Source organism: Nicotiana sylvestris, chromosome 1 (genome assembly GCF_000393655.2).
Source record: "Nicotiana sylvestris chromosome 1, ASM39365v2, whole genome shotgun sequence".
Taxonomy (NCBI): Eukaryota; Viridiplantae; Streptophyta; class Magnoliopsida; order Solanales; family Solanaceae; genus Nicotiana; species Nicotiana sylvestris.
Window position 1 is genome coordinate 115,344,907 of NC_091057.1, and position 72,089 is coordinate 115,416,995.

Here is a 72,089-nt window from a genome sequence, read left to right on the forward strand (position 1 = left end):
TCTTTTGATTTCTTTAGATCTGTTCTAGATCCGTGTTTTCCCTAAACTTTTAAACGATTTCTCGAGATTTCTTTCAACAAACTATGCTTTCAAAACATTTATCTTTCCGATCTAGGGTTTTAGTTAAGTTATTTAGATGCTTCTCTGATTTTCTTTTTCTCTTGTGTGTTTCTTCTACTATGTTTCTTATTAGTTTCTTCTACTGTGATTTTTATGTGTCTCTTCTACTATGTTCTTATGAATTCTTCTACTGTGTTTCGCATATTGTTCTTTTACTATGTTTCTCATGAGTTTCTTCTACTGAAAGATGCATGTTAAAGATCTCAGTTCCTTTCTAAAATCTCTGAACTTGATTTGTTAGTATCTTTTCCTTGATTACTTGTCCTTTCATCTTTACACTCGATTGATGGCAAGAACCCTAGAATTTGGGGATTCAATCGAGTTTTGAGACCATTGGCTATGTGATTTGTTTGTTCTTCATCTCTGAACTTGTTTGATTTCAAAAGAAAAAAGCCCAAACTTATTTGAACCTATTTCGAGTCTCTAAAGTTATATTATCTACTACTCGATTAGGCTTCCAAAGCTTTGTTTCGACCTTTGTTTCTTTATATGGTTCTGATTCCCTGTTAAACTCTTCTAAGTCTTTCTACTGGACCCTTTGTACGCTATTTGATACTCTTTCTCTTCTACATTGCTGAGTTACTGAGACTGACCTATGTGACTACCATGTTCTTATAATCTGCTACTTACTGATTTTGCAATTGCATGACATTATTCTTTATCCTAAATTAGCCTCGCATACTTGTGTGCTCTTTATGTGCTGAACTTCCCTCTAAAACGGCTTTCATTTTTTGATTAATTTCAGACTTCCTTTGTGTAAGCCTGATTGATTTCTTTCCTTGTTTGCTGATTTCCCTGTTACTTGGTCGAAAACTTTCCTTAGCCTTTCTGACTTGGTTTATTCATGGACCAGTAATTACAAATCTCTGACTCCTTGATTTACTATGTACTAATTGATTTTTACCTTATTTATTTAATCGTGTATTTCAAAATTCTTCCCTTAAGTAAACTCCTATATATCTACCCCTAATTGCCTACTTTGCACAAGTTGCTTACGTGATCCCTTTCCTTAAATAATTTTGTTCATTACCGTTTAAGTTTAAACTCCTTAATTAAAGGAAGTCTCGAACTAGTTGATTTTAATTGATACCCAGTTCCTTAGTTATTTTCTTACCTTCTTTCTGTCTGTTTTCACACTATAAATACCTGTTCTTCATTGACAAAATCACCAACCCTCATAGTCTTTCTAAACTTATACCCATACTAAAAAGTATTTTCTCTTGTTACTTGTACTGTGGCCTATTTGCAAGTCCAGCTACTTGTTTTTCTCTATTTGCTTCTTTAAAAAATGGTATGTCCTAATTCAAGGTTTTCAGCACCATAACAATGTGTTTGTTTAACATTTTTTCCTCTTGTCTGCCTACTGCTTGTGTTTAGTTCAATACTAATTTAGCATTCTCCTTCTTCCTGTTCTACCTCTATTGTGTATTCTAAGTATGTTTGATAATGATGGTTGTTTGAGGCATGAAAGCATTAAAGTATTGTTGTCTATGACTCAAATTTGATCCCCTGGGATCATAACCTCATGCTACCATTGTATGTTGAATATTTTGTTGGTTTTGTGAGCATAACAACATTCCCTATTGCTGCATATGCCCAGAATCAACTAATTCCCAAGCACAAGGGCTCTCTGCAATCAGTACCCAACCCCTGAATCCCTTTTGTGTGAAGTTATTATTTCTGTAGCACCCATTTCCCTTTTACTTTACTCCCCTAGTTCTTCAAGTTCTATTTTCTGCATTTGCACTCTCTTAGCCTTTAAGTTCTGCCCCCCTCTTGTGAGCCTTGCCTTGGGACCCATTGAGCTCCCTCTGAACTTGGACACTTGAAGGCTGGCCCTTCCACACTGCACTTATCCTTGTTCAAATAATACATTTGGGTGTGAGCATTGCCAGGAGTCCCATTGAGGCTCTTAGGGAACTTTGACACACTCAAATGGGAGAAAGGCTTTGGATCATGATCTCTTGGAGTTGGTTTACCTCATAACTCACTGAGGAAGTCAGAATCAGGCTTCCTCTAGTTGTACTTTTATTTATATTTTTCTGATGTATTCTTATTTTATTTCGGGCTGTAATAATTTATAATAAACTCTTGGGAGATGGTTAGTGAAAAGGGTGGGTAACTATGTATGCAAAGGGTAGATACCATAGGTATTTTGAATTCTGCATATTTAAATGCATATAGAAATCATGCCTATAGGTCATTTTGAATTCTGCATATCCCAATTCTCACATAGATACCATGTCTATAGGTATTTTGAATTTTGCATACTTAAATGCATATATACATCATGCCTATAGTTCGTTCTGAATATCCAATTCTCATATAGAAATCATGTCTATAGGTATTTTAACTTCTGTATATTCAAATACATTGAGAAGTCATGCCTATAGGATTGCTCAATTCTGCATATTCAATTACACCTAGATACCATGCGCTTAGGCCTTAAGCAAAATTCTGCAAACTAGATACCATGTTTGCAGGATTAAAACCAGTCTTATGCATTTATATACTATGCCAATAAGGTTTTCTGCATTTTTACACCATGTCTACAAGGATCAAAATCAACAACGTGTAGAAAGCATGCCTATAGGATCCTTGTCCAATGCTTAGGCAAGCCTTATGGTAAAATTATAAGCTGAATCTGTTTCTATTAATTATTACAACCAGCAGGCAGGCCTGATTCGAACTTCTTATATGAGTTATATAATAAACTAAAACTGCCTCAGTAACCGTCCTTCTTCATCTATAATAATCAGACCTAAACAGTATGTGTAAGTCATGCTAATTACGTGCTTCTTTGTTTAAGGAGGTATATCTGAGCCTCTGTTTGTTATATGCTTTCCTCCAATTTGCACTATGTGTTTTTATATGTCACCTTAGAGTTTTACCTTTGAAACTACAACAATAACAACAACAACAACGACCCGGTGAAATCCCACTAGTGGGGTCTGGGGAGGGTAGTGCGTACGCAAACCTTACCCCTACCCCGAAGGAGTAGAGAGGCTATTTCCGAAAGACCCTCGGCTCAAGAAAACAAAAAGGCAAAAGGAGACAATATTAGTAACACCACATAAATAATATGAAAAACAGGAACAACATGAAATCAAGAAGAAAGATACAAAGCAAAAGTAAAATAGTATCCCTACCACACGAGTCTCATAAAGTTATGACATAAGGCAAGACTCAACTACCTCCTAACTTATAACCCTAATACTCGACCTCCACATGTCCCTATCTAGTGCCGTGTCCTCGGAAATCTGAAGTCTCGCCATATCTTGCCTAATCACCTCCCCCCAATACTTCTTAGGCCTCCCTCTACCTCTTCTCGTGCCCTCCACAACCAGCCGTGCCCTTTGAAACTACAAATAAGCCTAATACCTCTCCCCTTTAGGATTAGTAGTCCTAAAGGCCTCCAGGACTGATAGAACTGGGACGGGTAATAGCATGCAATAGTAATCGAGACCAAGCTACGCTTTAAATACCTTGACGGGGTGAGAAGGGTAGATATGGATATGATGACCACGCAATAATGTCATGTGTAGCCCCTCATTGAGGAGTGATTATCGGACATTGTGTGGGGTGATCCATATTGTTAATGAACCTAGGACCCCCTTTTCCTTAATTCTTCATTTCTTTTATCATTTCAACTCCTTTTAACAAATCAGTTTTTTTTTCTAATTCCTCTTTTAAACTTTGTCTATTTTCATACCTTTATATGTGAAATCCCCTCCTATTTGAGCTTTATTTGTCTACATGTTAATTGTACCCTAAACTCACAATAATTGTCTGGCCGGGAACCACACTAGTGGATTTTGAGGGGTGCATAACACCTTTCCCTTGGAATAATTTCAAGCCCTTACCCAATCTCTGGTTACTCAAATCAAACCCTTTTGGTGTCCTAATTCACTCTAATCATTAGGTGGCGACTCTTCAAATCAAACCCAATTCCCAAAAGGAAAGAGTTGTCCCTCCAAATGTCATAAACCCAATTCTGCGAGGAAAAAGGGGGCGCGACAGTAGTGTGCCTTTCCTCAACACTAAGTCCCGGATTATGAAGTGTCGACGGTTTGCCTTTGGTTGTAATATATTCCCATTTGCTTCTTCTGAGTTGCTAACCGGACAAAGGTAGCTTCTCGCCTTTCGTCCACTAAGTTTAGACTAGTGGCCAGGGCCTCCTCATTCGACATTTCCATAGCATATCAGAACCCTATGCTCAGTTCTCCCACTTCTATCAGAATTAAAGTTTCTATGTCGTAGACTAGAGAAAATAGTGTCTCGCGGTACCTGACCTCAAAGTTGTTCGATACGCCCATAGGACCTCGGGAAGAATTTCTTTCCACCTTTATTTTGAGTCGGTTAGCCTTTTCTTCATGTTCTGCAATATTGTTTTTTGTCGACTTCGCTTGACCGTTCGTGCTCGGGTTATACAGGTTTATAAAATCTTTTTGATTTTTGTCACGACCCCAAATACCTGGTCGTGATGGTGCCTATCACATTACTAGGCAAGCCAACCCAAACCATCAATCACATCGAATTTCTTTTATAAACCATTTTTCCAACGTAGGATTAAATGCCAGTTTTTCATAAGAAGTGTTTAAAATAGCAAAAATAATGCGGAATCCAATAACATAAGACAACACAGCCCCAATTATTTGGTGTCACGAATCTAGAGCCTCTAAATATACAAATCTGACTGTGTAATACATAACAAGTCTAAAGTGCGGGAAAACAAGGATAAGAGGAAGAAAGCAGGGTTGCGAATGCCATGCAACTACCTTGCAGTATCCGACAAACTTTGACAATGCTGAGGACCCTCACTCTGCTGCTCGGGCACCTAGATCTGCACACAAGGTGTAGAGAGTAACATAAGTACACCAACGCAGTAAGTAACTAATGTAAATAAGGTCTGAAAGCAGTGACAAGTAGTTGAAAATCATATAAGTGGAGAAAACAACAGGATAACAGGTCAACTTCACAATATAAAACCAGTTTCGTCGTAAAATCATCAAATTTCAGTTAAAATATTGAAATCATATACTTAGCAATTTTTCAAATAGAGGCTTATTTTAAAGAAGTGTAAAATCAGTAAAAATATCATAACTGGGCCCCTCGGGCAAGGTATCACTCAGAATATGGCCTCTCGGGCAGCCTCTCAGTCGCTCGTGACTCAACTCTCGTCACTCAATACTCACTCTCAACACTCAGGCTCATTAATATCTCATAGTAATAGAAATGATAGTAACCACTGTGGCGTGCAACCCGATCCGTAATTTATAGTCGACTCTGCTCACTGGGGGTGTACAGACTCCGGAGGGGCTCCTACAATCCAAGCGTCATATTGTTGTGGCGTGCAGCCTGATCCTATATATATATATATATCGCTGCGGCGTGCAACCTGATCCATATAAGTATCGCTACGGCGTGCAGCCCAATCCATAATATATACATATAATATCCTCACGATTAGGCTCTCAACCTCTCTAGGTCATTTACCTCACAGCCTCTCGAGCACAACAATAGAAATTAGGGAACTCCGCCCAAACAGTCCTCACAATTAAAAATGGAGTGATAAAACCAGTTTTAAACATTTAAATAGGTAAAACGTGACCGAGGGTATGCTTTCAACAAGTAAAGTGAGGAAAACAGTGATAATGCCCCTAAGGGTATCAACAGGTCGGCCCCAAACATGGCATGCATCCCATAATATAGTATAAATAGCTAAAGTACGGAATATCATAAGGTTCCAAATCCATTACGAGGCTTAATAGTTGCTACGGGATGAACCAAGTCTCAATCCGTACCGGTGCATGTCCACACGCTCGTCACCAAGCATGTGCGTCACCGCATTTATCCAAACAAGTCAAATGCCGAGGTTTGTACCCTCAGTTCTAGATTTACAATAGTTACTTACCTCAAACTAGTGAAGATACTACTCCGCAATGCCTTTGCCCCTCGAATCAGCCTCCACTCGCGTCGAATCTATCCAAAATCAGAATCACGACGTCAAAATATGCTAAGGGGACGAAGTCCAAGCGAAAACAATCAAATAATACCAAAAGTTCTGAAATTACCAAAACTCGACCCCCGGGCCCACGTCTCGGAACTCGATAAAAGTTATATCAATGGAATCCTTATCCTCCCACGAGTCTATACATATCAAGAATACAGAAATCAGAGTCCAAATGACCCCTCAAATCACCATTTAAAGGTCTCTTAATCTCAAACCCTAATCCCCAATTCCCCCCCCCCTTAATATCCACTAAAACCATGATTAAACAAATGGAAAAATGATCTTAAGCCCAAGTAATTAAGCTTAGGGAACTTACTCAACTGATATCCTTTGATTCCTCTCGAAATCGTATGCCTTAGCCTCTTTCCCGTCTTCAAAAATGGAGTTTTTTGCAAAAATTCACGAAAAAAGCAATATGAACCTACTGGCCAGGTATTTTCGCATCTGCGACACAATACCCACTTCTGCGGTACCGCATATGTAGCCAAATTACTGCTTCTGCGGTTCTTAACTTAAAAGGCCCAATCCGCATCTGCGGTCAACTTTCCGCACCTGTGCCTTCGCAGGTGCGGTCACACTACCGCATCTGCAGTTCCTAACAATTCCTCCAAAATTCGCTTATGCAGCTCCTCTTCCGCACATGCGGCATCGCACCTGTAGTCCCCAATCCGCAGGTGTGGAAATACCAGAAGCAGCTGAGATTCGTAACTACACAAGTCTCAAACCTTTTCGTCAACCGTCTGAAATCACCCCGAGGCCCCCGGGACCTCAACCAAAAGCACAAACATATCCTAATACCTTATTCAAACTGCTTCCAATCATCAAAACACCTCAGACAACATCAAATCACCCAAAACACATCGGATTCAAGCCAAACTTTCTAAAATCTTCCGAATTTCACTTTTGATCAAAAACTCAACCAAACCACGTTCGGATGACCTAAAATTTTGCACACATATCCTAAATGACACAATGGAACTACTGCAACTCTCGAAATTCCATTCCAACCCCTATATCAAAATCTCGCCTACCAACCGGAAATAGCCAAAATATCAACTTTGCCAATTCAAGCCTAAATCTACTCCGAACCTCCAGAACTCATTCCGATCACGCTCCTAAGTCACAAATCACCTCCTGATCTAACCGAACCCTCGGAAGTCACTTCCGAGCCCTATAACACATAAGTCAATATCTGGTTGACTTTTCCAACTTAAGCTTTCTTAAAAGAGACTAGGTGTCTCAAACCTTACCAAAATCATTCCGGATTCGATCCAACCAACCCGATACCACAAAACACGGATAACAAGGCATAAAGAAGTAGAAATGGGGAAAACAGAGAGGTAACTCGTGAGACGACTGGCTTGGTTATCACAATTTTGTGATCTTCAAAGAACGTAGTGACCTTGCTGTCTATGAATTGTCTCTCATTGTCACACGTAATTTTGGTTGGTATCCTGAACTGGCAGATTATATGATCCTAGATGAATTTGATAACCTCCGTTTCTCTAACTTTATCAAACGCATGTGCTTCAACCTACTTGGAGAATAGTCGGTCATGAGTAAGATGTATTGCGCCTTACCAGGTGCCCATGGTAAAGGATCTACGATATCCATTCTATGAACGGACAGGGGAAAAGGACCGGGTGAAGTAGTTCTCCCATTTTCTAGATCATTAGGGCATGCCTTTGGCATTCATCACATTTTTTAACAAAGTCTTCCGCATCCTTCTCCATCGCATTCCAATAACACCCAGCCATGGTCAATTTCCAAACCTACGATTCCGCTCTCGAATGGTTTCCACAAGTCCTCTAGTGGACTTCCTCATTACGTAATTAGTCTCCCCCGACCCCAAGCATTTTGCTAATGGTCTGAAAAATGTCCTTCAGTACAGTTGGCCTTCAACCAAGAAAAACCTAGCAGCTTTAGCTCGAAGGGACCTTGATTCTTTAGGATCCGATGGCAGTTTCCCCTTCTAAAGGTAGTCCACGTATTTGTTTTTTCAATCCCAAGTCAAACTTGTTGAGTTTACCTTACCATGACCAGACTCTATTACTAATATCATCAATTAAACCATTATTCCAGAGTTAAATTCTTCAGAGTCCACCTATGATCCTAAATTAGCCAATGCATCAGCTTCACTATTCTGATCTAGAGGTACATGTTGTAGCGTCCTCTCTTTGAACCGATGCAATGCTATTTGTAATTTATCCAAATATCTCTACATCCAGTATTCTTTGACTTCGAATGTTCCATTGACCTGATTATCAACGATGAGGGAATTGCACTTGGCTTCGATAACCTCGGCCCCAAGAATTTTGGCTAATTCCAGACCTGCAATCATAGCCTCATATTTGGCTTCAATGTTAGTCAATTTCACGGTTCAAATTGATTGTCTTATTATGCTACATGTGGGGGGTTTTAATATAATGCCCAACCTGGACCCTTTCATGTTAGAGGAACCATGTGTGAAGAGGACCTAGACCCCCGAGCTAGTCTCCGAGGCAAGTAACAATTCCTTATCGACCTCGATAATCATGGTCGGTGTCAAATCGGCCATGAAATCTGCAAATACCTAGGACTTTATAGTTATTCAAGGTTTGTATTCAATATCGTACTCGCTAATCTCTACGGCCTATTTTGCTAGCCAGCCTGAGAGTTTGGGTTTATGTATGACATTTCTTAACAGGTACGAGGTCATGACACATATCGGGTGGCATTAAAAATATGGTTTTAATTTCCTATATGCGCTTAGTAAGGAAAGTGCCAATTTTTCTAGGTCTGGATACCTCATTTCGGCATGAACTAGAATTCTACAACATAATACAAAGGAAATGGCGTACCTTCTTCTTCCCGAACTAGGTGACCACTTACCGCTACCTCAGACACTGCCAAGTAAAGGTACAACTTCTCATTCGCCTTCAGGGTATGTAGAAAATGAGGGCCTGATAAGTATTGTTTGAGTTATTCCAAAGCCTTTTGGAACTCTGGGGTCCAAAAAAAGTCGCTCTTTTTCTGTAGTAACAAGAAAAATCGGTGGCTTTTATCCGATGAACTAGAAATAAATAGGTATGATGCGGTTATTCACTCGGTCAACCTTTACACTGCCTTGACCTTGTCTACCATAGTGATATATTCTATTGCTTTTATCTTATCCGGGTTGATCTCTATCCCCGGTTAGATACCATGAAATCGAGGAACTTGTTCGAGTCAACTTTGAAGGTACAGTTCTCCAGGTTCAACTTCATATTGTATTCCCTTAGTATGTCGAAGGTTTCATGGAAATGTTTTAAATGTCCTCTATTCACAGGGACTTAACTAACATATCATCAATATAAACCTCTATTGATTTCCCTATTTGTTCCTAGAAAATTAAGTTAACTAGGCATTGATACGTGGCACCTGCATTTTTTAACCTAAATGGCATCATGTTGTAACAATAGGTGCTGAACTTAGTTATGAAAAAAGTTTTCTCTTGGTCACCCTAGTTCATCCGTATTTGGTTGTACCCGGAATAGGCATCGAGAAAGCTCAATGTTTCGTGCCCTACCGTTGCATCGATTATTGGGTCGATATTAGGTAGAGGAAATGAGTCCTTTGGTCATGCTTTATTCAAATCTTTATATCTACACACATTCTAAGTTTGTTTTCCTTTTTAGGTACGACGACTATGTTATCTAGACAATTTGAGTATTTAACTTCCCGAATGAAACTTATTTTTAAGAGTTTAGATACCTCGTATTTGTTGAATGTGTGCTTAACTTCGGACAATGGCCTTCTCTTCTATTTAATCGGGTGAAAGTTCGGATCCAAACTTTTGTGTGTATTTACCTTCGGTGGGATTCCTGACATATCTAAGTGGGATCAGGCAAATCAATTAGCATTAGCTTTAATAAAGTCAATGACTTTTTTTCCTAAGCATAGGAGTTAGCCCCCTGCCCAGGTATATCTTTCTATCCTGCAGATGCTGAAACAATATGACTTTTTCTAGTTCTTCGATTGTTGACTTGGTGGTACCGGAACCATCAGGTGCTACGAAGGATTTTGGGACCCCTAAATCATCTTCTTAATCGGTTAGACGCTCCTCCTGTTTTCTCGGCTCGGTCGAGTTTGAAACCTGTAATTGCTATTTAGTATCTTTCTCTTCGATCAGTCTCTTATTTTTTGATGTTATTACTGCGGGTGTTGGGATCATTTCTTTGATGGTGAACATCTCATTACATCCGGTTATTCCCCGTATAACGTTTTGATCCCATCGGGAGTTAGAAATTTCAATGCTTGGTGCAAGGTTGATGATACCGCCCTCATGCTATGAACCCACGGTCTTTGGAACAAGGCATTGTACCTCATATCCCCCTCGATAACATAGAACTTCGTTTGCTGAGTGGTTCCAGTTGTGTTGATTGGGAGGTGAGTTCACCCTTAGTTGTCTCGCATTCCATATTGAACCCGTTCAGTACTCTAACTGCTAGTACGATATGATCCAACAACCCTAGTTGTTCCACGAATCTCCATCGGATGATGTTGGCCGAGCTACCTGGATCAAATAACACACGCTTAACTCGAGATTTATTAATGAGTACAGATATTACGAGTGAAATGTTGTGAGGTTGAATGAAGCCTCAACGTCCTCATTACTAAACGAGATGGATCTTTCTAGAACATAATCTCGAGTTCATTTTTATCTTGTGATAGAAACTTTGGTGCTTTTTATCATCTGTCCTTGTGGAACGTCTACTCCTCCGATAATCATGTTAATCACATGTTGAGGTTTTTATGTCATGACCCAAAATTTCCACCTTCGGAATCGTGATGACGCCTAATATTTCACTTACTAGGCAAGCCAACGTTAGAAGAATTTATTCATTTTCAACAGTTCAAGTTAAATGTTAAGAAAGAAGCTGAAATATCTATAATAATCTAAAGTAAAGTGCGGAAGCCATAACAACTGAAATATCTGATACAATCCTGGACCCGGTGTCACAAGTGCACGAGCTACTAGAATAGTACAAATAAGGGTGTGAATAAAACATAAAGCTATATGAGGAAAAATACACAACTAATAAAAAGGAAAGGGGACTCTAGGAGCTGCGGACGCTGAGCAGCTGTACCTCAAGTCTCCGCAAGCTAGCATATCCGAGTATGCTAATAACTGCTGTTGGGACCGACTCCAAAATATGCACAAGAAGTGCAAAGTGTAGTATGAGTACAACTGATCCCATGTACTATGTAAGTGCCGATCCTAACCTTGACGAAGTAGTGATGAGGCTAAGGAAGGTCACTTACAGCACAACCTATACACAGTATATAATAAATATAAGAGAAGAAAATACCAAACAAAATAAGATGGTTAACTGAAGAAAATAGCTAAATCCTCAAAGAAAAACCAGTGACGATCAAAATTACCAATCCTTAGAGTTTCGTATGAAAAATACCGAAAACCAACACAGTCCAAGGAAATAGAACCACATAGATTGTTGCGACGCGCAACCCGTTCCCACCATACAACACAATCCTCGCTTATTCCACCGTAATAATATCAATAATCATAAATAAATAAATAAATAAATGTTGTGGCGCGCATCCCGGTCCCACCATATAACAAAATCAGTATCATAATTCACCCTTACTTCACCGTATAGGCAGTGCAGTAATTTCTGACGTATAGGCAAATTAGAGTGCTGCAAGTTTTATAGACGTGATATCTAATCATTCGTGTAAATAGGTAGTGAAGTCGTCAATAAACATCCTCTGGGCAGGTTTTCTAGCGATTGACAATTGGGCATGATTTTTAATGCTTTATCCCTATAGGCATGCTTTCTAGGCGGGTGACAGTATCCCATAAGCAGGGTTCAAATAGTAAAGACTTGGGGCTTATTTTATTATTATACTTAGTCCTATAGGCATGATTTCTAGTGAACAGTGCAAGACAATGGCAAATAAAGTGATCAAAATCCTATAGTCATGATTGCTAGTAAATATGCTGAGGCGAATTGAAAGATAATTCATTGACATTTATTCCTATAGGCTGGTTTTCTAGCAAAACATAACAATAAGAACAATTGCAACATTTGAATTCATGTTTGCTAACAGGTAGTGTACATGTGTGTGCTTCCCCTAATGACATGATCAATCCACTTTACTTCACCTATTGCAACATGCAACCCGATCCCACTATATCAGTACAAATTTACCCTTATTCCACCATATCAATCCACCCTTATTTCACCTGTTGCGGCGTGCAACTCGTCCCACCATAGCAGAATCAAATATTCACTGAGTACAATTCAATCAATAATTCAAATCACAAAAACCTCTATGATTGATGAATATAAAGCTGAATAAGAGAGGAAACTTTGTACCAACTTGGGAATTCACATATGTAATATTACATGGCAAGACAAGTCCAGTAAATAACTATTAAAAGGTGCAAGTAAGTCAATTAAGACAAATAGCAGCGAGTCATGAAAGCATGAAAAGGTCTAACATTTCTAACATGAGAAACATAGATTAACAAGTAGCAAATAAAGCATGGGAGGCATTTAGAGCATATAACAGTTAAGGCATGGAAGAAAATAGTTAAGGAAAAGTGGGAAATAAAGGAAACAAGTAATTAAGTGGCGTATAAGCACTCGTAAACATCACATATATGCCGAAACACATGAATTTCACATAGCATATAGTTCGAGGGTTCCTAGTTACCTCAAATCAAGGTTAAACTTAACACTTACCTCGCTCAGAAATTGACTCAAAGCTCAACCACGGCTTTGCCTTTCGAACACGCCTCTGAACTAATCAAATCTAGCAATTTAACAAACAAACGATTCAAAATAAGCCTTAGGAACTACCCACGAATGAAAGAGGTTCAATTTAGGCCATTATCGAAAAAGTCAACTCCCGGACTCGCTTGGTCTAATCCCGAAATTCGGACCAAAAATTGATTACCTATTTACCCCCGAGCCCGATGATGTAATTTGTTTCGAAATATGACCTCAATTTAAGGTCTGATTTCCAAATTTACAAAAATTTCTAATTCTACCAAAATCCCCAATTTCTACCATGAAAATCCTAAATTTTAGATTGAAATCTTATGAAATGTAATGGATGATTGAAATAAAGTAGGTTAGAATCACTTACCAATTACTTGGGGAAGAAGAACTCTTGGAAAAATCGCATATAAGTTTTCTAGGGTTGAAATTTGAAAGAATGAACAAAAATCCCGTCCAACTTAGCTTTTGACCAAGCGCAGATGTCGCAATTGCAACCTGGGATTCGCAATTGCGGACCCCCAAATGCGAGAAATCCTTCGCAATTGCGAAGGTCCCCCATCTTTGCTATCATCACATTTGTGATAATTTATTTGCAAATGCGAACTGTGGCCCCCTTGCAAATGCGACCTATCGATCGCAAATGCGTTCCATTGTTGCCCAGCCCTTTTTCACAAATGTGAGGAAGTGGTTCTCAAATGCGAACCTGACAGGAAATCTAACTGTTTACAAAAGCGAACATGGACCTTGCTAATGCGAGATCAGTCCCCCTACCCATGCTTGCAAATGCAAAGTTTCCTTCGCAAATGCGAGATCTGTAGCTGACACCAGAAGCACAAAGGCTTCAACTATGGTTCTAAGTCCAAATCCACTCTGTAGCCTATCCGAAACTCACACAAGCCCTCAAGGCTCCAAACGAACTGTGTACACAAGTCCAAAAACATGATACGAACTCGCTCGCGTGATCGAAATACCAAAATAACACCTAGAACTGCGAATCAGACACCAAATCAAATGAAGTTTTAAATGGAACTTTAGAATTTCTATTATAACAACTAGATGTCCGAATCACATCAAACTAACTCCGTTTTTCATCAAATTTGGTAGACAAGTGATAAATAAAGTAATGGACCTATACCGAGATTCGGAACCAAAATATGGACCCGGTATCAACAAAGTCAAACATTGGTCAAATCCTTAAGTTAATTAAACCTATAAACTTCAACTTTTCGACAAAAAGCGATAACTCAAGCTAAGGACCTCCAAATTCAATTCCGAGCATATGGCCAGGTCCAAAATTATGATACAGACCCACTGGGACCGTCAGAACTCCATTTTCTCAAAACAATGACCGAAGTCGACTCAAATGGATTTTTAAGGTAAAATTTAATATTTTATCAAATTTTAACATAAAAGTCTTCAGAAAAAAGGCATGGACTATGCACATAAATTGAAGAAGGCTAAAATGAGATATTTGAGGTTTCAAAATACGGAATTAAGGTTTAAAATTCTAGATGACCTATCAGGTTATCACATTCTCCACCTCTAAAACAATCATTCGTCCTCGAACAGACATAGAAAAGTACCTGGACTGGTGAAAAGGTATGGATATCTACTCTGCATGTCCGACTTTGACTCCCAAGTGGCTGCCTCAACCAACTGACCTCTCCACTGCACTCGAAACCAAGGATAACTCTTAGACCTCAATTGTCAGACCTACCGAGCTAGAATATCCACCGGCCTCCTCATAAGACAAATCCTTGTCCAACTGGATTGAGCTAAAATCTAACACATGGGATGGATTAGCATGATACTTTCGGAGCATGGACACATGGAACACCGGATGGACTACTGATAAACTAGGTGACAATGCGAGCTTGTAGGCCTCCTCATCCTCTCTTTGAATAATCTCAAAGGGCCTGATGTACCTAGTGCTCAACTTGCCCTTCTTTTCGAATCTCTTCACAACCTTCATGGGTGAAACCCAGAGTAATACCCTCTCTCCAACCATGAATACAACATCATGAACCCTATGGTCAGCATAACTCTTCTGCCTAGACTGAGCTATGCGAAGTCAATCCTGAATAATATTGACCTTATCCAAGGTATCATATACCAAATTTGTAGCCAACAACCGAGCCTACCCCGACACGAACCATCCAACTAGCGAACGACCATCGCCTCTCGTATAATGCCTCATAGGGAGCCATCTGAATGCTCGACTGGTAGCTGTTGTTGTAGGCAAATTCCACAAATGGCAAGAAATGATCCCAAGAACCCCCAAAATCTATAACACAAGCATGGAGCATATCCTCCAGTATCTGAATAGTGCGCTCGGATTGTACGTCCATCTAAGGATGAAATGCTATGCTCAACTCAACATGCGTTCCCAACTCACACTGTACTGCCCTCCAAAAGTGCGAGGTGAACTATGTTCCTCGATCAGATATGATAGACACAGGCATAGTGTGAAGATGGATGATCTTGCGAATGTAGATCTCAGCCAACCACTTTGAAGAATAGGTAACTACCACAGTAATGAAATCCACTAACTTGGTCAGGCTGTCCACGATAAACTATTCCGCATCAAACTTTCTTTGAGTCCATGGGAGTCCAACAACAAAATTCATAGTTATATGTTCCCACTTCCACTAAGGAATCTCTAGCTTCTCAAGCAAACCACCAGGTCTCTGATGCATGTACTTTACTTGCTAACAATTTAGACATTGAGCTACATATGCAACTATATCCTTCTTCATCCTCCTCCACCAATAATGCTGCCACAAGTCCTGATACATCTTGGCGGCACCCGAATGAATAAAATATAGGGAATGATGGGCCTCCTCAAGAATCAAACTACGAAGTCCATCTACATTGGGCACACAAATACGACCATGCATCCTCAAAACCCCATCATCTCCAACAGTAACTTACTTGGCACCACTGTGTCGCACTATGTCCCTTAGGACAAGAAAATGAGGGTCATCATACTGCCGCTCTCTGATGCGCTCAAACAAGGAAGACCGAGTGACTTTACAAGCCAAAACACAACTGGGCTCTAAAACATCAAACCTCACAAACTGATAGGCCAAAGCTTGAACATCTGATGCAATCGGCCTCTCACCAACTTGAATGTACATAAGGCTGCCCATACTCAGTGCCTTTCTACTCAAGGCATCGACCACCATATTGGCCTTCCCGGAATGATACAGAATGGTGATATCATAGTCTTTCAATAGCTCCAACCACCTTCTTTGCCTCAAATTGAGATCCTTTTTCTTGAACAAATACTGCAAGCTTTGATGATCCGTGAATATTGTGCACAACACACAATAAAGATAATGCCTCCAAATCTTCAACGCATGAACAATGGCTGCCAACTCTAAGTAATGAACTTGTAATTCTTCTCATGAACCTTCAACCGCCGCGATGCATATGCAATCACCCTATCATCCTGCATCAATACTGCACCAAGCCCAATACATGATGTATCACAATACACTGTGTATGATCCTGAACCTATAGGCAACACTAACACTTGCGCAGTAGTCAAAGTAGTCTTGAGCTTCTGAAAGCTCGCCTCACACTCGTCTAACCATCTGAATGGGACACCCTTCTGGGTCAACCTGGTCAACGGGGTTGCTATAGATGAAAACCCCTCCACGAACCAACGATAATATCCTGCCAAACCCAAGAAGCTCCGGATCTCCGTAGCTGAAGTGGGTCTAAGCTAGTTCTGAACTGCCTCAATCTTCTTAGGATCCACCTAAATGCCCTCTGCCGATACTACGTGCCCCAAGAAGGCGACCAAGTCCAACCAAAACTCGCACTTAAAATATTTGACATATAATTGGCTATCTCTCAGAGTCTGAAGTACAATCCGTAGATACTACTCATGCTCTTCTCGACTGCGAGAGTAGACCAAGATATCATCAATAAACACAATCACAAAGGAATCTAAATAGGTTTTGAACACCTGGTTCATCAGATCCATATATGTTGCTGGGGCATTTGTTAACCCAAATGACATCACTAGGCATCGAATGCCTTAATTCTCAACTGATGGTAGCCATACCTCAAATAAATCTTTAAAATCACCTTGGCACCGTAAAGCTGATCAAATAAGGCATCATTCCTCAGCAATGGATACTTGTTCTTGATGGTGACTTTGTTCAATTTCTGGTAATCTATGCACATCCTCATCGATCCATCTTTCTTCTTCACAAACAACACAGGCGCACCGCAGGGCGAGACAATAAGTATAATGAAACCCTTATCAAGTAAATCTTACAATTGCTCCTTCAATTCTTTCAACTCTGGTGGGGCCATACGGTATTGTAGAATAGAAATGGACTGAGTGTCCAAAGCCAATCAATACATAAGTTAATATCTTTGTCAGATGTCATTTCCGGTAGATCTGCAGAAACACTTCTGAATTACATCTCTAGAACGGGCTCTAGCTGGATGGCCTCCACATCTAGCATCCTGACCTCCACATCTAGTGGCCTAACCTCCACCTCTAATGTTCTGACCCCTACCTTTGGCTGCCTGACCCTTGCCTCTAGCTGGCTGAGCGGGAGGTGGTACAACCGGTGTCTGAATCATGGAACGAGAACTCTGTTGTGGCGTGCCGCCCAATAATATCGGACAGGTCCTCCTGATATGCCTAAAACCACCACACTCAAACCATCCATCCTATTGTTATGGCTGCTAAAACTGAGGCTAACCCAAACTGGCCGGATAGCCACGGTGATAACTCTGAATCAGAGGCACACTGATAGGAGATGATGATGCACTATAGAGTGGCTTCCCAGAATAAGGCACATAAGGACCACGATTCCCTGAAGCACTGTAGGCTGCCTAAAGCGCCGACTGGAATGGCCTGGGAGGATGTCCCCTACCAAAAGTATCCCTGCCTCCAGATGAGGCACCATTGAAACCACCAGAATGATGAGACCTCTTATCTGACTCCTGCTCTCTCTTCTGTACAAGAACCATCTCGATCTGCATTGCAACATTAGCAGTCGTCTGAAAGGAAATCTCATCCCCGGTCTCCTTAGCCATCTATTGCTTGATAGGGTGAATGAGTCCATCAATAAACCTCCTCACCCTCTCCCTATTAGTAGGAAGCAAGATAAGGGCATGACGAGCTAGATCCATAAAATGAGTCTCGTATTGAGTGACTAAAATACTACCCTACTGGAGACGCTCAAACTATCTGTGGTAATCTTCCTTCAGTCTGATAGGAAAAAACATTTCTAGAAATAGCTAAGAGAACTGGTCCTAAGTAATAGCAGAAGACCCAACTGGTCTGATAGATACATAATTCTTCCACCACCCCTTAGCGGAACCCGTCATCTGAAACACAACAAAATCGACCCCATTAGTCTCAACTATACTCATGTTTCGCAACACCTCATAGCACCGATCAAGATAATCCCCTGGGTCCTCAGAAGCTTCACCATTGAAGTGAACTGGGAAGAGCTTTGTAAACTTTTCCAATCTCAATAATCCCTCAGAAGTCATGGCGGGCCTATCACCTGCCTATGCCACAACAACTAGCTAAACTACCCCAACTGGCAGTGCCGCTAGAGTTTGATACTGGGGAGCCATCTGCTCTAGAGTGTGAGTAGCAGGAATCTGTGCTCCTCCCCCAGCGTGAGAGACAATTGGTGCCACAGGAAATTTATCGGCCTGGGCCACACTCTCCATAAGGCCCACCAAATGGACTAGAGCATCCTAAACCACTAGGGTGGCGATAAACCCCTCCAGGACCTGAGCTGGTCCAACAGGTATAGTTTGAGCTAGAACCTCCTCATCAAAATATACCCGAGGCTCCACTGCTAGTGCGGCTGATCGAGCTCTAGGCTGAGCTCTGCTTCTGCCTTGGCCTCTGGCGCGACCTCGGTCTCGACCTCTGCCCCTCGTAGGAGTTGCCACTCGGGGCTCCGGTTGATATCCAACTGAGGATGCAGTACGTGTTCTCTCCATCTATGAGAGAACAAAAGTAGAAGAGTTCAATCATCAATGATAGATTAAAATCGCACGACAGAGAAGAATAGAAGTGAAATTGTTCCTAAACTCCACAACCTCTAGAAGATAAGTATAGACGCCTTTGTACCGATCCTCCACACTCTACTAAGCTTGCTCATGACTCGTGAGACCTATGTAACCTAGTGCTCTGATATCAACTTGTCACGACCCGGAATTCCCACCTTTGGAACCGTGATGGCGCCTAATATTTCACTTACTAGGCAAGCCAATGTTAGAACAATTTATCCATTTTCAACAGTTCAAGTTAAATGATAAGAAAGAAGCTGAAATAAGTATAATAATCTAAAGTAAAGTGTGGAAGCCATAACAACTGAAATATCTAATACAATTCTGGACCAAATGTCACAAGTGCACGAGCTACTAGAATAGTACAAATAAGGGTTTGAATAAAACATAAAGTTGTCTGAGGGAAATACATAGCTAATAAAAAGGAAAGGGGACTCTAGAAGTTGCGGACGCTGAGCAGATGTACCTCTAGTCTCTGAAAGCTAGCCAACCCGAGCACGCTAATAACCTCCACTAGGACCGAATCCAAAATTTTCATAAGAAGTGCAAAGTATAATATGAGTACAACCTACCCCATGTACTCTGTAAGTGCCGAGCCTAACCTCGACGAAGTAGTGATGAGGCTAAGGCAGGTCACTTACACTACAATCTGTAGGCGGTATATAATAAAGTCATGAGAAGAAAATACGAAACAAAATAAGACAGTTAACTGAAGAAAATAGCTAAATCCACAAAGAAAAAATAGTGATGATCAGAATAACCAATCCTTAGAGTTCCGTATCAAAAATATTGAAAACCAACATAGTCCAAGGAAATAAAACCACGTAGATTGTGGCGGCGCGCAACCCGATCCCACCGTACAACACAATCCTCCTTTATTCCACCGTAACAATATAAATAATCATAATTAAATAAATATATGTTTCGGCATGCAGCCCGATCCCACCATATAACAAAATCAGTATCATAATTTACCCTTAATTCACCGTATCAATCCACCCTTATTTCACCTGTTGCGGCATGCAACCCGATCCCACCATATCAGTACAAATTCACCCTTATTCCACCATATCAATCCACCCTTATTTAACCTGTTGTGGCATACAACCCGATCCCACCATAGCATAATCAAATATTGACTGAGTATAATTCAATCAATAATTCAAATCACAAGAACCTCTACAATTGATGAATATAAAGCTGAATCAAAAAGGAAACCTTGTACCAACTTTGGAATTCATTTATGTAGTATTTCACAACAAGACAAGCCGAGTAAATAACAGTTAAAAGATGCAAATAATCTAATTAAGGCAAATAGTAGTGAGTCATGAAAGCATGGAAAGGTCTAACATTTATAACAGGAGAAACAGAGATTAACAAGTAGCAAATAAAGCATGGGAGGCATTTAGAGTACATAATAGTTAAGGCATGGAAGGAAATAATTAAGGAAAAGCTAAAATAAGGGAAACAAGTAATTCGGCAGCGTATAAGCACTCGTCACCTTGCATATACGCCGCAACACATGAGTTTCATATAGCACATAGTCTGAGGGTTCCTAGTTCCCTCAAATCAAGGTTAAACGCAATACTTACCTCGCTCTAAAATCAGCTCAAAGCTCAAGCACGACTTTTCCTTTTGAACAAGCCTCCAAACCAATCAAATCTAGCACTTTAACAAGCGAACGATTCAAAATAAGCCTTAGGAACAACCCACGAATGAAAGAGGTTCAATTCAGGTCATTATTGAAAAAGTCAACTCCCAGGCCAGCTTGATCTGAACCCAAACTTCGGACCAAAACCTGATTACCCATTCACCTCCGAGCCTGATTATGTAATTTATTTCGAAATCCGACCTCAATTTGAGGTCTAAATTTCAATTTTATAAAAATCCTAATTATACCCAAATCCCTAATTTGTACCATGAAAATCCTAGATTTTAGGTTGAAATGTTATGACATGTAATGGGTGATTGAAAGAAAGTAGGTTAGAATCACTTACCAATGAAATGGGAAAGAAGAGTTCTTGGAAAAATTGCCTCTAAGGTTTCTAGGGTTGAAAATTTGAAACAATGAACAAAATCCCGTCCACCTCAGCTTTTGACTAGGTGCAGATATCGCAACTACGACCTGGTGTTCACAATTGTGAACCCCGCAAATGCGATAAATCCTTCACAATTGCGAAGGCCCCCCATCTCTGCTATCATCGCATTTGCAATGATTTGTTTGTAAATGCGAATTGTGGCCCCCATGCTAATGCGACCTATGGATTGCAAATGTTATCCATTGCTTCCCAGCCCTTCTTCGTAAATGTGAGGTAGTGGTTCGCAAATGCAAACCTGACAGGAAATCGAACAGTTCGCAAAAGAGAACATGGACCTTGAAAATGCGAGATCAGTCCCCCTGCCGATACTCGCAAATGCGAAGTTTCCTTCACAAATGCAAGGCTTGCATTTGCGAGCCAGACCTTGCAAATGCGAGATCTGCAGCAGACACCGGAAGCAAAGACTTCAACTATGATTCTAAGTCCAAATCCACTCCGTAACCTATCCCAAACTCACCCGAGCCCTCGAGGATCCAAACCAACTGTGTACACAAGTCAAAAATATGATACAAACTCCCTCAAGCGATCAAAGCACCAAAATAACACCTAGAACTATGAATCGGACACCAAATCAAATGAATTTTTCAATGAAACTTTAGAATTTCTATTTTAATAACCGGACGTCCGAATCACGTCAAACTAACTCCTTTTTTCACCAAATTTGACAGACAAGTCATAATATAGAAATTGACATATACTGAGTTACGAAACCAAAATACGTACCCAATATCAACAAATTCAAATATTGGCCAAATCTTTAAATTCATTAAACCTTTAAACTTCAAATTTTTGACAAAAAGCGATAACTCAAGCTAGGGACCTCCGAATTTGATTTCAGGCATACACCCAGATCCCAAATAACGATACAGATCCACCGAGACCATTAAAATATGGATACAGGTCCGTTTGCTCAAAATATTGACCAAAATCAATTCAAATAGATTTTAAGGCAAAATTTCATATTTTATCAATTTAACATAAAAGCCTTTTGAAAAAGGCACTGAATGCGTATGCAAATTGAGGAAGGCTAAAATGAGAAATTTGAGCTTTCAAAACATGAAATTAAGGTTTAAAACTCTAGATAACCTATCGGGTTATCACATCTTCCTTCTTGATTTGCTTATTGGCATCCCTGTTCTTGAAATAGTTTTTGGCCCGCTCACTTAGGAATTCCCGAAGATGCCCATTGTTGAACAGACAAGTCACTTCTTCCCTTAACTGCCGATAGTCCTCGATTTTGTACCCGTGAGTACCTTGATATTTGCATATCAAATTGTGATCCCTCTGGCCTTGTCCACTTGGTCTCCTTGATGCGATCGATGGTTGACACTATACTTGCTGCATCCACGTTGAAGTTATATTATGATAGCCTCGATGCATCTCTAACTTCGGATAATATGTCGAAACTGTTTCTATTCACTGACCCTCGATTTCTAGGACCCTGATCATTTCTTCTATCATTCCTGGTCGGATAGCGACTGGTTCGTTTCCCCTCTTATCTAAATTGTAAGGCTTGTATCAATTTCGAGGCGGCCTCGGCTCCTAATACACTATTCTTTTAGACTTGATTTTTGCTCTATTTGGGTAAACCTACCCTAAAGGATCCTCTAGTTAGTCATCCTCGACTCGAATCTTTGATTGATACCTATTGTAGACATCGGATCAGGTAACCGCTGGGTATTCTACCAAATTTTGCTTCAGTTGTCGATAAGTAAATGAACTTCGGTGGTTGAGCCTCTGAGTAAATGCTTGAACGGCACAATAGTCTACAACCGGGGGCGGGTCCATTCGCTCCATTTGGAATGTCGACACGAATTCTCTAAGCATCTTGTTGCCCCTTTGCTTGACTTTGAACATATTCGATTTCCTTGTCTCAACTCTAATAGCGTCGGTGTGGTCTTTAATAAAGGCATCTGCAAGAATAGCAAACAATTCAATAAAACTTGGGGGTAAGTTGTGATACCATATCATTGCTCCTTTGGACAAGGTTTCCCCAAATTTCTTCAGCAATACCGACTTGATCTTGTCAACCTCAAGGTCGTTGCCTTTTATTGCACATGTGTAGGAGGTCACATGCTCATTTGTATCTGTGGTTCCACTGTATTTGGGAATATTTGGCATTTAGAACCTTTTCAAAATTGGTTTTGGTGCCACGCTCAGGGGGAAAGGCTACTGAATAAACTTTTTGGAATCCGATCCCTTCAATATTAGAGGTGGTCCTGGGATCTGATCAACCCAACGAGTTGTAAGTTTCAACTTTCTTGTCATTTGTCTCTATCTTCTTTTCGCCTGATTCCATCCGTTTTGTCAGTGCCTCGAGAATTTTCATCACCTCAGAAGTTTCTCTGGGCATGGACCCATCGAGTTCTGTGATAATCCGTTCATCCCTTCGAGTGTATTTTCCAACCTATCCGGGTTCAGCCACGTTGTGTGCATGATTTTGGCTCTGCAGTTGTGCCATGGAAACTTGGTGTGCTTTCAACATCTAAAAAATCAAACATAAGCTAACTCATTCGCCTCCCTCTTCGGGTGCCTCGTGAGCCAGTGGCCGAGGTGCCCCATGAATGCTATTATCTGGATCATATGGTAGTTTGATGTTGATAGAAACTTATGAATTGGCATCGACTGGATCAACAATCGGAACGCCATTAGGGTCGATCGGGGGTATGCTGTTACTTGGCACTGCATTGTTATTTTCACTATGGTGGCCTGATTCAGCATCAACACATAAGTGAGCAGATTGGAAATTTGACAAATTAAATAATCCTGAAATCAAACTTCAAAGAACAAGTGTAAAATAAATTGTATTATTAATATTCGTAATAAATCACCACTATTATCCTTAGTCCCATAGTGGGCGCTAAACTATTTACCCTTAAAATAGATAACAATTAAAATTATACGTGATCTAAAGGACAAGTGGTTTAATTTAACACAAATGATTAAAGTACGATAAGTAACTGAATTAAAATGAGACAAAACGATCAAACCAAGTATGGCGAAGTAATTAAGCATTGCGTTAGACTCGATTGCTACAGATCGATTTTAGTCGAGAGCCTAGAATAAAGCTCGATTGTAACTAAGTAGATGAACAACTGAAGAACACTTGAACAATTGCTAAAAGCCAAAAATAAACTTTATTGCTTTGATATGCATGCGAGTAACACTCTCCAAAAAATGAAAGGGTTCTCCTCTTTATATAGTAGAGGAGTTTTAACCCTAATACAAGTCTAAATAAGGTAAAAATTCTCTCTTTCCTTTTCTATCACGAAAACACGATCAATAGCCAATACTGAGAGTGATCCACGTAATAATATCCGGCTGATAACGAATATTTTGGCTCTTTGTTTGTCTTCTTTAACCGTCTTTCCCTTTACCCTCGATTCTTCATATCACTCGAGCTGCAATCTCCCCGGGTTCAGCCATGCTCGATTGCCGATATATCATTCATCCACTCCTGGTTCCGATTTGCAGGCGTCCTCGGTCTTACTCGAGCTAGTAACGAGTAACATTGTTTCTTGCTTCTCAACGGAAAATGGGGAGTAACTCTATCCCCGATTTTACTCGTACACATATATGTTTATCAATTTCTTAAGATTACATTTTTAAATTTGTCTTAATATTTTCGATAGTTTTAACTAATTATTACCTATATACCTTCGAGTTTTAAGTGTGCCAAACATTTATTAATTTCTATATCCGAACAAGTTCGTAGAGGGGAGAGTTGGCGTCCTCCACCTCCCCGAAATTTCATATTTTGTTGTTAATTTTATTATCCAATTGGGTAAATCTGATTAACTTTGTGAGAACCGTTTGAATGTATTTTGTCAAAATCTTTGAATTGTAATTGGATTAGCATAAGAAGAATACTACCTAATGATTTTGAAGAGGTAGATAGAAAAAATCGATTAACAAAAAATACATTAATCACCATAGAAAAAGTTGTCGCATGTTTAATTCAAAATTAAAAGTACACATGAACCACTATAAAATTGTTCTAAAAAGATATAATTGTGCGTGAAAATAAATGGTTATTTTAATAGCTTGCTCAACTAGTGTTAAATACTGTGATTGCCACAACACATAAGATGAATTATTTTTGGTGATAATTATTACGGATCTATCATAATTTTATATTTATGGAAATTTTAAAAGCCCTTCATGTTTTGATTCGATCGATAAGCAATCAAAAATTACTAGCCAAGTAAAGACATATAAACACGATAAAGACACTGAATAATTGGTTTCTTCTTTTGATTCATTTTATTTAAATTTCCATAAGTTTTACAGTCATTATATTCCAAAATTGCCTTTAAGATTGAGTTACATATATGGTATTTTCAAGGTTTAAGTGTGTCATATATTTGTTAAATTCTATATCCAGAGGACTTAACGTTTTCCATATCCCCAAAGTAGAAATTAAAAACTTTCAACGCAAAGTAATTACAAATATTTTTTTTTGTAAGAAAACTACTCCATAAATACAATTTTTATCAGAATTTCTGTAACGACCCGACTGGTCATTTTAGGAATTTGCACTTGTCTTGGTACCTTTAGGGCTCGAGTATCTCCTCATGATGTATTATACCTTGCGTAAATCGTCGATATTGGTTTTCAAGTTATTCGGAATCAATTTGGAAGAATGAACTTCAAGATTTAAGTTCTAAGTTGGAAGAATTGACCGAGTTTAACTTTTTAGCATTTGACCTCGGAATGGACTTTCATACCATTAGCTCCGTTGGGTGATTTTGGACTTAGGAGCACGTCCAGATTGTAATTTGGAGGTCTCTAGTTGAATTAGTCTTGAAATGGCGAAAGTTGGATTTTTGAGAAGTTTGACCGGGAGTGGACTCTTTGATATCGGGATCGGATTTCAATTCCGGAAGTCGGAGCAAGCTCGTAAAGTCAAATGTGACTTGTGTACAAAATTTGAGGTCAATCGGACGTGATTTGATGGGTTTCGACGTCGGTTGTGGAAGTTTCAAGTTCATTGATTTATGGATTGAGGTGTGATTCGTCGTTTCAAAGTTGTTATATGTGTTTTGAAGCCTCGAGTAAGTCCTTGTTATATTATGAGGCTTGTTGGTTTGTTTGAACATGGTACCGAGGGGCTCGGGTGAGTTTCGGATAGGTTTGGGTTGTGTTGCGCTCGTTTTTTTTTCCAATGTTTCGACATTGTTTCTTCAAGCATAAATGGTACTACATTAAGCAATTGAGTTCCAATTTCTGTTTTTATTGAAACATTAGATCCGTATCGTAATTACGGAACCATAACAAAAAAAATCGTCGAATTTGGACATCGTATGAGGAGTTTATGATGATTTTACTAAGAATTGGGTTGCCAGATTTTTCAGATTAATTACGAAATTGCCACTGATTTCGTTTTAAAAAAAAATCTGTACTATTTCCAAATATTGAAACTAACTCATCTCCTTCAATATAAGGTCAAATGGAGTGATTCAAGAGTCTAACTTGATTAGAATTTCAGAAGGAATCCATTGGAAGCATCAAAAAGGAATTTCGAGATTATTTGGTACAAGAAATAAGGCAGACCAATATTAAAATCAGGATTTTGTTCATTTAACATATTTTGACTTGGAGCTCGAAATTTGGAAATTATTGAGGCGATTATCACTATATGAATTGGGGTAAGTGTTCTCTACTCAGTTTTAGTTATATTCCATGAATCTATCTTTGATTTTAGCTTTTGGTTGATGAATTTTAAAGGGGAATTGAGGGTTTTGGCCTAAAGTTTCATAATATGATTTTTGAGTTTTGAACATCGATTTGGAGTTGAAATTGAATGAAACTAGTATGGTTGGACTTGATATTGAATGAGCTGTCGGATTTTGTAAATTTGTTGGGTTCCGAGGCGTGGGCCTGAGTGTGATTTTCTGCCGAATTTGGGATTTGATTTAGGATTCGATCTTTATCATTTGGAATTGTTTCCTTGGGATTTATTTGATGTATTTGAGTTGCTTTTGGCTAGTTTTGAGCCGTTCGGAGGTCACTACGTGCGTCATGGCATTTAAGATTGAGTTACATATATAGTATTTTCAAGTTTTAAGTGTGTCAATTATTTGTTAAATTCTATATCCGGAGGACTTAACTTTTTTCACATCCCCAAAATAGAAATTAAAAACTTTTAACGCAAAGTAATTACAAATATTTTATTTTGTAAGAAAACTACTCTATAAATACTATTTTTATCAAAATTTCAAGGCCTACTTTAATTTTGTAGTGAATCTTTTTATTTTTATTTTTAATTTGGACCATTTCTCGATTTGTACGTATCATCCTTGCGTTGCAGACTTGCAGCCATGCTAATCTTCTCTGTATCTGTCGCACCTCCTTTTTCCGCCCCCGCGAGGGCGTAGGGAGTTTTTTCAATTAAAGGACAGTCGAAACGGGATTTATTTATTTATTTCAGAGTCGCCACTTGGGAGGTTTAGGGTGTCCCAAGTCACAAATTTTAATCCCGAATCGAGGAAAAGAATGACTCTGTATTACAGTCCGCGAACCAGAAATCCGGATAAGGAATTCTGTTAACCCGGGAGAAGGTGTTAGGCATTCCTGAATTCCGTGGTTCTAGCACGGTCGCTCAACTGTTATATTTGGCTTGATTATCTGATTTTATACATATTATAAACTTATGTGCAAGTTTTATCCTTTGGCCGCTTTTATTATTATATTTTTTTAAAGAATGTGAACATCGTTTAAAAACATGTCTTTGGATTGGGTCACATAAAATGCATCCACGATCCGGAACGTATTTTTATTCAATGTTTTGGGATTTGGATTTGGGTCGCATAAATGCGTACCCGTGTTTAAGGATGTATTATTATTATTTCGCGCCTAAAGCAATTAGCGCTTTATTACTTTGGGGAAGGCCGTGAAATTTGCTAAACGGCTCATCCCGAAGTCTAAGTAATCAATTAAATTTTTATCGAGGGCCCTGCAATTTGTGTGTTTTATTTGGCAAGGCCCATCTCATTTATTATAAAAGGATAATCCTAAAGTGCCTGTAAGCACGTGATTTTTGACCCTCCCCGAGAATTTTCACATTTTTAGCGTGAATATGTGAAATTGGGTCTACTATAGCTATATTAACTATTTTTACTTTATTTCGTTGCAAAAAGAGAAATTTCAAAAAATATATATATAAATTTTAGTTTATGTATCTCTCATAAACTTGAAAAATACAAAAATTGCACTTTATTTTTGTACTTTATATAATTTCGAAAATTACAAAAAAAATATAGTTCTATTAAGGTTTTATAGTCATTTTAACTTTGAAAAATACAAAAAATATTACCTCATATTTTATCTTAATATTTAAAAAACGAAAATTACAAAAAAATAGTTTTATTAATATTTTGTAGCTATTTTAAATCTTGAAAAATATTTAAAAAATATAGTTTTGTTTAAATACTATTCTTATTTTTGGTAGTTATTTTGCTTACATAGGACTAGTTAAGCGACGTGTTCCTATTTCTCGGGTCCGGGCAAAAGAATAATATTCGGGTTCAAACTACCCGATTTTAGGCCTAATTTTCGGACCTAGCCCATAATAAACCGAGTCCAGGATACATGGGGAACCCCACCACGCGTGGGGGACACAAACCTTGAACCCCACCACGCGTGGGGCTCATTTTTATGGGCATTGTGTATCAAATACACGGAGAAAAAGGCCAAAGGAGGGACTTCCGTTTTTTTGAAAATAGCTACTGTAGACCTTCTTCTTCATAAAGAAGAAGAAGAAAACCTACTGAAAAAGGGAACCAAACCAGTGACCCCCGCCCCATCACCACCGTCCGACACCACCACAAACGACGCCCATCTCCTCCGAATGTTCACCATCATCGTTACCATCTCCGAACATCCCCACCTCCGTGAAACCACCATAGTTGCTCCTTCCTCAAGCCAAATGACCCCCCACACCTCAGCTGCTATCTAGCAGCATCCATTGCTGCATCCAGCAAACGAAAACCACCCCAACCCTAACCCAAAACCACCACGAAAACCACTGTCCAAATAGGCTCCTCAACCTCCATCGTCACTGCCCGACGACCACTACCCCATAACCCTACTCCCCCACGTCCAGAGTACAACCAGACACCGTCCAAGCACCACCACCAGACATCGTCGACAACAACCCACTGCCGCTGCCCAGCTCGAAAACAACCCACTGCCGCTGCGCAGCTCGAACGTCCAAACCAGTCGCACCCTCCCCCCTCGCGTTCAAAGGATCACCTGGGAAACCAGTGGCAGCCATGTTTCATGCTCAGTCCGTTCGAGTTCGAGTTTTAGCGCGAGCTATTCCGTTTGAGCTGTGATGATTGTTTCCATGGTTTCCCGTTTGAAGTCCGTTCGAGTGCCGAGGTGAGGTTCCAGTTCGTTGGTCTCGTTGCGTCATTTCGCCGACTATGGCTCCATTTCGGTTTGATGAATGAGTTGTAAATCCCCAGCAGTGTTTATCATTAGAGGTTCGTTTTCTAATCTTTGTTTGAGTTGCTATCGGTTACTATCGTGTCCGAGCTTGAATACATGTTATGTTGAAGATTTTGCTTAAATCCGTCGAGTTTTAGTTTTGTGCTTATGTTATTGCTATCTCGAATGGGCATGCTAGACGAAAGTTGTACAAAAGTTTTCATGTTCGTGACTAGCTTGCCGAATGGGTAGTCGGATTGATTTAATAAGCTCTGTTATAATTTTATTAGTCATTATTCAGTTGTTCATCATATGGTTTAGTTCTAAATGTAGGTTCATGTTTAATTGTAATTCGTCAAAGCTTGAGATACTCTTCATTAGCCGTGTATCCTACTAGCTTCCATTGTTTGATTAATAAATTAGGATTTCTTTTTTAGAAACGAACTTAATAGAAAATATAGTCGTTGTAGGTGTACCCTTTAAAATAAAAACGAGACTAGCTTCGCCAAAAATAAAAATGTACAGATTGCGGAGCCCTCACAAAATATATGTATTAAACACTTAGATTCCGGGACGGGCCGTTTAGCAAAATTCACGGCCCTACCCAATATAATAATGCGCTAGTTGCTTTAGGTGCGCCTTTAATAATGTTATCTCCCTAAACTCGGGTGCACATTTATGTGACCCAAATCCAAATCTCAACGAAATCGAAATGTGTCTCTAATCACGGGTACATTGACTGTGACGTGGTATAAGATGCATTTCCATGACGTTGCAAATTCCCTTTTTAATAATGAATGAGACGAGCCTCGCCAAATAAAAATGCAAATTGCGGGGCCCTCAATAATTAGTCATAATAAATACTTAGAATTTGGGATGGACCGTTTAGTGAATTTCACTGCCTTCCCTAAAGATAATAACGCGTTAGCCTCTTTAGATGCGATTTAATTAAATTACCTTCTTAAACTCGGGTGTACATTTCATGCGACCCAAATCCAAATCCTAAAACATCAAATAAAATATGTTTCGGATTGCGGGTGCATTTCATGTGACACAGTCCAAAGATATGTTTTAAGCGATGTTCACATTCCTAAAAAACAATGATAATAAAGCGGTAAAAGATAAAATTTGCACATGGCTCATAATTGTATTTAAAATCAGATAATCAAGCCAAATATAACAGTTGAGCGACCGTGGTAGAACCACGGAACTCGGGAATGCCTAACACCTTCTCCCGGGTTAACAGAATTCCTTATCCGGATTTCTGGTACGCAGACTGTAGTATGGAGTCATTTTTTTCCTCGATTCGGGATTAAAATTGGTGACTTGGGACACCCTAAATCTCCCAAGTGGCGACTCTGAAATAAATAAACCAATCCCGTTTCGATTATCCTTTAATTGGAAAAAACTCCCCTTGCGCCCCCTCGGGTGCGGAAAAAGGAGGTGTGACAGCTCTGGCGACTCCGCTGGGGAAAACGACCCAGAACCACTGGTTCAGGGTTAAGAATTTGAGCTTAGAATAATTGTTATTATTTGGCTTTATTTATTATCTGATTATTACATGTTTTGAGCCTAATGTGCTAAATGCTGCTTTTACCGCTTTGATATTATTTGAACTGTATATAAACTGTGCCGAAACCTTTCTCTTCTTACCTCCGGGGATGTGCTTACTGGTTGAGACTCCCTATTCTGTTAGTGTCATACCCTGAATAAAAGAGGCTCGGAAAGTTTCTAAGCCGGCTGGCCTTTTGGTTCCCGGAAAGGAGCTCCTTCCTCAGCTCGAGTTGTCCGCTCGGGTACACTGTCTAGAACACCGACCCAGGTTTTTGAACCTAGTATAACAAAGCCACATGCCGGATCCCTAGTAGGAACGTTTATTTGCATCATGTGCATTTGACTTAGGGGACTCAACATAGGGGTTGGGTCCGTCTAGGACAAGCAACCTGAAAATAATAGACCATCTTATGGCATCCTATGTGCTACATGTTGTATTCAGTCAAGGGCGAATGAGTCATTTGGTCATTTCCAGCATGATGTTATTTTAATCAAAGCATGGGGAACATTTGTGGAATCCAAGAAGCCTTGGAATTCCCTATGTCCCCCACGCTTGCTTTTTGGGAAAGCACATGGGGAACATTTGTGGAATCCAAGAAGTCTTGGAATTCCCATATGTCCCCCACGCTTCATATGTTGGGAAAAGCGCATGGGGAGCATTTGCGGAATCCAAGAAGTCTTGGAAATCATTATGTCTCCCATGCCACATTTTTGAAAGAAATAATAAATATAAGAAATAAAATTACAAATAAAACAAAGCATGAAAATTCAAAAAGATTTTGTATGTTTTCATTATTTTCCACAGATTAAAAAAAAATCGTGAAAAGAGGAGAAAAAATGACAGTGTAGAGATATAACTACTTATTTTTAGAGAAAAATCAATGTCCGAGTAGTATCGAAACTCTGCCGAAATTTTGAGAAAATGAAAAAAGGTCTTATTAGTTTGTTATATTAAAAGCAAAGAAAAATAGAAGAAAAAAATCATCATTGTTCTGTCTTGTTTTTTTTTTTCAAAAAAAAAAAAAGAATGGTTTGTTGTGCCATTAAATGAAAATCAAAATGAGTCTGGTTGTTTAAAATGTTTTTTTATCTTATTATGGTTGTCTATGAAAATGCCAAATAAAATAAAAAGAGTCGGGCGTTGAACGTGATTTTATTATTTGTTCCAAAATAAATATATATAATCCAAAAAAAATGCAAAAATATTTTGACTCTTCTTTAAAAGTTCAAGCATTTCTTTTATTAAAGGTAAAAACTCCAAAAAAAAAACATTTTCTTTTTCTTTAGAATAGGAAAAACAAATGAAAAAAGAAGGAATGTTTTAGGTTTTACGTTAGTTAGTTTGTTTGTTATGAATGAAAAATAATAGTTTGTTTGTTTGTTATATATATAAAAAAAAGAATAGAAAATGGAAAAGGGTCTTCTCAAAAATAGTTTATTTGTCCGAACTACGCGGGTTTGATTCTCACCGGATGTGAGATACGTAGGCAACCCTCATCGGGTCCAACCCCACCTTTTGCTAAGAAAGCCAAAAAAAAACAAATAATAATAATAATAACAAAAAATACATGTCAAATTTTAGTTTTTGTCATAAAGAAGTCGGGTGACGCTGTTTTATCAAGACATAGCCGAATGTTCCCGAAAGGGACGCCGGAAGGCTGACTTTGCATAAACAGCCACCTTTGGGTCATTTTCAGATTTGGTCCAGTTGACCCACACAGCCTTAAAAATCTTCGTCCCCGAGACGTTGACAGGCCGTGTTTGCAATATTGAGTTTCCTATTTTTGAAAAACAATAAAAGAGTCATAACTAAGTCAGGAGATGTTGTTTGTCATAAATAGCTGAATGTTCCCGAAAGGGACGCCGGAAGGCTGACTTTGCGTAAACAGCCACCTTTGGGTCATTCTGAGATATGGACCCACACAGCCTTAAAAAATCTTCGTCCCCGAGGCGCTGAAGGGCCGTGTTTGCAACACTAAGTTTTCATTATAATTTGAAAAAAAAACAAAGAGTCAGCGGTCAGGTGAATACCGTCTGAATTTTGTCATAATAAGCCGAGCCAGCTTCGGCCGCGTCTTAAACCGTTCTTGCCGAAATAGCCTTAGAGTATCTTTCAGTTGTCAAAAGGTTATTTTTGTAAAAGAACGGACAAGTTTGTAAAGTATCATAAATAATCCTCCGCGACCTCAAAATTCATGTGAAATTTGGAAGGGCCACATTTGCAAAAATAACCGTTTGGTTGCATTTGTCGAACAGAGAAAGGGAGCTAGCCTTTTGTTTTTGAGTTTGTAAAGCTTTTGATTAAAATATGTGGGTTGTTTGATTTTTGAGTTTGTAGGTCATATTCAAACCTTTGAAACCCAGTTTGTTCTAATATGAAAAAGGTTTAGTATTGTTTATCTTTCATTGGCACGAACTACGCAAGGTCTGATTCATGCGGGGTCATGATACGTAGGCAATCTCCATAAGATTCGACCACAACAAAAAAAAGAATGAAAAAAGAGAATGAAAAAAAAGAATGAAAAAAAACGAAATGAAAAAAAAATGAAAAAATGAAAAGAAAAAAGAATGAAAAAAAAAAGAAAGAAAAAAAAAGAAAAGATGTTGTCAATAATGAGGACCGACTGAGTCCATTCTAACCTGTTTGTTTTGCAAATAAGTTAAGGTGGTTGGTTTGTGGTAAGCCGGACAATGACACCCAGAATCCTTTACTTGCACCTCCTGATGCACACTCTGCGGGGATCAGGCCTGATGACGGAAGCATTCGAGTCCTATTGGGAACTTGTTGACTAAGGGTAATGATATGGAAGTTGGCAATGGTCATTGCAATACTAATGCAAAGCTCAGTGGCTACGATGCCAAGTTTGATAAAATGGGAGGACGCTCCGTTCCTTGGTTAACAAGAAAGAAGCAGTTGGTGGCTTATTTTGTTGTCATTCCTGTTTGTTCGGATTATTAGGATTGTAATTCGGATTTTGTTTTGTGTCAATATCTTTCCGCTTATCTTTCCGTTTTGTCATAGCGGTTTGTTTAAGTTTTGTCCAGGTTGTTTAGGATTTTATTTCGTTTGTTTGTTATTCAAACCATTTCACCGGTAGTCTAGCACAAAATCCAATCTTTTATTATTTCCATTCACCTTTTTGTTTAGTCTTTTTATCATTTTTGTTCAGCGCCGATTCTGGTGACATGACATGTGCACACAGTTTGGGCCTAATCTTTAAAGTTAATCATAAAACCCTGGGAAGGTGATCAAAGCATTTAAAGGAAATAAGAACGGTTTGAGATTATTTGGAGCCCGAGTCATGTGGAACTGGGGCAAGTTAAACACAAAGAAAACCGTTAAAGAAAGATTCGCCTAAATTGGCATGAGGGTCGTTCATAATAATGAGAATGAGAGTGTCGCCCAACGGTGCTTTAGAAGTGACAAATGAACAAACAGATGTTGAATATAATTGTCAAGTCCAGCACCATCGGAAGAGACTATAAATCTATTGTTTAATTGTGTTGTTTGCACTTGGCATGTTTTGAAGACTGGAATGACGAAGGCATTTTGTTCTGCTACCCAAACACTTTATCCTTCGTTAACCCCTTTTGAGCCTTATTTATTTTCTTTCATACCCCTCGTTCGGAATCAGTAGCAACGAAAAAGAAGAAAAAAAAAGAGAAAAAGAAAAGAAAGGAAAATGATAACAAAGAAAAAAAGTCAAATGAAACAGAGGAATTGGGAACTACGTTTGACCTGATTCCTCAAAGAGGATACGTAGGCGCTTCACGGCTCGGTCATAGTTTTGAAAGAAAAAATGAAAAAATCAATTAAAATATCCCCAAGCAAGAAACTGGGGCAAAGGTTGCGTTTATTGTGAATAAATCTAATTCCGAAGGTTGTAACTAATAACCCAAAATTAATGCATTTTTTGAGCCTTTAATACCCTTTCTTTCTAGCCCTATCCAAAACCCACATTACGGTCCAAAGAAAGACCTTCCGATCAGTCTTCAAAAGATGCCAAGTCAGACAAATGAAGAGTCTTACCGGCGAACATAACATTCTGTTCCACAGCAGAAAGGACTCTAATCTCCAGCAGAAAGAGTCATACCGGCGACACTCCAAATCCCCAGCTGGAAAGTGATACAAATGAGAGAGTCTTATCGGTGAAAACCTTCACAGGCACCATAAGGCGATGAAAGCTGAGAGAAAAGCCAAAAATGAGAGAGACTTGATAGTGAAAACCCTTCGGGCACTGCAAGTCGAATAAGATTAAGAATCAGATGGGGAATCACCAATTGAGGATCTTGAAAGATGATTGACGGTAAAGGATAGGCCCCATATGCATGTCATGGCCATTAGAGTCGGTATCTGCGTTTGATAGGTTTTTATTTATAGTTTCTTTTGTAAAAGAGTCATCGTTTCCTTTGTCTTTTATTTTGTTTCTGTTATTTTTCTCCTTTCATAAAAATTTCCCCAATAGAGTCTGTCCGGTCAGAACAAGTATGAAATGACTTCAAAATATGCCATCAGCTTTCCAAGGTGAGATCTGACTAGTATATCCAAATGGTATAGTCAGCGAGGAACAAGCGCGAGGCCAGTGTCGAAAAAGATATCCCCAGCAAAGGGAATTGACAAAAGGATTGACGAGCGTCAAGAGAGATATCCTTGCCAAAACCAAGGTTATAAACCTCAAAGGCCAAGGACCATGAACAGAGCAAGGAGAGCAGTGAGCATGATTTGGCGAAATCCATACTAGACTAAAAGGTCGGGAAAATGCCAGTTTCCGAGCTATGCCACAAAAGAAGAGGGATATCCCCAGCAGGAAGGGATTATCCCCAGCACATAATATCATCCCCAACAAGTTGTGGAACACAGAGCAAGGAGGGAGAAAGGGAAAACCATCCCAGCAGGAGTATCACAACCAACCACCGCGTTTTAAACTAACAAAATTTTGTTTGATTTGAAGCAGGTAACGGAAATGGCATTGATGCCAAAACTGCATGCCACAAGGGATATTATCAAACTGGGGCAGAAAATTTTCCTTCCATTTAGAAAATTTTCTGGAAGTCAGGTACCCCCAGCTGATAACATTTTACCCCCAACAGGTAAGTAAAGAATTCCCCAACAGTGTTATCCCTAGCGGTTGCGAGTAGTCCAACACAAGGTTGGAAAGTCGGTATCCTCAGTGGTTAGACTTCAAAGGAGGAAGCTAATAATAATAATAATAATAATAAATAGAAGAAAAAAAAATGGGGAAGGTAGAAAGGGAAAATTCATCCCAACAAGTATTCAAGGTAAGACATCTTCAAGTCTTAAGGATATGTTGGGTTCCTCCGCCCTCAAATAGGATCTGTCGGGTTCATCCGCCCTCAAATAGGATCTGTTGGGTTCATCCGCCCTCAAATAGGATCTGTCGGGTTCGTCCGTCCTCAAATAGGATATGTTGGGTTCATCCGCCCTCAAATAGGATCTGTTGGGTTCACCCGCCCTCAAATAAGATCTGTCGGGTTCGTCCGCCCTCAAATAAGATCTGTCGGGTTCATCCGCCCTCAAATAGGATATGTTGGGTTCATCCGCCCTCAAATAGGATATGTCGGGTTCATCCGCCCTCAAATAGGATATGTCGGATTCATCCGCCCTCAAATAGGATATGTCGGGTTCATCCGCCCTCAAATAGGATATGCTGGGTTCATCCGCCCTCAAATAGGATATGTCGGGTTCATCCGCCCTCAAATAGGATATGTCGGGTTCATCCGCCCTCAAATAGGATATGTTGGGTTCATCCGCCCTCAAATAGGATATGTCGGGTTCATCCGCCCTCAAATAGGATATGTCGGGTTCATCCGCCCTCAAATAGGATATGTCGGGTTCATTCGCCCTCAAATAGGATATGTTGGGTTCATCCGCCCTCAAATAGGATATGTTGGGTTCATCCGCCCTCAAACAGGATATGTTGGGTAATCCGCCCTCAAACAGGATATGTTGGGTTCATCTGCCCTCAAACAGGATATGTTGGGATCATCCGCCCTCAAATAGGATCTTATTTTTAAAGTTATTGTTGAAGACCAGGCGCCCACCTGAATAACGAGAGGAATACTTTTATGTTTTAGTTTGGACAGGCACCCACCTGAATAACGAGAGGAATACTTTTATGTTTTAGTTTGGACAGGCACCCACCTGAATAACGAGAGGAATACATTCAGTTTTTACTTTCAAGTGTTGAAGTTGGGAGCCCGCCCAGATAACAGAGGCATACATTTCAGTCTTTACTTTCAAGTGTTGAAGTTGGGATCCCGCCCGGATAATAGAGGCATACATTCAGTCTGCTTATTTTAAGTGTTGAAGTTGGGAGCCCGCCCAAATAACAGAGGCATACATTCAGTCTTTACGTTTCAAGTATTGAAGTTGGGAGCCCGCCCAGATAACAGAGGCATACATTCCACGTCTTTACCCATAGGAGATGTATTTCCTCCTAAAGTTTATTTTTACCCATAGGAGATGCATTTCCTCCTAAAATTCAGTTTTACCATAGGAGACGCACTTCCTAAGATAAGTTTTACCAATAGGAGACGCACTTCCTAAGATAAGTTGATTTCACCAATAGGAGACGCACTTCCTAAGTTAATTTCACCGATAGGAGACGCACTTCCTAAGTTTATTTCACCAATAGGAGACGCACTTCCTAAGTTCAGCTTCACCAATAGGAGACGCGCTTCCTAAGAATAGTTTCACCCAGTAGGAGACGCACTTCCTAAGAACAGTTTTTCCCAATAGGAGACGCACTTCCTAAGTTTATTGTACCCACAGGAGACGCACTTCCTAAATCAATTGTACCAGTAGGAGACGCACTTCCTAAAAAGTTTTACCATAGGAGACGCACTTCCTAAGTTCAGTTTCACCGATAGGAGACGCACTTCCTAAGGAGACGCACATCCTAAGCAAGTTTTACCCAGTAGGAGACGCACTTCCTAAAAACAGTTTTTCCCAATAGGAGACGCACTTCCTAAGTTCATTGTACCCATAGGAGACGCACTTCCTAATTTTATTGTACCCACAGGAGACGCACTTCCTAAGTTTATTGTACCAGTAGGAGACGCACTTCCTAAAAAGTTTTACCATAGGAGACGCACTTCCTAAGTCAAGTTTTACCAGTAGGAGACGCACTTCCTAAGACAAGTTTCACCAGTAGGAGACGCACTTCCTAAGTTGATTTCGCCAATAGGAGATGCACTTCCTAAGTTAAGTTCACCGATAGGAGACGCACTTCCTAAAAAGTTTCACCGATAGGAGACGCACTTCCTAAGTTAAGTTTTACCAATAGGAGACGCACTTCCTAGATCCATTGTACCAATAGGAGACGCACTTCCTAAGAATAGTTTCACCCAGTAGGAGACGCACTTCCTAAGAACAGTTATCCCCAATAGGAGACGCACTTCCTAAGTTTATTGTACCCATAGGAGACGCACTTCCTAAGTTTATTGTACCCACAGGAGACGCACTTCCTCAAAGTTTAGTTTTGCCCATAGGAGACACACTTCCTAAGTTTACTTTTACCCCATAGGAGACGCACTTCCTAAAATATTTTCATTCATAGGAGACGCACTTCCTAGTTCAAAATCATTAAGGTTTCACCCATAGGAGACGCACTTCCTAAGACTATTTTATTTTAGGAGACACACTTCCTAGTCTGGTTCACTCAGGTTATACTTTTGCTTTAGGGGACACACTCCCGAGTTTGGCTTTTTAGATTATATTTTATTTCAGGAGACGCACTTCCGGAATTGAGATTTCACCCCTAGGAGATGCACTTCCTAGTTTGATTCATTTTAAGTTCGACCATAGGAGACACAATTCCTAGTCCAGTTTTTTGAAAGTTTACCCGTAGGAGACGCACTTCCTAATCGAGATTTTATTCATAGGAGACGCACTTCCTAGTTCTAGTCACTGAAGTTTTCACCCTTAGGAGATGCACTTCCTAGTTTTAGCTCATTCCGATTCAACCATAGAAGAAGCACTTTCTAGTTTGAGTCATTGAGGTTTTAGCAGACACATTTGCTAGCAAGAGTTTTGGTTTTACTCATAGGAGATGCACATCCTAGTCTTTAGTTTACTCTCATCATTGCATCAATAGTGTAAGTGAGTTACAATTTTGCTAACGACTCACAAATCTTCCCAGTACAAACTGGTTAGGAAATTTTGTTTGTTTTGTTTGTTTTGATTTTCAGGGACCCGCCTGTAGAACGGAGTTTGTTGCGTGTCGAAGATAGAAGAAGTTAGGAGTCCGCCTGTAGAACGGAGAAACATTTTTCAAAATCAAGCAGTGACCCACTGGAAAGAAGAAGGATTACAACAGAAATCCCCAGCATTCAATCCAAGTTAGAAGCTCGCCTCAAGAACGCGAATCAATAGTCTGGGATGGTCAACAAAAGCTAGTCACAAAAACAAAAAGAAAAAAAAAGAAGAAAAAGAAAAAAGAGAAAAATGAATGAATCTGAAGCACGGATGTGGAGAACAAATGTGATCTGCTCAAGAACTAGCGCCTACAACTAGCAAGTATCAAGGTTCAAATCCAAAGTCTGTATGAAGCACCATTCAAGACTCAAGACCAAGTTTCAGAAGACTTAAGAGATAGGAATCCTTGTAACTAGTAGCTGATAGGCTTAGTTAGTCTTTTTCAGTTTTCATTTTTGTTGTAATGACAGGACCGCGGACCGGAACCTCAACGGAACGGCACCTCGATCGGCTCTTCACCTCGGTACACTTCACTATCTCTCTCATATCCGAACTACACGTGGCCTGATTCCTGTAAAACCAAGGATATGTAGGCAGCTCAGATACCAGGGCTCGGTCACATTCCCTCCCTTTCCTTAAGTGTAGTCCGTCCAAGTAATGGTCGGGTCAAAAACACGTCTAGTCGTTCTTTGTCGGAAAACTCTTCGTGTTTCCAGTCAAAGAGGGGCAGCTGTAAGCACGTGATTTTTGACCCTCCCCGAGAATTTTCACATTTTTAGCGTGAATATGTGAAATTGGGTCTAGTATAGCTATTTTAACTATTTTTACTTTATTTCGTTGCAAAAAGAAAAATTTCAAAAAATATATATATAAATTTTAGTTTATGTATCTCTCATAAACTTGAAAAATACAAAAATTGCACTTTATTTTTGTACTTTATATAATTTCGAAAATTACAAAAAAAATATAGTTCTATTAAGGTTTTATAGTCATTTTAACTTTGAAAAATACAAAAAATATTACCTCATATTTTATCTTGATATTTAAAAAACGAAAATTACAAAAAAATAGTTTTATTAATATTTTGTAGCTATTTTAAATCTTGAAAAATATTTAAAAAATATAGTTTTGTTTAAATACTAGTCTTATTTTTGGTAGTTATTTTGCTTACATAGGACTAGTTAAGCGATGTGTTCCTATTTCTCGGGTCCGGGCAAAAGAATAATATTCGGGTTCAAACTACCCGGTTTTAGGCCTAATTTTTGGACCTAGCCCATAATAAACCGAGTCCAGGACACATGGGGAACCCCACCACGCGTGGGGGACACAAACCTTGAACCCCACCACGCGTGGGGCTCATTTTTATGGGCATTGTGTATCAAATACACGGAGAAAAAGGCCAAAGGAGGGACTTCCGTTTTTTTGAAAATAGCTACTGTAGACCTTCTTCTTCATAAAGAAGAAGAAGAAAACCTACTGAAAAAGGGAACCAAACCAGTGACCCCCGCCCCATCACCACCGTCCGACACCACCACAAACGACGCCCATCTCCTCCGAATGTTCACCATCATCGTTACCATCTCCGAACATCCCCACCTCCGTGAAACCACCATAGTTGCTCCTTCCTCAAGCCAAACGACCCCCCACACCTCAGCTGCTATCTAGCAGCATCCATTGCTGCATCCAGCAAATGAAAACCACCCCAACCCTAACCCAAAACCACCACGAAAACCACTGTCCAAATAGGCTCCTCAACCTCCATCGTCACTGCCCGACGACCACTACCCCATAACCCTACTCCCCCACGTCCAGAGTACAACCAGACACCGTCCAAGCACCACCACCAGACATCGTCGACAACAACCCACTGCCGCTGCCCAGCTCGAAAACAACCCACTGCCGCTGCGCAGCTCGAACGTCCAAACCAGTCGCACCCTCCCCCCTCGCGTTCAAAGGATCACCTGGGAAACCAGTGGCAGCCATGTTTCATGCTCAGTCCATTCGAGTTCGAGTTTTAGCGCGAGCTATTCCGTTTGAGCTGTGATGACTATTTCCATGGTTTCCCGTTTGAAGTCCGTTCGAGTGCCGAGGTGAGGTTCCAGTTCGTTGGTCTCGTTGCGTCATTTCGCCGACTATGGCTCCATTTCGGTTTGATGAATGAGTTGTAAATCCCCAGCAGTGTTTATCATTAGAGGTTCGTTTTCTAATCTTTGTTTGAGTTGCTATCGGTTACTATCGTGTCCGAGCTTGAATACATGTTATGTTGAAGATTTTGTTTTAAATCCGTCGAGTTTTAGTTTTGTGCTTATGTTATTGCTATCTCGAATGGGCATGCTAGACGAAAGTTGTACAAAAGTTTTCATGTTCGTGACTAGCTTGCCGAATGGGTAGTCGGATTGATTTAATAAGCTCTGTTATAATTTTATTAGTCATTATTCAGTTGTTCATCATATGGTTTAGTTCTAAATGTAGGTTCATGTTTAATTGTAATTCGTCAAAGCTTGAGATACTCTTCATTAGCCGTGTATCCTTACTAGCTTCCATTGTTCGATTAATAAATTAGGATTTCTTTTTTAGAAACGAACTTAATAGAAAATATAGTCGTTGTAGGTTTACCCTTTAAAATAAAAACGAGACTAGCTTCGCCAAAAATAAAAATGTACAGATTGCGGAGCCCTCACAAAATATATGTATTAAACACTTAGATTCCGGGACGGGCCGTTTAGCAAAATTCACGGCCCTACCCAATATAATAATGCGCTAGTTGCTTTAGGTGCGCCTTTAATAATGTTATCTCCCTAAACTCGGGTGCACATTTATGTGACCCAAATCCAAATCTCAACGAAATCGAAATGTGTCTCTAATCACGGGTACATTGACTGTGACGTGGTATAAGATGCATTTCCATGACGTTGCAAATTCCCTTTTTAATAATGAATGAGACGAGCCTCGCCAAATAAAAAATGCAAATTGCGGGGCCCTCAATAATTAGTCATAATAAATACTTAGAATTTGGGATGGACCGTTTAGTGAATTTCACTGCCTTCCCTAAAGATAATAACGCGTTAGCCTCTTTAGACGCGATTTAATTAAATTACCTTCTTAAACTCGGGTGTGCATTTCATGCGACCCAAATCCAAATCCTAAAACATCAAATAAAATATGTTTCGGATTTCGGGTGCATTTCATGTGACACAGTCCAAAGATATGTTTTAAGCGATGTTCACATTCCTTAAAAACAATGTTAATAAAGCGGTAAAAGATAAAATTTGCACATGGTTCATAATTGTATTTAAAATCAGATAATCAAGCCAAATATAACAGTTGAGCAACCGTGCTAGAACCACGGAACTCGGGAATGCCTAACACCTTCTCCCGGGTTAACAAAATTCCTTATCCGGATTTCTGGTACGCAGACTGTAGTATGGAGTCATTTTTTTCCTCGATTCGGGATTAAAATTGGTGACTTGGGACACCCTAAATCTCCCAAGTGGCGACTCTGAAATAAATAAATCAATCCCGTTTCGATTGTCCTTTAATTGGAAAAAACTCCCCTTGCGCCCCCGCGGGTGCGGAAAAAGGAGGTGTGACAGTGCCTACATTTTTTCCTATTAAATTTGTCTCTACAAAATAAAAAAGAAAATATCTTAATTTATTTATATGTTATTACCTAGTTACATTATACTAGGCATGTTCTCAGTTTGTCAAATTAAAAAAAACATGGCAATCTAATTTTAAATCCTAGACCATTTACATGCTGAAATTAACCAATATTATTTAACCAAACAATATTTCTATCAAGTTCTTACTAGATGGCCTATTCGTTTGATTTTTACTTGACGAAGTTACTACACCATTTATTTATTTTTGGCAATATATAGGTAGTTCAATCGTTAAGCTATCGTCGGATATCCACTATATGTATTAAATAGCTACACGATTCGGATTTTTTGCAAACTAAATAAATTATACATACAAATAAAATTCAGAATATAATTAAAGCTAATTCAGAATTTCAACTCTTCATTTTTTGTATTCATGCTTCATATTCGGATTACAATAACCAGCGTGTCAGTTGTGTACCTGATATCGGAAGCAAAAGAAAATGAAGATGAGAATCAGCAGCAGTAATAACAATACAGCACAACAACAATAATCCAGCAGCAGTAACAACCCAGGAACAGAGTTTGCAAACCAGTGGAGCAGTAATCCAAAAACAAAAGCTTCAAGCTTTGATTAGACAACAATTAATTCTGATTTCAAACAATGAAAGAAAGCAGAAGATTTTTTTAGTTTTTTTTTATTTTGAAAGTTTAAATATTTTTCGGAATTTTCTCTCTCTTAAATGTTCAGCCCTTTTTCTCTCTCTTATTTTCAGATTCGTTTCTCTCTCTCGTTCTTATTCTTTTCGTCTATATCCGTATCAGATTCAAGACTTCCTATATATAACCCATCCCATAAATCTTTCAATCAATTAAAATCAATACTTTTTTTCTACCAAACCCATTATCTTCCCACTCATCCCCATTACATTAAATAAACATATCACACCACCCCATTATATTTTGTCACCCATGCCTAACATAAATAAATACAAGATTCCCCCCACTAAATTTTGTCTTGTTCCCCCTTTATATTAAACAACTATATCACAACCCACCCCATTTCATTTTGTCCCCCATGCTTCACATAAAAAATTACAAAATGTACAATTCCTAAACTACCCCTCCGACCTTACTGAAATTACCAAACTACCCCTGAACGTACTACAAATTACCAAACTACCCATCAGCTATAACACATCAATTAATCAAACTTAACCAAAATATAGACAATATGATTAATTTCTAACAATGTTCAAACAACAAATTTCATGAACATGATTTCTTCAACATTTCAACAACAAATCACATGAACATGATTTCAACAACATTTCAACAACAAATCACATGAACACAAATTGAACAACAAAGAACAACTAAAATTTGATTGAACAATATTTTAGCAACAAACAATCCTATTTTCGGATTCAACAACAACAACAAACAAGTATATTTAGATTTCTAAATTCAATCATATTGAACTTAAAATCAACTCTAACAACATTACAACAAACAATTCTTATATTAAACTTTAAACAAGATTATGAGACCAATTCAAGAAATAATCATAAATGGTAAACAAGAAATCAAGCTATACAAATTTCGGATTCAAGATCAAACAAACAAAGTATGAACATGAATGAAATTTAAACAACAAGCATGACGGATTCAAACGATTAAATCAATATATTTCCTTCAACACAACTAAATTCTTTTTTTAGACAAATAACAAGATCGACGAAGAAACAATTATGAACTTAAACTTGAACTTAACAATATTAACAATTTCTAAAAATACATAAACACATGAAACAAATTGAAGAAACAATTAATTAAACTTCAATTTGTATCTCACCAACATTAGACTAACAACTTTTACCTAAACAACAAAACAAACATGAAATAAACATGAAAAACCACTAATTAAATTTCCATTTGAAATCTGAAAATTAATTTAACAAAACATATGAACATGAACAAAACAAAAAATCAAATATCTAACCATAGACATGAACAAAACAAACATTCGCCGATTTTAGATTCGAAAAATATCCAAACAAAATACGGACAAAATAAAACTCAAAAACTACTAACCAGATCGAAACAAAATATGTACGGACTATTTCGACGAGCCTCGACCAAAGCTCAGCCAAACGACGACGAACACGAACCTAAGAAGTTGACGCCGAAGCAACAGCAACAGCTGACGCGGCAGAAGTGATGAAACAGAAGCAGTTGGGGGTTCGTTTGCGAAAAAAATGAAGGCAGAAGAAGCAGCGATGAAGACTGGCCATGGTTGTTTGAGCTGAAGAAGACGAAGTGAGGCAGCAGCTGTCACACCTCCTTTTTGCGCGCCCGACCCCGAAGCGCCACTTGGGAAAGGTTTGGCTTTTGGTGTCCCAAGTCACCGGTTTATCTTGAATCCCAAATTGAGGAAATTTTCGACTTTTCCAAATGAAGTCTGCGAACCAGAAATTCTAAGTAAGGAATTCTGTTGACCCGAGGGAAGGTGTTAGGCACCCTCGAATCCCGTGGTTCTAGCACGGTCGCTTAAATTGTTATAATGGCTAAATATCTGATTTAAATACATGTTGTGACTTATGTGCTTTTATTAAGTTTAAACCGCTTTTATTATTATCATTTATTTTTTATAGAATTGCAACGTCGTGAAAATGCATCTCGAACCACGTCACAATCAATGCACCCGTAGTTGTTAACACATTTCGACTCCGTTGAGATTTGAATTTGGGTCACATAAATGCGCACCCGAATTTAAGAATGTAATTTAATTAAGTCGCGCCTAAAGAGTCTAACGCGTTATTATCTTTGGGGAAGGCCATGAAATTCGCTAAATGGCTCATCCTGAATTCTAAATAATTATTGTGGTTATTTATTGAGGGCCTCGCAATTTTGCATTTTTATTTGGCGAGGCTCGCCTCTATTTTTGAAAAGGATATCCTAAAGTGGCTACATTTCTAATACATTTGTCTCTAAAAAAATAAAAGAGAAAAATACTAAACTTACTTGTTTAAGCAACTAACATACTAAATCTCTACTATATATGACGAATCCAAATTTTTGCTTGATTGCCTAATTGGTTGTTTATGAGGTGAGAATTATCTCATGCCTCGTCTTTAAGGAGTGAATAAGTTTTGTTAATTTGCTAAGGGGATTGCAAGCAAACTAATAACGTACACTAAATTTTCATTAAAAATGACCTTCCAGTTCGGATTGCAAAACTAGCTCATTTGGGCTTGATAAATGAAATCAGTTATTTATTAGGAAAACCACTATTAATTGAACTCAAAAAAGTAGTCGCGTTATTTCGAAACGATGAATCTATATTGAAGCCCATATCGAAACTATGTAGAAACAAGTAGTCCAATAAAAGGGTCAGCATACATTATTACCCTGTTAACGTAACGCTGCATGAGAATTAGTTTGGGGTACACTTATCTTGAAGTCAAATAGAAACGAATGTAGCAGATTCGATGGTTCAGAGATCTAGGCAAAAATACATACATATGCTTGCTATGATTCTATGTTATGATATCATAACTGAAACAAAGCTAACGGTTGCATGCTTTAAAACACATCTGATCTATCAAGCCAATGCTATCTAATTGTTCATATCAACTTAGAATATATGTTAATTTATACAGAATGTTTGCAGTTTGCAGTTAAACAAATACATGCCAAACTAACATTCAACCTATTTTGAACACCAGTATTATAACATAAACAGATGTTCATTTCTTTATTTCTGCTTCAACTTCAAACTTTCAACAACACATGGTTTCAGAAGTTGTGTACCTGGAAATATTTGACAATTGAAGAAGAGGGAAATCAGCAGAGTAACAATGGCAACAAGTGCAGCATCAATAACAGCAGGCAACAAACAGGGCAGTGGAAATAGAAAACCCCAGATAGGTCAAACTTCAGGAAGTAACCCAATCCAAACTACAACCAGTGAGCTCAGTTTAAACTTGAAAGGAACAGAATAAGCAGAAGAACAAATGAAATCCAGATGACAATGTGAAGAAAACAGTTCCTGATTTTCCTATCCTTTCTCCCTTGTATCTGTCTGTGTGTGTTAATAAGTATGTATTCAGCTCTCTCTTCTCAAATCTATCCTCTCTCTTATGTTCTGAAAATCCCAAACCCCAGTCCAGTCTGAGTTCCCTATGTGTGTTCCCTAATATCAGATGTATTCCTCTCCTCCCTCTGTCTCATATATGCTCTCTAATATCAGGTGCCCCCCTATACTTTTCTTTACAATTCCCTCTCTCTCTTTCTCTCTCTGTGTGTCCCCCTCTGTATATCTATTCCTAATCCCCTCTCTCTCTCTATATGTTCTGTTCTCCCCCTTATCTATCATCAGATGTCTTCTTTTTATAAGCCTAAAGTCATCCCTTTAACAGCCTGTTTTGATCATCAGAATACCCTCCCATGTGCTGCCCCTTTTCAGTTTCCACTTAGCTAATTAAGTATAAACAAAACCCCATGATATTCCCTTGGCAGGCTTACCTTTAGTAATGTTTATTATTTCTGAAACTAAAGTAGGGTGTGGGCAGCAGGATGTAGTCTGACAGCACATGCTGTCAAACTATTTAATTCAAAAAGCCTTTAGGCAAGGCTCAGGCTGTTCACCAATGCACATGTTGTGCACAAGTGCACATGCCCTCCAATTTCAAAACTGTAACTAAACAAAACATTGATTTTACATTTCTGATCCAAATTAATAATTATAAGCACTAGACTCAGTTCTTAATTGATTCAGGCAAATGTTTAACTGCAGCAGGTCAATTTGTTATTGTTCAGCTAGTTTAAAACTAATTGACGACACATGTCGACTTGACTATATTAATCACAACAGGTGCAATCGTAGCCAAAAATGAGACATCTAACAGTATCACACAAGGGGTTCATATTACAATGTTAACACAGAAAGGCCCTAGGAGCTAAATGAACGAACCAATTCAATATTCACTTGATTATACAGCTTACACATACCATTATCAGTGAACCAGTAGAACAAAGAAAACAATCAAACACAAAGGCTCGGGCAAGGTGGACAGGACACAGTTAATAAAACTCAAAACAAAAGATTTCAACAAACATGAACAACTTTTAGAACAATCACATGGACCAAAACAAATAAAGAAAAGAAAAGAAAAAGCAAGACTCACCTCAAATCTCGAAAAATCAAAAGCCTTAACTCGGATTTGGACAGACCTTTCTTAAGGCTGAACGGGCTTTAATCGAAGTGTTTCTCAGATGAGAAACACTTCGATTAAGGTCCATTAGACCTTAATCCTTTGGTTTGAACAAAACACGGCCCATCGACGAGGAACTTTATGGTTCCAAGAATCAGATCTGGGATTCATGCTTCCCTGGTCAGATTCGGACCAAACCAAGCATGGTTTGGTCACGAAGGGGGTCTGGGGAGTGTCTGGTGTGAAGCTGGGGTTAAACGGTGTAGATCGAGTTTTGACTCGAATCTTCAAATGAAGATTCGAGAAGGTGGGATGGGATTCGAGTTAAGTAGTTAACAGATTCATGTTCAGGACGGCAAAGGGATTCTAGGGTGTTAAGGTGAAGGTCACCGGCGTCCGGGCCGCCGGTTTTCATGGTGAAGGGTACAGGGGCGGCTCTAGGGTTTGGGGTTCTGGTGAAGGCGACGAAGGCTGGGGTTTGGATAGGGGGGCAGGGTAAGGTTACAAGCTTATATAGTTAGTGGGTAGGTGGATCCTGGCCGTTGGATGAAGGGCCAGGATCCTTCGACTAACAGGGAACGGCGTCGTTTCAAGGGTAAAGGGTTTGGGTTGGTCCGGGTGGAAACGGGTCGGGTTCCTCAGTGGGTTATGGGAAATCGATCTTGACCGTTGATCAATTTGAGATCAACGGCCCAGATCAACCTGGATTAACACGACGTCGTTTGGACGCTCTGGGTGTTTAGCTGGTGTGGACCGGGCAGGCCTGGTTTTGGGCTGAGTTTGTTTGGGCCAATTTATTTAAAATTGGCCCAAGTCCGGAAGAAGAAGATTTTTTTTTATTATTTCTTTTTCTTCTTTATTTTAAAAACAAACCTAAGCAAAATCAAATTAAATTTAAATACACACTTAATACAATTATTTGCACACACATTAAAATATTTCAAAACAGGTAAAATCAAACAAAACAAAAATCACGGACGAGGATACCTATTTATGATTTTCTATTTAACAACCGGATTACGGTTCGAATTATGCATGACACACACATTTTTTGTATTTTGTTTTTAGATAAAAATAAAAATGGGCTAAAGTTACAAATAATTAACAAAGTGCCGTACAGAAATCCAAAAATTGTACAGCAGGACCAATTGTTATTATTTTTTATATTCTTTTGGAGCGATTGTCGCGCAAAACAAAAATCACGTGCTCACAGCTGCCCCTCTTTGTTCGGAAACACGAAGAGTTTTCGTGCAAAGATAAAGTGAGCGTGTATGAGCGCTTTTTGCCTATGGACTACTCCGTATGAAGCATGTTTTTTGAAAGATCTGACCGAATCTTGCTTCAAAGATTTCCTACATATCCTGGGCTAAACAAGAATCAGGTCAATGTAGTTCGAGAAGTTTTGGTAGCTGGGACTACCATGGGATTGCAATGCTTGCTGTTACTGCTGTTGCTGTTGTCACTGCTGCGTCACTGACCGCCTTATTACAACCAAAGGAAAAATTGGAAACTGAACTAACTACTTATATGCATGTCAACTGCTAGTTACAAGATTCCTATCTATGATTCTTTTGCGACTTGATCTTGGGTCTTAGCTGATTCTGCTTGTAGACTCCGATCTGAATCTTGATGCTTGCGAGTTGCGGCGACTTGTTTAATCTCTGGGATACTGAGTGAGACGCGATTGGCAGGGTTCAGGACCTTAATCAAATGTTGGAGTCAATCTGCCTTCCATTTACTCCGATATCTCGGGACATCTTCTCTCTTTTTTTTTCTTTTCTTCTTTGATTCCGAGCTGGGGCTCATCTCGTGGGTCATTTCGATCCATATGGCTCGAGGTTAGACCTGCGGGAGAAAATAAACGAACGAAATTTTCTGCCCCAGTTTCACTAGGAAAATTTCGTTAATTATTCGCCAGGAAGTTCATAAAATTGATGAAGGAAGATAAAAAGGCTTAGTTCAGGATTGGAGCCCTAATACCGACTAGCTGGGGAGAAGTTCAGTTTTAGAGTTGAAACTCTAATACTGACCAACTGGGGAAAAGTTCAACTTAGGGTTTAATGATTACAGGAAAAAGTTCAGTTTAGGGTTTAAAACCCTAATGCTGGCTGAAGAAAAATTCAGTTTAGGGTTTAAAACCCTAATGCTGACTAAATGGAAAAAGTTCAGTTTAGGGTTTAAAACCCTAATGCTGACTAAAGGAAAAATTCAGTTTAGGGTTTAAAACCCTAATGCTGATTGCATGGAAAAAACTCAGTTTAGGGTTTAAAACCCTAATGCTGGCTGAATAGAAAAGCTCATTTTAGGGTTTAAAACCCTAATGCTGACTAAATGGAAAAAGTTCAGTTTACGGTTTAAAACCCTAATGCTGACTAAAAAATTCAGTTTAGGGTTTAAAACCCTAAATGCTGATTGCATGGGAAAAACTCAGTTTAGGGTTTAAAACCCTAATGCTGGCTGAATAGAAAAGCTCAGTTTAGGGTTTAAAACCCTAATGCTGGCTGAATGGATAAAGTTCAGTTTAGGGTTTAAAACCCTAATGCTGACTAAATGGAAAAAGTTCAGTTTAGGGTTTAAAACCCTAATGCTGACTAAAAAATTCAGTTTAGGGTTTAAAACCCTAAATGCTGATTGCATGGGAAAAACTCAGTTTAGGGTTTAAAACCCTAATGCTGGCTGAATGGAAAAAGTTCAGTTTAGGGTTTAAAACCCTAATGCTGATTAAAGGAAAAAGTCAGTTTATGGTTTAAAACTTTAATGCTGACTGAATGGAAAAGCTCAGTTTAGGGTTTAAAACCCTAATGCTGGCTGAAATGGAAAAAGTTCAGTTTAGGGTTTAAAACCCTAAATGCTGATTGCATGGGAAAAACTCAGTTTAGGGTTTAAAACCCTAATGCTCGCTGAAATGAAAAAAGTTCAGTTTAGGGTTTAAAACCCTAATGCTGACTAAAAAGGAAAATTCAGTTTAAGGTTTAAAACCCTAATGTTGCTTGCATGGAAAAGCTCAGTTTAGGGTTTAAAACCCTAATGCTGGCTGAATGGAAAAAGTTCAGTTTAGGGTTTAAAACCCTAATGCTGACTAAAAGGAAAATTCAGTTTAGGGTTTAAAACCCTAATGCTGACTAAAAGGAAAATTCAGTTTAGGGTTTAAAACCCTAATGCTGATTGCATGGAAAAGCCCAGTTTAGGGTTTAAAACCCTAATGCTGGCTGAATCGAAAAAGTTCAGTTTAGGGTTTAAAACCCTAATGCTGACTAAAAGGAAAATTCAGTTTAGGGTTTAAAACCCTAATGCTGACTAATAAGGAAAAAGTTCAGTTTAGGATTTAAAACCCTAATGCTGATTGCATGGAAAAACTCAGTTTAGGGTTTAAAACCCTAATGCTGGCTGAATGGAAAAATTTCAGTTTAGGGTTTAAAACCCTAATGCTGACTAAAAGGAAAATTCAGTTTAGGGTTTAAAACCCTAATGCTGATTGCATGGAAAAGCTCAGTTTAGGGTTTAAAACCCTAATGCTGGCTGAATGGAAAAGCTCAGTTTAGGGTTTAAAACCCTAATGCTGGCTGAAATGGAAAAAGTTCAGTTTAGGGTTTAAAACCCTAATGCTGACTAAAAGGAAAATTCAGTTTAGGGTTTAAAACCTTAATGCTGATTGCATGGAAAAGCTCAGTTTAGGGTTTAAAACCCTAATGCTGGCTGAATGGAAAAGCTCAGTTTAGGGTTTAAAACCCTAATGCTGGCTGAAATGGAAAAAGTTCAGTTTAGGGTTTAAAACCCTAATGCTGACTAAAAGGAAAATTCAGTTTAGGGTTTAAAACCCTAATGCTGATTGCATGGAAAAGCTCAGTTTACGGTTTAAAACCCTAATGCTGGCTGAATGGAAAAGCTCAGTTTAGGGTTTAAAACCCTAATGCTGACTAAAATGGAAAAAGTTCAGTTTAGGGTTTAAAACCCTAATGCTGACTAAAAGGAAAATTCAGTTTAGGGTTTAAAACCCTAATGCTGACTAATAAGGAAAAAGTTCAGTTTAGGGTTTAAAACCCTAATGCTGATTGCATGGAAAAGCTCAGTTTAGGGTTTAAAACCCTAATGCTGGCTGAATGGAAAAAGTTCAGTTTAGGGTTTAAAACCCTAATGCTGATTGCATGGAAAAGCTCAGTTTAGGGTTTAAAACCCTAATGCTGGCTGAAAGGAAAAAGTTCAGTTTAGGGTTTAAAACCCTAATGCTGATTGCATGGAAAAGCTCAGTTTAGGGTTTAAAACCCTAATGCTGGCTGAATGGAAAAAGTTCAGTTTAGGGTTTAAAACCCTAATGCTGACTAAAAGGAAAATTCAGTTTAGGGTTTAAAACCCTAATGCTGATTGCATGGAAAAGCTCAGTTTAGGGTTTAAAACCCTAATGCTGGCTGAATGGAAAAGCTCAGTTTAGGGTTTAAAACCCTAATGCTGGCTGAAATGGAAAAAGTTCAGTTTAGGGTTTAAAACCCTAATGCTGACTAAAAGGAAAATTCAGTTTAGGGTTTAAAACCTTAATGCTGATTGCATGGAAAAGCTCAGTTTAGGGTTTAAAACCCTAATGCTGGCTGAATGGAAAAGCTCAGTTTAGGGTTTAAAACCCTAATGCTGGCTGAAATGGAAAAAGTTCAGTTTAGGGTTTAAAACCCTAATGCTGACTAAAAGGAAAATTCAGTTTAGGGTTTAAAACCCTAATGCTGATTGCATGGAAAAGCTCAGTTTAGGGTTTAAAACCCTAATGCTGGCTGAATGGAAAAGCTCAGTTTAGGGTTTAAAACCCTAATGCTGACTAAAATGGAAAAAGTTCAGTTTAGGGTTTAAAACCCTAATGCTGACTAAAAGGAAAATTCAGTTTAGGGTTTAAAACCCTAATGCTGATTGCATGGAAAAGCTCAGTTTAGGGTTTAAAAACCCTAATGCTGGCTGAGGAAAAAATTCAGTTTAGGGTTTAAAACCCTAATGCTGACTAGCTGGGGGCAAAATTCGAGAACAAACAACTGATCTCTTTTTTTGAATTTTCTTGTTTTAGTAAAAACAAAAGAGAGTTTCGCGGAGACTTACCTTTCGAGTGAGTTCCTTATTGCCAAGATATTTCTTGTACCCATGTACCTTCTCCTTTGGGCGACACCTGCCTCTTGCGCGGTTGTCTTGGATTAAACCTGTTTCAACTTTTCAGACAAAGAACATTTGTTAGTTCGGAAATGACGGTCGGTTTGGTGACCTTGATCGTTCCCGGTTGCTTTGTTGCGTCTTCATTTATGTTGCGAAGTCCCGCCATTGATTTGATTCATATGTCGAACCATTTTTTTTTTTTGGGTCCTGTTTTTGCTTGGAGGTTCTCAACGAGGATTTTATTGGGGGTATTCTGTGGGGATTTGTACAAAAGGAAGTCCTATGGGGGAATATTTACAAAGTGTATTCTTTGTGTGGATCTTTGTACAATGGGGTATGCTGGGTAATTGTTTCGCAGTGGGCTTTCTAGGCTTGGTTGGGGTAAGATCTTCGGGGAATTTTACAAAGGGACTCGCTGGGGATGTGCTGGGGAAATTCTAACGGGGATTTTCATATTGGGGGGACTCTGTGGGAGATTGTACAAAGAGAGACTCTGTGGGGATTTGTACAGAGGGAGACTCTGTGGGGATTCGTCCGAAGGCGGACTTGCTGGGGAAGATTTCTCTCTTTCCTCTTTACTTTAAACACCATCAAACATCATGATTCATCAGGCTTGGGCAATCGTACCAATGAAATGAGGCGTTTTCCTTCATGAAACGGGATTCCATGCAAACAAACCTGCCACCTGCCCTTTCCGGTGTATCCTGAACTTAGGGTTAAAACATAAAAGGGATTTGAAGAGAAACAAAGAAAGAAAAAAAAAACAAATTTCAGGAAGGGAGTGTCCCTTTTGGGAAGAGAAAGACTTATCTGAAGAAGATAACGCTGGCTTTAAATGACATGACATCCGCTTTGGACTGGACACCTGACCTTCCATGAACTTGTGTTTCCCTGAACCAGAACGGATCTGCGATTCCTAACCGGTGGAGCTTTGCCGAGACCTCCTTGGGGTGGAGTCATTCTTTTTCGGCCAACAGCGCCCTTTGCGGGTTTTCGCCAGCTGACCTCTCTCATTTCTCTTCCTGTCATCGCTTGATAGCACTCTTTGCGAGTTTTTTACTAAACAAGCTCTCTCATTTTAGTTTCTCTACTCCCGTCGCCTCGTGGTGCCCGAAGGTTTTCACCGACGAGACTCTCTCATTTTTTCTTTCTCGATTCAGAGTGTGCCGGTCTCCATTTGTGACGCTTATTGGTTTCCCACTATCTTTGGTAATTGATCTGAAAGCTTGTGCTTGGTAAAGAGAGGCAGATGATACTAACTTCCAAACTGCTCAACGTGCCCCGGTTTCAATTTCAGGGTGAATGGGATTTTATTGTTGGTGTGACTGAACCTCAGGGAGAGGCTGCCTACGTATCCTTTCGGAATCAAGTCAGACGTAGTTCAGGCCTCAATCAATGTTTTTTTTTTTTTTTAAGTGGCTCAAAGATTTGTAGAGAGGATTGGGTAGTGTTTGGGGAGTAGTGGGGAATAAAACCTTTGTTATTTTAAACGCGTCAAGACTAACTGGAGTATAATTCAGACGTAGTATCTCTTGACTGCATCCGCATTTACTGCTGTGTCGGGGTCATTTCCTTCGATATCACCTAAATACAATGCTCCTCTCGGCAATATCTTCCTTATGATGTATGGGCCTTTCCAATTTGGAGCAAACTTCCCTTTTGCTTCCTCATGATGCGGCAGAATACGCCTCAGTACCAGCTGACCTACTTCGAAATTCCTGGGTCGGACTTTCTTGTTGTAAGCACGGGCCATCCTTCGTTGGTACAACTGTCCGTGACAAATAGCGGCCATTCGCTTTTCATCAATCAAAGTCAATTGCTCTAACCGAGTCTTGACCCACTCGCTATCTTTGATTTCCGCTTCGACAATGATTCGAAGCGAAGGAATTTCCACCTCTGCTGGTATTACAGCCTCGGTCCCATAAACCAAAAGATAAGGAGTCGCTCCTACTGATGTGTGTACCGTAGTGCGATACCCCAATAATGCAAAAGGTAACTGCTCATGCCACTGTCGGGAACTTTGGATTGTTTTCCTCAAAATCTTCTTGATGTTTTTGATTGCCGCCTCCACAGCACCATTGGCTTTCGGCCGATAAGGAGTAGAATTCCTATGCGTTATCTTGAATTGCTCGCATACATCTCCCATCAAATGACTGTTCAAGTTTGCTGCGTTATCTGTAATGATAGTCGCAGGAATACCGAAACGACAGATAAGATTTGAGTGTACAAAATCCACCACAGCTTTCTTAGTGACCGACTTGAGGGTGACAGCCTCTACCCATTTTGTGAAGTAGTCTATGGCAACCAGTATAAACCTGTGTCCATTCGAGGCCTTTGGTTCAATTGGTCCAATGACGTCCATGCCCCAGGCGACAAATGGCCAAGGTGCGGACATGGGATGCAGTTCCGTGGGAGGTGCATGAATCAAATCACCGTGCACCTGACACTGATGACACTTCCGAACGAAGCTAAAGCAATCCTTTTCCATGGTCATCCAGTAATAACCTGCTCTAAGGATTTTCTTCGCTAAGACATACCCGTTCATGTGAGGTCCGCACACACCTGCGTGTACTTCGTGCATGATCTTTCTCGCTTCCTCGATATCGACACATCTTAGGAGATTGAGGTCCGGGGTCCTCTTATATAACAATTCACCGCTCAAAAAGAAACCACTTGCATGTCGCCTAATGGTCCTCTTTTGATCTCCAGTAGCGTGCTCGGGGTATTCTTGCGTCTTCAGGAACCTCTTGATGTCATGGTACCAAGGCTGCGTATTTGATCCCGCCTCGATTACACTGCAGTAACCGTGTCTTTCCTTGATTTGGATTTCCAAAGGATCGACGTGGGCGTTGCCCGGGTAGGGTAGCATTGAAGCCAAAGTAGCAAGTGCATCTGCCAGTTCATTGTGACACCTCGGGATATACCTGAACTCTATTGATGTAAAGCGCTTGCTGAGGTCCTCCACATGCTGTCGGTAAGGGATAAGTTTGACATCCCGAGTTTCCCATTCACCTTGAGCTTGCCGGATAATCAGGTCAGAATCTCCCATAATCAGTAAGTCTTCGACATCCTGATCGATTGCCATATGCATGCCCATGATGCAGGCTTCATACTCAGCTGTATTATTTGTGCAAAAGAAACGAAGTCTAGCTGTGGCGGGATAATGCTGACCAGAAGGCGAGATCAAAATTGCCCCAATCCCTACACCCTTGGCGTTCACGGCTCCATCAAAGAACATCTTCCAAACATGAGCTTCCTCCGAGACCACTTCTACGGTGTTTACTTCTTCATCTGGAAAGTAGGTATCCAATGGCTGGTATTCCTCATCGACCGGATTTTCGGCCAAATGATCTGCTAACGCCTGGGCCTTCATTGCCGTGTGAGTGACATAGACTATGTCGAATTCCGTAAGCAAGATTTGCCATTTAGCCAGTCTCCCAGTAGGCATTGGTTTCTGAAATATATACTTCAAAGGATCCAATCTGCTTATGAGGAACGTAGTGTGGGCTTGGAGATAATGTCTTAACTTTTGAGCAACCCATGTGAGAGCGCAGCATGTCCTTTCCAGCATAGTGTATTTGGCCTCGTAGCCGGTGAATTTCTTGCTCAAGTAGTAGATTGCTTGCTCCTTCTTTCCGGTTACGTCGTGTTGCCCGAGGACGCAGCCGAAAGAGTTCTCCAAGACTGTTAGATGCAAGAAAAGTGGCCTTCCCGGTTCTGGAGGGACCAAGACCGGGGGATTCGAAAGGTATTCTTTGACTTTATCAAAGGCTTCTTGACACTCAATTGTCCATTTGATCGCTGTATCTTTCCTTAACAGCTTGAATATGGGCTCACACGTGCTTGTCAGCTGGGCAATAAACCGACTGATGTAATTCAACCTGCCTAACAGACTCATCACGTCTTTCTTTGTTCTCGGGGGAGGTAGATCTCTGATGGATTTTATCTTAGTTGGATCTAGCTCGATTCCTCTCCTGCTTACGATGAAGCCCAAAAGTTTGCCCGACGGAACTCCGAAAGCGCACTTGGCTGGGTTTAGCTTCAAGTCATACTTCCTTAATCTCTCGAAGAATTTCCTCAAGTCTTGGATGTGATTATCCTGCGTCCTGGACTTGACTATCACATCGTCCACGTACACCTCTATTTCCTGATGCATCATGTCATGGAAAATGGCAGTCATGGCCCTCATGTAAGTAGCCCCAGCATTCTTCAGACCAAATGGCATGACCCGGTAACAGTAGGTGCCCCAAGGCGTGGTGAAGGCAGTTTTCTCGGCGTCCTCTTCATCCATCAGTACCTGATGATACCCAGCGTAACAATCTACAAAAGACTGTATCTCGTGTTTGGCACAATTATCAACGAGGATGTGGATGTTGGGCAGCGGGAAATTATCTTTAGGACTTGCTCTGTTCAGATCTCGGTAATCTACACATACCCGAGTTTTCCCGTCCTTTTTTGGTACTGGAACCACATTCGCCAACCATGTTGTATATTGGACTACCCGAATCACTCCCGTTTTCAGTTGTTTGGTGATCTCCTCTTTAATCTTGTCACTGACCTCAGTTTTGAACTTTCGTTGCTTTTGTTGAACTGGAGGACAATCAGGATGAATCGGCAATTTATGAACCACTAGATCAACACCTAGCCCCGGCATGTCATCATATGACCAAGCAAACACGTCTTTAAATTCAAAAAGAAGTTGAATTATCGCCTCTCGCGTTTTCTTGTCCGTGTGAATGCTTATCTTGGTTTCCCGGATTTCTTCCGGGGTTCCTAAATTTACCGGTTCAGTGTCATTCAGATTGGGCTTAGGTTTATTCTCGAAATATTCCAACTCTCGGTTTATCTCCCTAAAAGCCTCTTCCGCATCATATTCTGATTCTGGGTTCGTTAATTCGCAGTTAAATAACTTATTGTGATCTGGGCGTGAAGTCCGCGAGCATGTCATATTTAAAGCCGCATTATTATGGCTGAAAAGAAAGATAAAAGGAAAAATAACAAAAATCAGAACAAAAGAAAGAATGGGAAAGCAAATGTTGATTTTTTTTATTATTTTCTTTGGAAGGTTGGAAGACAAACAATGTTTACAACTTGGGAATTCAAAACAACAATTGAAAAGAAGAAAACGTTCAAGTTATGTCCTGGAGATAACTTGTGACACAGGAAAGGTGGCAGGGCAGGTCTACCCGGACTTCCGTCTAGTCGGGAATGGCGTAGCTTCCCAGTTTTGAAGTTTGGCGTTCGGCCCCATGTACATCATCTTAGCAATGCTCGTGCCTTCACCTGGTTGAACCATGTGGACCTCGTAGAGCATATTTCTCATCGCCCCACATATCTCCTCGATTTCCTCAGCTGTGAAGACCTCGTCGTCTTCTTCTTCAGCGTACCTTAGCCTGATGAAAGTTGCATATAAATCTGGCAGTGGTCGAGGTAACTTCCAACCCTCATTTTTCCTTTTCTTTGCCCATTCTTCGTCTGCTGGAGTAGGTTTGAAACCCAGTCCAAAAGGTTTCTTGGTGACTGGCAAAGTAATGGGTTCTGTTATTCCCTGAAGGGTTCGTCCAAGCCCCTTCCCTGGCCTAAATCCATGCCGGATCATCTCTTTGGCCACCATAACCGAGGCGTTAGACAGGAAAGGCTGGGGGCAGGGTATTCCCTCTTCGTGCTGCTCTGCTAGTACAATCTCAAAAGCTTGATAGACCGTATGTTTGCTCCCTTCTCTCGGTTCTAGATATGGGGTGGATGGGTCCCGATAAATAGCATGCTCATCTTCCCCATGGACCACGATCTCCCGGTATTCGTACTCGAACTTCACCATCTGGTGAAGAGTGGAAGGCACGGCTCCTGCCGCATGGATCCAAGGTCTGCCAAGGAGAAAATTGTAGGATGTATCCATGTCGATCACCTGGAAGGTTACTTGAAATTCGACTGGTCCTATGACCAACAACAGGTCTATTTCTCCCATGGTATCTCTCTTGATGCCGTCGAAAGCTCTTACGCAGACATTGTTGGGTCGGATTCTTTCGGTCCCAATTTCCATTCTTTGCAGCGTGGAAAATGGGCAAATGTCAACACCTGATCCCCCATCCAACATTACCCGCTTGACATAGTAGTCCTCGCATTTAACTGTTAAATGCAAAGCCTTGTTGTGTGCTGCTCCTTCCGTGAGTAAATCATTCTTGCTGAAAGAGATTTGGTTGACGGCGAAGAATCTTTCTGTCATCTGCTCTAGTTGTTCCACCGAGGTTTCAACTGGTACATATGCTTCATTCAGGGTTTTCAGTAGGATCTTTTGATGCTCGGTCGACCTCATCAATAATGACAGCATGGATACTTGCTCAGGGTACTTGCGCAGCTGATCTATCACTTCGTAATCCGGCATTTTCATTTGTTGGAAGAACACTTCCGCTTCTTCAACACTCACGGGCTTCTTTGGCGGGAAGCGCCTTTGTGTCGCGTTGTTCAGTTCTTGGGTATTTGAATACCTTCCAATGAAAGTATTTTCTGGAAGTTCTCCCATGACCTCTTTACCTTTGTACATTACCAAAGTCTTTTGATAATTCCACGGCACTGTGGACGGGTTGGTCATTGGCTTTTGTGGCACGCGTCCGATAACCACTGGCTCATTCGGCCGAGGTGGTTGAATCGTCCCCCGGACCACATAGGCCCCTTTTGGCACGTACATAGGTTTTGTCTTTTTGATTCCGAAGTTCTGCGTCTTCTCAGCTTGACCTCGTGGTATGTAAAGAACTCCATCCTTTACCGGTACCACTTTCTTCTCCACCTTCTTTTCAGGCACTTTCTTTATAGCTTTGGCCTCTTCCCCCTTTTCTGGTTTTTGGTCCGTTTCGGGCCTCTTTCCCGTGTCGACAATGGCAATTATGGCTTTCAGAGCAGGGTCAAACTCTTTGTCTTCACAAATCATCCCGATCAGTGGCCCATTATTGTGAGCAGGTAATGGATTGTTAGTTACATTCGGGATCTCCTCGTCCCTTAGCACTATTTTCCCTTGCTCTATCAAGTTTTCGACCACTCTTTTCAATGACCAGCAGTCATTTGTGTCATGTCCCTCGGCTCCTGAATGATAGGCGCATCTGACTCCAGCTTTGTAAGAAGGTGACGTCGGGTTTTGCCTTGTTTGAGGGATTGGTTGCAAGAAACCCAACTGGACCAGCTTTGGGAACAAAGTTGAGTATGGCTCACCGATGGGCGTGAAAGTCCGCCTTCTGGGTGGCTCCTGAGGGCGGAAGTTATTCTGCGGGGGTTGTGGGTTATAGTGGTTGCGGTAAAGAGGCTGATTTCTGTAAGGTGGAGCTGGGCCTCGGTTGGCTTGTTGTGGAGGATGGGTATTAGGTTGGGCATTCATGACCATATAAGGTTGATGAGCATATGCCAAATTTGAGTGGGGGTAGTAGTGTTGTGGGGCTCTTTCCGGAAAATGGGGCCTGGGATGACGATACTCCCTTGCTTCCGAGGCTGCCATAGTCGTTTCTTCCTTCTTCTTCCCCCTTGTCGTTCCTCCGGACCCGCTTTGGACGGCCTGGGAGGTCGCCCTTATGGCTGCTTGACTCAGAATCCTACCTGTTTTCAGGCCAATTTCCACCATCTCTCCAATCTTGATCGCTTCCGCGAATGGCTTACCCATGGCTGACATCATGTTTTGGAAATAGTCAGACTCTTGAGCCTGGAAAAAGGTAGTGACCATTTCCACTTCATCCATGGGAGGCTTCACTCTCGACGCCTATTCACGCCACTTAATAGCATATTCTCTGAAGCTTTCCGAAGGTTTCTTCTTCAAATTCGACAGAGAGTTTCGGTCTGGCGCAATGTCGATGTTATACTGGAATTGTTTTACAAAATCTCTGGCGAGATCATCCCATATATGCCATCGGGACATTTCCTGATCCATATACCATTCCGAAGCTATCCCTACTAGACTTTCCCCAAAATACGCCATCAGCAGTTCTTCTTTTCCGCCGGCTCCCCGTAATTGGTTGCAGTATTTCTTAAGATGTGCAATGGGGTCACCGTGCCCATCGTATTTCTCGAACTTTGGGGTCTTGAAACCCGTTGGCAGGTGCACGTGAGGGAACATGCATAGGTCGGCGTAAGAGACGCTCTTTTGTCCGCTTAATCCTTGCATATTCTTCAAACTTTGTTCAAGGCTTCTCATTCTCTTGGCAATCTCATTTTGTTCTGCAGTTCTGGGGTTCTGATCCTGCCTAGGTGTGGGCTCGCACTGAGGCGGTAGAGGGTTAGTACTGGTAGCGAACCTAGTTGGTTCCATTGAGAACGATGGTGCTTGGAATGTAAAAGAGGATGAGTCAAAGCTTGGCTTGTACGTGGTAGGCTGTGCCGTAATCGGGCAAGGCGATGCAGTAAAGATGTTCATGCTTGCATCAGTGGATGACATTCGGGGATGAGGCTCAGAAGGCGATCCAGCAGAGAAGGCTGAGGTGGCTGGGTACCCGAATGGGGTAGCAGGATAATTTATGGGGACATTAGAAGTCCCACTTGACCTGGAGAATAATTCAGGGAATCCGGGGACGACACTTGGCGGCTCTTTCCCATTATTCCAGTCGTCCAGCATTTCCAACATGCGGAGCCGTAGGATTCTATTTTCCTCCGCAGTTGCGGATTCAGGTGTGAGGACGGCTGAGATTGAGCTCTCCTCAGAAACAGGGATCGTTTGCAATGGAATTTCTGAAGACATTTCCACACTTCCTTTTGACCTGGTGAAGTAAGTGTGAGTACTGCTTCTGGTCCTAACAACAGGTAGTTGAACACTTATCCTTGACCTCGTGAAATATGAGTGCGAGGCCAGACTTTCACCAAACCAACCGTCTTTTCAAAAACCCTGGAAATACTCAATGACAAACGCACGGTTAATTTGTAGCAAATAACAGATAGTTAATCTCACGTTGGGCATGATGCACCTATACAGTTAAGTGGATTACTATATGTTTGCTACGAGAGCATGCGTCATTCCGGCATTTTTCCTCTTATTAGTTTTTCCCCTTCTTTCCTTTCTTTTTTTTTTCTTTTATGTTTTTTTTTATTTTGCAGTAAAAGAAATGAGACCGGATCCGATGAGGATTGCCTACGTATCACGATGCCTACGTGAATCAGATCATTACGTAGTTCGAAAGACACAAATGAACGTAAAAGAAACAACCTCTTTATTGTTGAAATGTTCTGTTACAAACTACATTTTGCAAAAGAAAGAGCAAACTTTGAAAGTAAACCTAGACTCAAAAATAAACTAAAAATCACCCTGATGGGAAAAAATAGGCAGAAGATGCTAAGATACAGGCTTGACTTATGAGTGCATTATGGTTTTGAAAATTGGTGTCCGCGGGGCATCGTTCGGCCTCGCTGCGGTCCTAGGTGTGAGATCCCTCTCAAGTTGCTCCAACCCATGCATAGTCTGCTTGACATAACCCATCACTGCCGAGAGGACGATAACGTTGGACATGTTCTCGCATCATAGACATCGTCTGGTGATGGCATGGGCAATGGCCTTGATCCTATCTCTGGTTTGCTTCTTCTCTATGAGTAGGCGTTTTATCTGATCGCTACATATCTTGAATATTTGAGCATCCTGTATATGCTGGTGCTTCAGTCGCCGTACTTCCAACTTCATTTGGGCTATTGAGTCGTACCAGTATCTGCTCTCAATTTGGAAACCCTTGGCCTGATTAGCTGCTTTGATCTCAAGTGTAGCCATCTCTCTCTTTATTTTAGCAACAGTTTTCTCGTGGTCGCCTTCCAATTGATTCAGGTATCGGCGATGCTTATCTGCTCTTGTATCCCACTGTGCCCTGAGCTCTGCTATGACGTTTTCAGATTTCTCCTAACCATCTTGCCATTCCCTGATTTCACCTTTTAGCCTTTTTATCAGTTGCTCGTCTGATCGATGCCTTGGCTGTTTATCCGCATCCACCCTTATCTGTTTGATCTGGGCTCTGAGTCTTTCGTTGTCCTGAATTAACTTGTTCCGCTCTCCCAGATTGGTAGCATCTTGCACGTTGTGCTCATATTTCAAACTTTCCACTTGTTGCTTTAACCTGCTGATTTCGGCGCAATAGCCTCTTTCCTTTGCTAACCAATCCCACTGCCTTTGCGATGATTCGGTGAAATTCCGGATGTGGGGTCTCTTAGCTGGCCTTTCATGCTCAAGTTCCCTTCTGTACCATGCAAGGTAACCTGGCGCCGTCTCTCCTTTGGCTCGATCCCGCACGCAAGTATCTGATTTCAAATATTGACACTCACTCCAGATTTGGCGAATCTTTGCTTCTGGGAATTGTCCGTTAGGACTTATCTCAACTGCTTGAGTGCTAAGATCTTCCTCATGAGGTACTGTTTGGCATCTTCCGAACTGTCTCAAAACTCGGCAAGGTGCGTAAGGTTGAATGCTCTTAAGCCCCATTAGTAAGAAATGAGTTTTAGCTGCAGACATATATAGGATCTCATCAACAGGAAACCATCCCAACGTCTATTGTATTTGGCTGGCAGTAAGAGCTTGAAAGAACGAGGTCCATGTCAGGACTCCTTTGGGAAAACTGATCTCTTTGGTTCTCGTGTAAGATTCTTCTATGCAGGTCTTTTCCGGGGAACCATGGCTCAAAATCTCGGAATGATGGCAGAGGTGCTCGGTCATCCATATCTGTAGGAGCAAGTTACAACCTTCGAAGAAATTTCCCCCAGCTTTACAAACTGTAAGAGCTCGAAAGATGTCAGATACCACCATAGGCGCGAGAGTACTGTCACTTTGCGTGAGTAAAGTGCTGACGACCCCGGATATCTTTAAATCAATGTTTCCGTCTTTCCTTGGAAATACCAGAAGGCCTAAGAACATCATCACGAACGCTACCCGTCTGTGCTTGTCCCACTTCTGACGAACTCCTTTGCTGCACAGTTTGTTGATTGGATTATTGAATCCCCCTCATGACCGTACCTATCATATATGAAGCATGGAGTACAAAATCTGGCTGCCAGATCCGGGTTGTGGACTGTTCTAGGTATCTTCAATGAATCTAGGAACCTATGCACCGTGACAACTCTTGGGGCGACCAAGTATTTTCGCCTCAACGGAAGTTCAGCGTTCCCGATGTACCCGGCCATTTCTTCCAAAGTCGGAGTGAGTTCGAAATCAGAGAAATGGAAAACATTGTGCGCTGGGTCCCAGTAGGTAACCAAAGCTCTTATGATATCTCCCCGAGGTTGAATTTCCAACAAACCCACAAGACCTTTCAGATATTTCTTGACCTCATTTTGTCCTTCAACACCTAGATCATTCCACCATAGCCGTAACTTGACAGGGATTTTGGTCATTATTGAAAAGTGTTCATTTTGCATCGTGCTCATCCTGCACATTTATTAAGGTGATTTTAACAAAAATGACTTGACTCAAAAATATTTTACAGAGGGGATCAAGTTTTGAACACGGCCTTTAAACACTTCGGGGACGAAGATTTTAAGGCTGTGTGGGTCAACTGGAAAAAAATGCTAAACAAGACCCAAAGGTGGCTGTTTATGCAAAGTCAGCCTTCCGGCGTCCCTTTCGGGAACATTCGGCTATTTATGACAAAACAGCGTCACCCGATTTATTTACGACTCTTTTAAAGTTTGAAACACATTTTTTTTATTGATTTTGGCTATTTTAGCAAAAATGGGGGTTGAACCCGACGAGGGTTGCCTACGTATCTCACATCCGGTGAGAATCAAACCGGCGTAGTTCGGGCGATCGTGAATGGAGTAAGTAAACTAACTCTCTCTTTTTTTTTGGAATTTTCAAAAGAAATGCTTTAAAAGAAGAAAGAAGATATTTTTTTTATTTGATTTTTGTTTTATTTTTTAAAGAAAGACTTCTAAAAACATTATTTGCTTCTAAAAAATGTGTTTTGGTTGATTTTTCATTTGTTTCACCCTTTTCTACGGAAGAAAGAATATATTTTTTTTTGTCATGATGTTGCCTCTTAAATTTTGAAAGAGGGACTTTTTAAGAAAAATGATTTGGAATTTCTGAGTTTCATTTATTTACAAAAGCACTTCTAAAGAAAAGTCCTAATATTTTGGAACTCAATTTTTCAACTATTTTTTTTTTGAACATTTTACAAAAGAGAGACTAAAAGCAAGGAGTATTTTTTTTGGATTTTTAATTCTTATTTCATTATTTCACATGAAAGACTTCAGAAAGAAAGAGACTATTTTATTTGAGTTTAAAGAAATTTTTATATTATTTTTTATTTCCCTTTTTTGTATTTTCTAAAGAAACATTTATAAAGAAAGAACTAAAGAAAAATATATTTTTTGGGATTTTTTTTTAATTGGGGCCGGAACCGATGAGGTTTGCCTACGTATCTCACATCCGGTGAGAATCAGACCCGCGTAGTTCGGCACATCATGAATAGAGAAAATCAATTAAACCCAGAAAGCAAGAAATATTTTTTTTTCATTATTTTCTTTCGACAAGAGATAAAAGACTAAAGAGATTTTTTTTTAAAGGAAATATTTGGACTATTAGTCCGAATTTATAAAGAGGTGCTACGAAAGAAACAACACATTATGAATTTCCAAATTTTTTTTTTACTTTTAAATAAATACCCTTTTTGATTTTTTAAAAGAAAAAGAAAAAATTTTATGTGTTTTTTTTAGCAAATCAAACTAAAAGACAAATGTTGGTTTTATTCTTTTTTTTTTTTTGGAAAAATTCCGGCGAGGTTTCGACACTACTCGGACAATGGTTCTAATTTTCCAAAATAAGTAATTATCTCCCTATGCCGCTATTTTCTTCTTTTTTTTTTATTTTTTTTAGAAACCGGTCAGCATGCGGAACCGAAGCAAATAAATACGCAAAACAAATAGGATGCAGCAGGGTGGTCTTTTTATTTCAGGTTGCCTGTCCTAGACGGACCCAACCCCTGTGTTGAGCCCCCTAAGTCAAATGCAACATGATGCAAATAAACTTTCCTACTAGGGATCCGGCATGAAGTTTCGTTATACTAGGTTTATACGCTGGGTATTTGTTCTAGATTGTGTACCCGAGCGGACAACTCGAGTCGAGGAGGGGGCTACGTACCGGGGACCCGCGAGATCGTCCGGCTTTGTAACTTGTCGGACCTCTTTCTTATTTCAGGTATTGACACTAACAGAATAGGGAGTCTCGACCAGCGAGCTTCTCCCCGGAGGCAAGAAGAGAAGGGTTTCGGCACAGTTTATATACAGTTCAGATAATATCAAAGCGGTAAAAGACAGCATTTAGCACATTATGCAAAAACATGTAATAAAGATCAAATAATAAAGCCAAATATAACAATTATTCTAAGCTCAAATTCTTGAACCCTGAACTAGTGGTTCTGGGTCATCATGTCCCCAGCAGAGTCGCCAGAGCTGTCACACCTCCTTTTTGCGCGCCCGACCCCGAAGGGTTAAATGCGCGGGGGGGGGGGGGGGGGGGGGGGGGGTTTCCAATTTAAGTGACAATATTCGAAATGGGATTATTTATTTAATTCAGAGTCGCCACTTGGGAAAGGTTTGGTATTTGGTGTCCCAAGTCACCGGTTTATCTCGAATCCCAAATCGAGGAAATTTTCGACTTTTCCAAATGAAGTCTGCGAACCAGAAATTCTAAGTAAGGAATTCTGTTGACCCGAGGGAAGGTGTTAGGCACCCTCGAATCCCGTGGTTCTAGCACGGTCGCTTAAATTGTTATAATGGCTAAATATCTGATTTAAATACATGTTGTGACTTATGTGCTTTTATTAAGTTTAAACCGCTTTTATTATTATCATTTATTTTTATAGAATTGCAACGTCGTGAAAATGCATCTCGAACCACGTCACAATCAATGCACCCGTGGTCGTCGACACATTTTGACTCCGTTGAGATTCGGATTTGGGTCACATCAATGTGCACCCGTGTTTAAGAAGGTTAAATTATTAAAGGTGCGCCTAAAGCAACTAGCGTATTGTTATTTTGGGAAGGCCGTAAAATTCGCTAAACGGCCTGTCCCGAATTCTAAATAATTATTGTGGTTATATATTGAGGGCCTCACAATTTTGCATTTTTATTTGGCGAGGCTCGCCTCTATTTTTGAAAAGGATATCCTAAAGTGGCTACATTTCTAATACATTTGTCTCTAAAAAAATAAAAGAGAAAAATACTAAACTTACTTGTTTAAGCAACTAACATACTAAATCTCTACTATATATGACGAATCCAAATTTTTGCTTGATTGCCTAATTGGTTGTTTATGAGGTGAGAATTATCTCATGCCTCGTCTTTAAGGAGTGAATAAGTTTTGTTAATTTGCTAAGGGGATTGCAAGCAAACTAATAACGTACACTAAATTTGCATTAAAAACGACCTTCCAGTTCGGATTGCAAAACTAGCTCATTTGGGCTTGATAAATGAAATCAGTTGTTTATTAGGAAAACCACTGTTAATTGAACTCAAAAAAGTAGTCGCGTTATTTCGAAACGATGAATCTATATTGAAGCCCATATCGAAACTATGTAGAAACAAGTAGTCCAATAAAAGGGTCAGCATACATTATTACCCTGTTAACGTAACGCTGCATGAGAATTAGTTTGGGGTACACTTATCTTGAAGTCAAATAGAAACGAATGTAGCAGATTCGATGGTTCAGAGATCTAGGCAAAAATACATACATATGCTTGCTATGATTCTATGTTATGATATCATAACTGAAACAAAGCTAACGGTTGCATGCTTTAAAACACATCTGATCTATCAAGCCAATGCTATCTAATTGTTCATCTCAACTTAGAATATATGTTAATTTATACAGAATGTTTGCAGTTTGCAGTTAAACAAATACAGGCCAAACTAACATTCAACCTATTTTGAACATCAGTATTATAACATAAACAGATGTTCATTTCTTTATTTCTGCTTCAACTTCAAACTTTCAACAACACATGGTTTCAGAAGTTGTGTACCTGGAAATATTTGACAATTGAAGAAGAGGGAAATCAGCAGAGTAACAATGGCAACAAGTGCAGCAGATATAACAGCAGGCAACAAACAGGGCAGTGGAAATAGAAAACCCCAGATAGGCCAAACTTCAGGAAGTAACCCAATGCAAACTACAACCAGTGAGCTCAGTTTAAACTTGAAAGGAACAGAATAAGCAGAAGAACAAATGAAATCCAGATGACAATGTGAAGAAAACAGTTCCTGATTTTCCTATCCTTTCTCCCTTGTATCTGTCTGTGTGTGTTAATAAGTATGTATTCAGCTCTCTCTTCTCAAATCTATACTCTCTCTTATGTTCTGAAAATCCCAAACCCCAGTCCAGTCTGAGTTCCCTATGTGTGTTCCCCAATATCAGATGTATTCCTCTCCTCCCTCTGTCTCCTATATGCTCTCTAATATCAGGTGCCCCCCTATACTTTTCTTCACAATTCCCTCTCTCTCTATCTCTCTCTGTGTGTCCCCCTCTGTATATCTATTCTAGATCCTCTCTCTCTCTATATATGTTCTCCCCCTTATCTATCATCATATGTCTTATTTTTATAAGCCTAAAGTCATCCCTTTAACAGCCTGTTTTGATCATCAGAATACCCTCCCATGTGCTGCCCCTTTTCAGTTTCCACTTAGCTAATTAAGTATAAACAAAACCCCATGATATTCCCTTGGCAGGCTTACCTTTAGTAATGTTTATTATTTCTGAAACTAAAGTAGGGTGTGGGCAGCAGGATGTAGTCTGACAGCACATGCTGTCAAACTATTTAATTCAAAAAGCCTTTAGGCAAGGCTCAGGCTGTTCACCAATGCACATGTTGTGCACAAGTGCACATGCCCTCCAATTTCAAAACTGTAACTAAACAAAACATTGATTTTACATTTCTGATCCAAATTAATAATTATAAGCACTAGACTCAGTTCTTAATTGATTCAGGCAAATGTTTAACTGCAGCAGGTCAATTTGTTATTGTTCAGCTAGTTTAAAACTAATTGACGACACATGTCGACTCGACTATATTAATCACAACAGGTGCAATCGTAGCCAAAAATCAGACATCTAACAGTATCACACAAGGGGTTCATATTGCAATGTTAACACAGAAAGGCCCTAGGAGCTAAATGAACAAACCAATTCAATATTCACTTGATTGTATAGCTTACACATACCATTATCAGTGAACCAGTAGAAGAAAGAAAACAATCAAACACAAAGGCTCGGGCAAGGTGGACAGGACACAGTTAATAAAACTCAAAACAAAAGATTTCAACAAACATGAACATCTTTTAGAACAATCACATGGACCAAAACAAATAAAGAAAAGAAAAGAAAAAGCAAGACTCACCTCAAATCTCGAAAAATCAAAAGCCTTAACTCGGATTTGGACAGACCTTTCTTAAGGCTGAACGGGCTTTAATCGAAGTGTTTCTCAGATGAGAAACACTTCGATTAAGGTCCATTAGACCTTAATCCTTTGGTTTGAACAAAACACGGCCCATCGACGAGGAACCTTATGGTTCCAAGAATCAGATCTGGGATTCATGCTTCCCTGGTCAGATTCGGACCAAACCAAGCATGGTTTGGTCACGAAGGGGGTCTGGGGAGTGTCTGGTGTGAAGCTGGGGTTAAACGGTGTAGATCGAGTTTTGACTCGAATCTTCAAATGAAGATTCGAGAAGGTGGGATGGGATTCGAGTTAAGTAGTTAACAGATTCATGTTCAGGACGGCAAAGGGATTCTAGGGTGTTAAGGTGAAGGTCACCGGCGTCCGGGCCGCCGGTTTTCATGGTGAAGGGTACAGGGGCGGCTCTAGGGTTTGGGGTTCTGGTGAAGGCGACGAAGGCTGGGGTTTGGATAGGGGGGCAGGGTAAGGTTACAAGCTTATATAGTTAGTGGGTAGGTGGATCCTGGCCGTTGGATGAAGGGCCAGGATCCTTCGACTAACAGGGAACGGCGTCGTTTCAAGGGTAAAGGGTTTGGGTTGGTCCGGGTGGAAACGGGTCGTGTTCCTCAGTGGGTTATGGGGAATCGATCTTGACCGTTGATCAATTTGAGATCAACGGCCCAGATCAACCTGGATTAACACGACGTCGTTTGGACGCTCTGGGTGTTTAGCTGGTGTGGACCGGGCAGGCCTGGTTTTGGGCTGAGTTTGTTTGGGCCAATTTATTTAAAACTGGCCCAAGTCCGGAAGAAGAAGATTTTTTTTTTATTTCTTTTTCTTCTTTATTTTAAAAACAAACCTAAGGAAAATCAAATTAAAATTAAATACACACTTAATACAATTATTTGCACACACATTAAAATATTTCAAAACAGGTAAAATCAAACAAAACAAAAATCACGGACGAGGATGCCTATTTATGATTTTCTATTTAACAACCGGATTACGGTTCGAATTATGCATGACACACACATTTTTTGTATTTTGTTTTTAGATAAAAATAAAAATGGGCAAAAGTCACAAATAATTAACAAAGTGTCGTACAGAAATCCAAAAATTATACAGCAGGACCAATTGTTATTATTTTTTTTATTCTTTTGGAGCGATTGTCGCGCAAAACAAAACTCACGTGCTCACAGCAGCAGCTCGGACGGCGAGGTTGAAACAGAAGTAGCAGCTTGATGGGTCTGTTTGGCTCGAACGGGACGTCGAGCAGCTGTTCGTCAAGGAGGAAGATGAAGCAGCAGCTCGGACGACGACGTCTATGGCGGAACGGGCTGGACGACGAGGTTTGTTTGGGTCTGTTTGGTGGTCGTGTTGAAGCTTCGAGCAGAAGCAACTGGCCATGGCGAGAAATGGACGCAGCAGCGGAAAGCTCAACTGTGGGCTTTCATGGTGGAGCTCGACGGACTGGTTGTTGGTTGTCGAAGACGAAGCAACGACGGGGTTGGGGAAGGTTGCTGGTTCGGTCGAGTTCGGAGGTCGTTTGGTTGAAACAGAAGCAGCAGCGACATGGACGTCGAGGACGGGAGTGGTCGTCGACGAAGAAGGGGTTAGCCATGGAGGTGAAGGGTTGAGGGCAGCCATGGCTGATGCTTTGGAGTTTTGGAGGAGAAGAAGCAACAGTGGGGTGGCGGGGTGGCGGATGGTTTAGGTTTTTTTTTAGGGTTTGTTTTTTTTTCTTTTGTTTTGTTTTACAAGATAGGGGGTGTTGGGTATTTGGGTTATGGATTGGGTCGACCCGGTTTGATATGGACCGGGTCATGGGAAGGTTGGGCCATTTTTTGGGCCTGTGGCTTGAAATTGAAGAAGAGGCCCAATTCCGACTTTCTTTATATTTTTGTTTTCTTTTCTTCTTTTATTTTTCTAAAACTAAATTATAAAAATACTTAAACTATTATTAAGAACTAAATTAAGTTATAAAAGCGCAAATTAACTTCCAATAACAATTAACGCACAATTAAGTAATAATTAAGCATAAAATTGTATATTTGGACATTAAATGCTAAAAATGCAAACGATGCCTATTTTTGTAATTTTTAATTTTTGTAAAACAAATTTAATTACTAACAATTGTAGAATTAAATCCTACATGCAAAATGCGACATATTTTTGTATTTTTTATTAATTTAGCAAATAAACATGCACAGACAAATACAAATAATTATTCAAAATATCACAAAATTGCACACCAAAGAAAAATCATTTTATTTTTGAATTTTTTGGGAGTAATTCTCATATTGGGCAAAAATCACGTGCTTACAACTGCCCCTCTTTTCCCGAAGACACGAAGGGTTTTCGTGCAAAGATAAAGCGAGCGATTTTTGCCCATCCGAGTACTCAGTTGAAGCATTTTTTTTTTGAAAAAGATTTGACCGACTTTGCTTCAAAGGTTTCCTACATATCCTGGGCTAAACAGGAATCAGGTCAATGTAGTTCGGAAAATTTTGGTA